This window comes from Papaver somniferum, chromosome 4, assembly GCF_003573695.1.
Source record: "Papaver somniferum cultivar HN1 chromosome 4, ASM357369v1, whole genome shotgun sequence".
Lineage (NCBI taxonomy): Eukaryota > Viridiplantae > Streptophyta > Magnoliopsida > Ranunculales > Papaveraceae > Papaver > Papaver somniferum.
Genome location: NC_039361.1, coordinates 159,385,470 through 159,457,558, shown reverse-complemented (window position 1 = coordinate 159,457,558; position 72,089 = coordinate 159,385,470). Strand labels below are relative to the sequence as shown.

Genomic DNA, 72,089 nt, shown 5'->3' with positions numbered 1-72,089 from the left:
TCGGTACTGGATGGTGTTATCTCTGCACATGCCAGCCGCGCATGCTATCCAAACGTGCCAATCGCGCGTGCCACATATTTTAAACTAGGGTTCAATACGCTAAACCCTAATATCCATATCTCCGCGCCAAAGGCATTCCAACCATGCCAGCCGCACCACCGTGCCAATGGCTTGCCATGCCAGCCACATCTCCGTGCCAAAGGCATGCCAACCATGCCAGCCGCACCACCGTGCCAATGGCATGCCATGTCATCCATATCTCCGCTCCAAAGGCATGCCAACCATGCCAGCCGCACCACCGTGCCAATGGCATGCCATGCCAGCCACATCTCCGCGCCAAAGGCATGCCAACCATGCCATCCGTACCATCGTGCCAATGGCATGCCATGCCAGCCACATCTCCGCACCAAAGGCATGCCAACCATGCTATCCGCACCACCGTGCCAGCCACATATACGCGTCAAAAGCATGCCAGCCGCACCACCGTGCCAATGGCATGCCATGCCATCCACATCTCCGCACCAAAGGCATGCCAACCATGCCATCCGCATCATCGTGCCAATGGCATGCCATGCCATCCACATCTCCGAGCCAAAGGCACACCAACCAGGACGGCCTCACCATAGTGCCAATGGCATTCCATGCCAGCCACACCACTGCACCAAAGCCATGCCGGCCATGCCTCCATGCCGCTGTCTTCCAAACGAAGGGTTGCAAAAATCAACGGCCTCCCTTCCTTCTGAGATGCAGATCTCAGCTGTCCAAGTTCGCCACCAAACACGTGGCAACTTTTGGCCCAACGCCAAGCCCTAATTTTGGCCGCGCCTAAACTATGCCAAAACCCTAACTTTGGCTGCGCCTAAAACTATGCCAAAATCCTAGCTCGGCCGCGCCTAAACCATGCCAAAGCCATGCTGGCCATGCCTCCATGTCGCTGGCTACCGAACGAAGGGTTGCAACAATCAACGACCACCCTTCTTTATGAGATGCAAATCTCAGTCGTCCAAGTTCACCACCAAACGCATGGCAACTTCTGTCCCAATGCCAAACTCCATGGTTTACGCCAAACCCTAATTTGGCCGCGCCTACAACATGCCAAAGCCATGCCTCTATGCCGCTGGCTGCCAAACGGAGGGTTGCAACAATCAACGACTACCCCTCCTTATGAGATGCAAATCTCAGCCGTACAAGCTTGCCACCAAACCAAACGATTTGTGGCAACCTCTTGACTGCGATGACAAATTTCCACGGTTTGTGCCAAACCCTTATTTAGGCCGCGCCAAGAGCATGCACGAGTCGTGCTGGCCATGGCTCCATGCCGCTGGCCGCCAAGCGGAGGGTTGCAACAATCAACGTCCACCCTTCCTCCTGAGATGCAGATCTCAGCCGTACAAGCTTTCCAGTAAACGACTTGTGGCAATATCTTGGCTACGGTGCCAACTCTTGGACATGATACCAAAACCATAATTAGGCCACGGTGCCAAAGCCCTAATTTGGCCACAGCCATGCCATCCATGCCGCTGGCTTCCAAACGGAAGGTTGAAAAAATCAATGGTTATCCTTCCTCCTGAGATGCAGATCTCAGCCGTACAAACTTGCCACCAAACGACTTGTGGCAACCTTTGGCTACGCTGCCAACTCTTTGACCACGACACACACTTAGCTATGCCAATTCTTTTCTCACGGCACCAAACCCTAATCAGCCATTCCAAGAGCATGCGCAAGCCATGGCAACACCATGTCCACGCCACTTGCTACCAGCGGAAGGTAACCACAATCAACTACTAACTTTCCTCTCAAGATGCAAAATCTCGGCCGTCGAAGGTCACCACTGAACCGGAAAGCCTGTCCATCTTAACTTGCCAAACAATAACAACATGCTACACGTTTTTCACGAAAGCACTCGAGACATCAAAACATGTCACAAACTGGGGGATGCTCATCAGGATATTGGTCTGGCGATTTACAGCATGCGGCGTACACTACGCCCATTACAAGAAAGTGTCATAAGAGTGAGGCGGTTAGTAAATACAAGAAGTAATGGTGAAACGTTTACTTCATTATGGAAACATCAATTCCACGCGTTACTGATAGACACATTTTTGTGTCTGATTTATCTCGATTCTATATATTGTTAGGGCTCATTTTTGTACTTATTATGGTGTTTTATATATTTGTAGGTATTTTTGGCCAATAAACATTTTTGGAAAAAATTGGCTCGAAAGGTTGACGGAAAGCACCCGGAGGACACTTGTTATTCGGAAACCTGGCTTGGATAAGGGGCACCCCCAGGACACCCCTTAAGGCAGCTGCTAAAGGCACCCCTACTCTGGATAGGGGCGCTCTTTCTTCTTCACGGTTTCAAATCCAGAAAATTGGCGGGAAATATTGGCAGTTTTGGTAATCGTGATTTGGAGGAATTTGAGGTCGACTAAACCTCATATTTTCATAGGATAGACTCCTTATGGGTCTAGGAATCTGATATGGGTGTTGAAATCGATTAGACTGGGCTCAATCGACGGATTTTTATCACAACAGAAAATATGGAAAGTCACGTGTGTGACCTGTTTTTGGGAATTTTAGAGAGATTAAAGAGCTGTAAACCTTCCCAAAGATTTGTATCTATCTAAGGAAGAGTTTAGAATAAAAAGGAAAGCTCAGAAACGCGTAGAAATTCTAAAACAAAAAATTGCCGCAACTTTGCCGTGAAGAGAAGGAAAGAGATTTTGGAAGATTTGGGAGAGATTTAATCGGTATTTTTGATATAAATAAATTGCTTGGGTCATATATAAGGGGTGTTGAAAGTTTGGGGACCTGAGGAGAGCCAGAGAAGAAGAAATCAGAGTTTTATCAAACTCTGTTTCTGCTGCTGCTGCTGCCGAAGAGGAAGAACACGAAGAACATTTACGCACAAGAAATTGTCGCAGAAAACTGTCGTTGTTCAACAACAGAAGATAAGTAACGTTTATATACAACAGTAATCATTGTTCCTCTTTGTACCAGAGATCTGTAACACTTTTACGCTGTTGCAAATCAGCTGCTTTACACCTTTCACACTTTTAATCAACTTTTGAGCAACAAACATGTATTTTGAGCAAGTGATTAATATGAGGAGCTAAACCCCATTGCTGAGGCTATAGAGGAAGCTATTTTTTCCAACAAAAAGTGGTATATTCTTATTTATTTATTTATCACCATTATTTTTATGATTGTTTTGCCTTGAGTGAAAATTGTTTAAATCATTCTTGTTAAGCAATTTTTATTTCTTTTGATAGAGCATGCTTGGACCTAGGATTTTGATGTTCTATGCTTCGGATTTACACTTGTTATTTTGAGAATCTACTTGTTGCAATAGTTTAGAATCAAATTGAACGAAAAAAATTGCATGAATATAAATATTGGATTAAATCACTTTGAATTTGGAAAATAGTGGAATCTTAGCCTTAGTGTTCTTTTAATATTGATATCAACTTTGATTGAGTTTGTTATAATTTTTAGTGAGTTTTCTATTTTAATATTAGAATTTAAGTCTAATTAATATCCTTCACAAGTCTGAGAATCGAACCACTTTTACCACTATCTACAAATCACATCAATTTTTGGCGCCGCCGACGCGGACTTGTTTTTAGGGTTTTAGATTTATTTTATTTTTATTTTTATTTTTTATTTTTGTCTTTTTTTATGTTTTTGGGTATTTATCTTGTGTCTACAGGTTCTGGATCATAAAGAAAATTGATCCAAGGAGTTTGGTGATTTCATAAATACTTGGAGCTAAAGATTAAAGTAAAAAGAACAGAAAAGAAGATAATTTTATGTTAGACAATTTTAGTTTAGGGCTTGTTTATTTTATTTTAAAAAAAAACTGTATTAGGGTTTATTATTTTTTTAATTTTTCTTTATTTTTTTTGGACTTTTGGACTTTGGGACATTATTTTTTTTATTACCCTACGGAAGGGTATAAAAATATAAATTGTTTGCAGAGCAGGAGGACAATTACGATATTGTCTTTGCACCTTGGGTTCGTACACTAGACATCAGAGTCAGTGGCCCGAGTCGACTACAACCGATTCATCCCCCGTCTGGAACGGGAGGTAAGATTCTAAACACTCGCGAATCCCCTGTCAGCGAGTTACTGGACTCCTTCTTATGCATATATGTTGAGGACTGAATACAGACATTAATTTTTCTAGTAAAGGGCAAGGCCTGGCCATACAAGATAAGGGTTCGGATTTCATCACCGTTCTCTTCTTGCCCGCTTTAGGAACACGTAACCTATGCGAACCTAAGCCTAAAATTTTGACTAGAACGAGACCGCTAGGGTAACGATCTTAACAGGAAAGTCATTCGAAAAATATTGGTTATTCTTTTAAGCATACTTCGAAGTTCTTGAAGGTTTCTGTAAGTTGAATGCGTGACTGCGCCGCCTTGTAATACCGGTGAGGCCTTGGGTATCGAAGCTCCACCGAGCTTCCCTCGCCTCTATTCAACTTACGTTAACTCATATTGATTCCAGAGGGGTTTGCTTAAATTGTAACGAATTCCCGTTCGAAGGATTAGAAGTTGGTCTAGAAACAATCTAAGTGGAGCCATCATGATTTTTGTTTGCTAGAAATCAATAGGTTTGATTTGGTTGAGTCGGTCTTGATCTGTGTTTGCTTACCCTTCCAAATTAGAAAATTCTATTGTATGCCTGAACGTAAAAGAGACGCACTAGGTAGATTTGTTAAAGAGAAACCTAGTAGTTCGAAGCGTCTCGATTACTTTAATCTATAAAGTCCGACTTTTGAAGAGTCTGTTTTTGAACGTCCCTTGACTGAGGAGAGAATCCATGTTGCTCCGATAGCGCCAGAAATGGCAACTTTGAAAGCTTTGTTGAATCCAACTAGGACTACTCGTCCTTCGTGTATTAAGTTAGCTGAAACGGAGGCACCCTATGAACCGAAACCTGGGACCTTGCAGATGCTCCCAATCTTTTTATGGAAAGAAAATGAAAACCATTATTACCATGTTAGGGATTTTGAGGAAATTTGTAGTACTCTAAGAATTAGAGGCTTAGATGATGATGCTTTGAAACTTAGGTCATTCCCATTTCCCCTGAAAGATAAGGCCAAGTCGTGGCTATATAGTTTTGACTCCGAGTCAATTGAGACATATGAACAACTTACATCTGCCTTTTTCAATAAGTTTTTCCCTAGGCACAAAACATCGTCTATTAGGACGCAAATATGCACATTTTCACAACAAGAGGGAGAATCTTTATATAGGTATTTGGAAAGGTTCAATGATTTATTAACCCAGTGTCCTCATCATAGTTTAGAAAAGGTTAAGCTAGTTCAGATCCTTTATGAGGGTTTAGATTATTCCACAACGACCATGGTTGAGTCTCTATGCACTGGTGGATTTGAAAACCAAACTGTTGATGTGGCGATGGAATTTTTTAATGAAATCGCCGAAAAAACCCAGCCATGGGAAAATAATAGGGCACCGCAGAATAAAATTCTTTTAAGTAGAGGAAACGTTAATAGGGTAGAAGGAGGCTATGAATCAGATGCCAAAATTGATGCTATAGAAAAAAGGTTAGAAGCCTTAGAAGTGGGCCAGACTAGTGGTATAGTGGAGCCTTTTTGGGAAGGACAAAATATTGAAGAGCAAGCCAATGCTCTTTATAATAACACTAGATTTGATAACCGTCAAAAGATTGACCCATATTCAGAAACCTATAATCCTGGTTGGAGAAACCATCCGAACCTTTCGTGGTCAAGGTCAGTTTAGTAATTCTAATGCTCCACCAGGTTTTGGCTATAATAAGAATCCTTCAGGACTAGCTCAGTTTCATAATCAGTCAGGTAAGAAAATCCTAAGTTTAGAGGAATCTCTCGCCTTGTTAACTCAGCAAACTGCAAAATTTCAGTTATCCGTAGAACAGAGTCTACAAGCTAGTAACAGGATAGGACAAGAAAATAGTAAGGTTATTTCCGAGTTAAAAACCCAGGTTGGTCTGATAAGTGATTCTTTGAGAGAAAAAGGTAAGTTTCCTAGTCAAACACAACCCAACCCTAGAGGAGTTCATGAATTGGGTGCAAAACCATCGAATCAATTGAATGTTGTTAGAACCCTTAGAAGTGGTAGAGTTGTAGACAATAAGGTAACCATGCCCGATAGTGAACATACTTTAGTTCACCCCTCAGGATCTCAACTCTCAGAACCAGTAGCTGAAGAGACTGATAAAGTTTCTGATGATGTGAACTCGGTTCCTGAAAGGTCTGATTTTATGCCTAGAGCCCCATTTCCTCAGTTATTAGTACCAACAAAGAAGGAATCGAACTTTAATGACATAGTGGAGGTTTTTAAGTAAGTTACCATAAACCTTCCTTTATTAGATACAATTAGGCAAATTCCTGATTATGCCAAGTTCCTTAAGGATATGTGTACGCGAAAGCGAAAACTTAGCGTCCATAAGAAAGCCTTTTTAGCTAGTCACGTAAGTTCAATCATTCAGAACACCACAACTCCAAAGTACAAAGACCCAGGTTCTCCTACCATTGCTTGCACAATAGGTAACTTCCGGGTAGAAAAAGCTTTACTTGACTTAGGAGCCAGTGTGAACTTACTGCCATTCCATGTATACTTACAGCTAGGACTTGGTGAAATGAAACCTACTCAGATGACACTGCAGTTAGCTGATAGGTCTGTTAAAATCCCTCGAGGTGTTATCGAGGATGTTCTTATTGAGGTCGACAAGTTTATTTATCCAGTGGATTTCGTGGTCCTAGATACCCAACCTGTCCCTGACCCAGAGAACCAGATACCTGTGATTTTAGGTCGCCCATTTTTAGCTACGTCTAATGCGATCATTAACTGTCGAAATGGTGTGATGAGTTTATCTTTTGGTAATATGACTATGGAGATGAACATTTTTAATGTCAGTAAGCAACCTCATGAGCTAGATGACACATGTGTTGAGAGGTGAACATGATAGAAGCCTTAGTTCAGGAGTCATTACCAAACATTTGTCTGAAGACCCATTAGAAAGTTGTCTATCCCATTTTGGTTTAGATTTTGACGACGATAGCACTATTGAACAGGTGAATGCTCTATTAGATTCTACCCTGTGTTAGACACTGATAGATGGAAAGCTAGGTTCGAACCGTTACCAGTTTTCTGAGACTACCCTAATTCCTTCTTTAGAAGAGCCCCCAAAGTTGGACCTTAAACCACTACCCGATACTCTAAAGTATGTGTTTTAGGCCCATCTGAGACTTTACCTGTGATTGTAGCTTCCGATTTGGATAGTGATCAGGAAAGTAGGCTAGTAAATGTACTTCAAGACAATAAGGAAGCTTTAGGGTGGACTATAGCAGACATTAAGGGTATAAGTCCTACTGTGTGTATGCATCAGATTCATTTAGAGGAAGACTCCAAACCTTCTAGGGAGATGCAACGTCGACTGAACCCTAACATGAAAGAGGTAGTTCGAAAAGAGGTGCTTAAGTTGTTAGATGCGGGTATTATTTACCCAATTTCAGGCAGTAAGTGGGTCAGCCCTGTTCAGGTTGTCCCCAAGAAATCAGGTATCACTGTAGTCCAGAATGATAATAATGAATTAATCCCAACCCGAGTGACCACGGGATGGCGTGTGTGTATTGACTATAGGAAATTGAACAAGGTCACAAGGAAGGATCACTTTCCCCTTCCTTTTATCGACCAAATGCTAGAGCGATTAGCTGGACATAGTTACTATTGCTTCTTAGATGGCTACTCCGTTATAATTAGATCGTTATTTCCCCAAAAGACCAAGAGAAAACCACTTTTACCTGTACCTTTGGTACCTTTGCGTATAGACGCATGCCTTTCGGGCTTTGTAATGCCCCTGCGACTTTTCAGCGTTGTATGATGAGCATATTTTCTGATATGGTAGAACGGTTCTTAGAGGTCTTTATGGATGATTTTTCAGTGTTTGGTTCATCTTTCGATGAGTGCTTGCATCATTTGACATTAGTGTTGACTAGGTGTAAGGAAACAAATTTAGTGCTTAATTAGGAAAAATGCCATTTCATGGTTAAATCAGGAATTGTGTTAGGGCACATCGTCTCTTCAAAGGGTATAGAGGTAAACAAATCCAAAGTTGACCTTATTAAGACTTTACAGGTCCCAAAAAACGTAAAAGATATTAGGTCATTCCTAGGGCATGCAGGTTTTTACCGTCGATTCATTAAGGATTTTAGCTTGATTTCTAGACTTCTTTGCAATTTGCTTGCTAAAGATGTTAAGTTTCTCTTTGGTGATGCTTGTTTAGAGGCTTTTGAGAAGCTTAAGAGTTTACTCACTACTGCCCCGATAGTCCAGGCACCTAACTGGAACCTACCCTTTGAAATTATGTGTGACGCTTTGATGAGTGCCAAATATTGTATATATTTATCCCTTTTTGTTGGCATTTAACTCATCTTTTGTGCATTAATTCTACATTTTATCCCATATTCTGTATTTTCATTGTTTTCAAGAATAAATATTTTTCTTACTTAATCTTGCATTTTTAGGTAATAAATGAAGTTTGGATGAATTGCGGAACGAAAAGAGCAGAAAAGTAGTGAAAAGCCGGAAGAAATTACGCAAGGAAGCCGCAAAGAATGGAGCGCACGTCCAAAAAGCTAAGAATGGGCTCAAGAAGGAAGAATTGTTCTTGAAGAAGATATGGGATTGGCATACCCAAGGCCCAAAACCCTTACCCAAACCCATTTTCTATAACCAAAACCGCCTCCATTCTCAGCCGTCAGATTGGATCCAACTCATCATCCTACGGTCGCTCATTCATAGAGCATCAAAATCTGAAGTCTCTGCCAAACACCACAGCGCTTAAATTCCAAGCCTTCAGATTAGATTGTAGTTGAATCCAATGGTCGCTCCTATGCCTGTGCATCAAAATTAGATACTCCCGATTTACACTACAGTACCTAACATCATCTAACACCGTTGACTTCGTTGTATTTCACAATCCGACGGTCGAAGTGATTCATCTCTTATATTACCGTTAGATCTACCAAACATATTTGCATCCAACGCTCAACGTTTCTGATCATCATATCCGATGTACATGCTCCACAGTGAAAATTCCTATACCCTAAAAACCATCGAGAGTTTTTTCTCTCATTCCCTTCTTCTCTTCCGTTCTTCTTCCTCCTCCCTGTTGCCGTACCACTCCACCACCAACTCCACTGCCGCTCCACCGTACCACCATGTCCGCCACCACCAACTCTGCCACAACCACACCACCTTCTTTATCATCACCACCACCTACCGCACATGGTAACTTTCAATCAACTTCATCAACATCACACGATTTCAGTGACGTGTGGAATTGATGAGAATGATTGCATGTTATCAATCGAAGCTAGAAAAGGCATGGGAAGGAGCAGTGAAGTCAGAGGAAGGATGGGTCAGCGATTGATTGAAGAAATTGCGCCATCAAAGTAAGATTTTACGAAACCCTAATTTCTCAATTTTTGGGATTTTTATAGAAAACCCTAATTTCTGTTAGGAGAAGCAATGAATTAGTTATGGGTTCAATTTGTACTGTCAAATATTAGGTAAATCATATACCTAATTTCACTGTTTGAATTTGGGTATTTTTCTATAAACCCTAAATTGGGTATTGGGTATAAAAGGGAATTGTGGGTGTTGTTGTAAAGCCATGCCTGGAATAGCCGGCGTCCAGAACTTAGTTCTGTTAAATGTTCATTTTGTTGTTCACTGTTTATCCATTTTAATGTTTTGATTTTCTCCATTTTATGTCACTGTGATGTTGTTATGTGTTGTTCCTGTTATGAACTCCACTGTTGTGTTATGTTTGTTCTTTGCTGTCACTCCCATATTTCTGTTATGTTATGTTTATGTAATGTTTGTATCATGTTCTGTAATGTTCTTGTTATGTATGTTCTAAACCTCAAATGCTAGGACTAGATGAAACCATGAATCAATAAGATAGTCTTCATCATGTGCAGCTCTTGTCCAATGTTGTTAAGCCCTTAGACTAGTTGTACTTTAATCAGACAATTAGTACTTTGGTAACTATTTTAGCTGTGAGTAGAATATCCCCTAGGTTAATGGTGGATTCAACATCCTAGTGTTCTTTCATCACTCATGTTTACTGTTTTGTGTGAATGTTAGGCTAAAGCCTTTAGAGCATTGTGTTGATTGAGCAGTGGGGAGAAACTAGTGCTCAATAGTGACTGTGAGCAAACTAGTTCTCTTCCCACTCTAGTAGTATGCCTAGGCTCTCTTGTTTTGTCACCACTGTTAGCTTCTCATCTCCCCTGCCCTTGGCTTAGGCCTTGGTTTACTTCCTTTGTTCTCTGCTTGTAGTTGCAGTGTTCTGTCACCTTCTCATAATGCTTTTGTGCTGTTGCTTTTGCCCTGTGTTGCTTCCATTGTAAATTTTCTCCATTGTCTTTGACTTAGGCTAACTGCCTCTGTATTATTGCCCCACTGTTTTCTTCCCCTTGCCTTGTTCTGCTGCCTTGTCTCCCCCTGCTGCTGTTTTCTCCTTGCCTTGCAACCCTGCTGCTGCTGCTTTCCTTCCACTGCTGCTGCTGCTGCAACTGAGCTTGGCTCACAGCATAAGCCCAGTCCAGGTTAAAAGGCCAAGAGCCCATTGATTGTTCAAGGACCATAAGCCCAGTTAACTGCTTGGCCAAAGGCCCAATTCACTCTTGGAGCAGAGGCCCAGCCAATTAAACCACAAGCCTAGATCATTTCAGCACCTAGCCAACTGAGCCCAAGGCTCAGTTCATTTCAGGCTCAGCTCAGTTCATTTCAAGTACCAATCCCACTTCACTGTTAGGGTAAAGTTGAGCCCAAAGCTTAATCAAGGCCCAATAGCAATTTAGAGCCCAAATAGCTAAACACTACAAAACACTCCCAATCTCTGTGGATCGACCCGTACTTGCACGAGCTACAACCGACGACCGTGCACTTGCGGTATTACTGTAGGCCCGCGTTTCATTGCGCTTCATTTTTACACACCTTCCCGGGCTCACCACGCTTCAGATTATGCTATAGGCGTTGTGCTAGGTCAGCGAGAAAACAAATTACTCCATGTTATTTACTATGCTAGCAAAACTCTGAATGATGCCCAAATAAACGATACAACTACCGAGAAGGAATTTCTAGCCATCGTGTTTGCCTTGGATAAGTTTAGATCCTATTTATTAGGTTCTAAGATCGTAATATATACTGATCATGCTGTTTTGAAATACCTTTTGTCTAAGAAGGATACCAAACCTAGATTGATTAGATGGATCCTTTTGTTACAAGAATTCTGTCCAGACATTAGAGACAAAAGGGGTGCAGAGAATGTAGTAGCAGACCACTTGTCTAGGCTAGTTGTTAGTTCCCCTAATAATTCCCTTCCTATAAGGGACAGTTTTCCTGATGAACAATTGTTCTTTGTTTCCAAATCACCTTTGTATGCAAATATAGTGAATTATCTTGTTACTAGTCGAATGCCTCAACACTGGGGTAAGCAAGATCGTTCTAGGTTTTTAGCTGAGGTTAAGCATTTCTCTTGGGATGATCCTTATTTGTTTAAGTATTGTCCAGACCAGATCAATAGGCGATGTGTACCTGAGAGTGACCAGTCCAGTATTCTCTCCTTTTGTCATGAACATGCATGTGGGGGTCATTTTAGTGCTAAGAAGACTTCTGCTAAGATTTTGCAGTGTGGATTTTACTGGCCTTCGTTGTTTAAATATTTTCATACTCATTGTGTTTCTTGTGAGCGTTGCCAGAAGTTAAGAACCATTTCCCGTAGAAATATGATGCTTTTGAACCCGATTTTAGTGATTGAGGTCTTTGATGTGTGGGGCATTGATTTTATGGGTCCATTTCCTATTTCGTTTGGTTATATTTACATACTTCTCGTTGTAGACTATGTGTCTAAGTGGGTTGAGGCGGTTCCATGTAAAACGAATGACCACAGGGTCGTAGTCCAGTTTTTGAAAGAGAATATACTTACACGTTTTGGTACGCCGCGAGCTATAATTAGTGATGGAGGTTCACACTTTTGTAATAGGCTGTTTGCTCTTTTAATGAAACAATACGGTATTACCCACAAATTAGCTACCCCATATCATCCTCAGACTAGTGGTCAGGTAGAGGTTTCCAATAGGGAAATTAAACGTATTCTAGAGAAAACAGTTAATCCAAACAGGAAAGACTGGTCGTCGAGGCTTACTGATGCCTTATGGGCTTACCGTACTGCTTTTAAGACACCCATTGGAATGTCACCTTATCATTTAGTGTTTGGAAAGGCATGTCACCTGCCCGTTGAGTTAGAACATCGAGCCTATTGGGCTATTAAGAACTTAAACTTTTCATTTTACAAGGCAGGAGCTCAAAGAAAGCTCCAGCTCAATGAGTTGGACGAGATTCGTAGAGATGCATACGATAGTGCTAAGGAGTATAAGAACAAAATGAAACTTGTGCATGATAGGAATATTTTACGAAAGTCATTTTCTCCAGGTAAAAAAGTTATTCTGTATGACACTCGTTTGCATCTATTCCCCGGGAAGTTGCGCTCTCGGTGGATCGGTCCTTTTGTGGTCCGTACTGTTTTTCCTCATGGCGCTGTTGAGATTGAGACACCAGATGGTAGTAGTTATTCGAAGGTTAACGGTCAACGATCGAAGCCCTTTTTAGAGCCTTTTCCTACATGTGATGTTGAGGAGGTCCCTCTGGAGGACCCTGTTTACCTTGATTGACCATTGAGGCGATTTTGTATGTTGTATAATATTTTTGTAGGTTTTTGGTTACACTTCACCCAGGTATTATCTTTCCGACTTCTCTCTTTACTATTTCCTCATGATACTTATATTTTTGGTACTGTTCTTTAATTAGAAACATTGAGGACAATGTTAGATTTAAGTTTTGGGGTGGGGTAGAACTTTTTGTTACCTTTTCGTTGCAATAAATAAACTCCAGAGCCTAGAAATTTATCCCTATTTAGGATGGCACTAACCAATCTAAGTGGATGGAAGCATTTTGTTGTAGGAGTTGAGGAACCAATATGACTAGATGGCAACATCTAAAGAGTCTATTCATAAAAGCACAGAGTTCAGGTGTTATAAATAACATGATAGTTTCACCATATCTCGTTGAGTCCTTTTCACTTCTATTTTTATTTTGTTTCGTTTTTAAACTATGTTTCTCTAAGTGATTAGGTGGGGCTCACGATTCAAGTTTTTACCAATGCTAGGGTGAATTAGAGTGATTGAGATACAAAAAAAAATGAAAAGAAGATAAGAGAAATTGAGACCAGGCCATCAGACCAACTGGAATAAATTCAATAAAGTCGACCATTGAAACCCTTGTATATGCCAGTGTGTTGACCTAGAGTTAGGATTATCAATCACTGGTTCCCTTGTATATGCCAGTGTGTTGATATTAGTCAGACTAGTATCTCAGTCCATTAGGATAGGTTCATTTTAGCGGAGGCCTTCAGACAGATATGAGAAATACCGTTCACCTAGTAAACATCAAAACCATCTATGTTTTTCTGTATCCATCTTCTTGATCTATCCATGTGATTAGTTTTGACTCCGGATATTGATGTCCATAATGCAACTATCTGAGTAGAGCTCTGTCACTTTATATGAATTTTAGTATGCTTGAGTGCGAACTCGTGTACAGCAATTGGAATTTCTCATCAGGGTACTTCCTCCTGTAGTCAATAAGTATGCCAACCAAGGAGATTCTTTAGTGCCTTCCAAGGTTCTGTGTAGATAGCTAGGGTCTGGAGTATAAAGGTTTTATGGGTATACCTATGGTAAGCCCTCCGGAGACAACACTCCGCCACTAGGGACACCTAGGGGTTTAAAGGCTTATTACATACGCTAAATGCAATCGACGATGCCTGCAACAATGAGTTAGGATTTTATTTTTATTTTATTTTTGCTCAAGGACTAGCAAATAATAGGTTTGGGGGTATTTGATAGACACATTTTTATGTCCGATTTATCTCGATTCTATATATTGTTAGGGCTCATTTTTGTACTTATTATGGTGTTTTATTTATTTGTAGGTATTTTTGGCCAATAAACATTTTTGGAAAAAATTGGCTCGAAAAGTTGACGGAAAGCACCCGGAGGACACTTGTTATTCGGACCCCCGGATTGGATAAGGGGCACCCCCAGGACACCCCTTAAGGAAACTGCTAAATGCACCCCTACTCTGGATAGGGGGCGCCCTTTCTTCTTAACGGTTTCAAATCCAGAAAATTGGCGGGAAATATTGGCAGTTTTGGCAATCGTGATTTGGAGGAGTTTGAGGTCGATTAAACCTTGATTTTCATAGGATAGACTCCTTATGGGTCTAGGAATCTGATATGGGTGTTGAAATCGATTAGACTGGGCTCAATCGACGGATTTTTATCACAACAGAAAATATGGAAAGTCACGTGTGTGACATGTTTTAGGGAATTTTAGAGAGATTAAAGAGCTGTAAACCTTCCCAAAGATTTGTATCTATCTAAGGAAGAGTTTAGAATAAAAAGGAAAGCTCAGAAACGCGTAGAAATTCTAAAACAAAAAATTGCCGCAACTTTGCCGTGAAGAGAAGGAAAGAGATTTTGGAAGATTTGGGAGAGATTTAATCGGTATTTTTGATATAAATAAATTGCTTGGGTCATATATAAGGGGTGTTGAAAGTTTGGGGACCTGAGGAGAGCCAGAGAAGAAGAAATCAGAGTTTTATCAAACTCTGTTTCTGCTGCTGCTGAAGAGGAAGAACAGGAAGAACATTGACGCACAAGCAATTGTCGCAGAAAACTGTCGTTATTCAACAACAGAAGATAAGTAACGTTTATATACAACAGTAATCATTGTTCCTCTTTGTACCAGAGATCTGTAACACTTTTACGCTGTTGCAATTCAGCTGCTTTACACCTTTCACTCTTTTAATCAACTTTTGAGCAACAAACATGTATTTTGAGCAAGTGATTAATGTGAGGAGCTAAAACCCATTGTTGAGGCGATAGAGGAAGCTATTTTTCCAACAAAAAGTGGTATATTCTTATTTATTTATTTATCGCAATTATTTTTATGATTGTTTTGCCTTGAGTGAAAATTGTTTGAATGATTCTTGTTAAGCAATTGTTATTTCTTTTGATAGAGCATGCTTGGACCTAGGTTTTTGATGTTCTATGCTTCGGATTTACACTTGTTATTTTGAGAATCTACTTGTTGCAATAGTTTAGAATCAAATTGAAAGAAAAAAATTGCATGAATATAAATATTGGATTAAATCACTTTGAATTTGGAAAATAGTGGAATCTTAGCCTTAGTGTTCTTTTAATATTGATATCAACTTTGATTGAGTTTGCTATAATTTTTAGTGAGTTTGCTATTTTAATATTAGATTTTAAGTCTAATTAATATCCTTCACAAGTCTGAGAATCGAACCACTTTTACCACTATCTAAAAATCACATCAGTTACCCGTTACCATTACTCCACCGTTTCCACTTCTTACGAGTCCAGGGTACGTTTCGTTGCGACTTGTATAAATAGGTCTCACCTATTTCCACCAAAGAACAAGTTTTGGTCAGGAGAATATAACACTCAGAAATCACTTGTTATCTTCCCAATCTGCTAGTGTTTCACTTTCTGATACAATTCGTCAAACAACTACTCTTCCAGAATCAACTATTCTGGTCTCAACATTCTCTTCACTTCCCTCCCTAAGACCAACCCTTCTCTTTCACTTTGTGACCGAAGCAAGTCTAGAACGGCCATTTCTTGGTTTAGGCCGGATTTGTACAGATTTATCTTTCGAATCAAAGTACTCCCTTGCAGTACATTGTTTAGGGTTTAAACTCGTTTCTCACCCACACACACGAAATTACTGAAATCAGTAGAAACCATTTTCACCCTCAAACAACAACTCCGCGTACTTAGAAGGCACGCTGAATTCTCCAACCAACACATGGTCTATGAAGGGAGCGTAAAAAGGAGGATCGAAAGTGGCTCTGGCAATGACAACATTGCTCATTTCAAATTCTTTCCCAAGAGAGACTTGGAAATATTTTGCAAGTTTCTCAGAAGTTAAACCATAGATGATATCATCTACATAGACTTGAGCAGTGACAACATCTTTTCCACTCCATTTGGTAAACAAGGTTTTATCAGCTCCGCCTCTCGAAAAACCTTTCCTAAGAAGAGAAGTAGTAAGTTTTTCGAACCAGGCTCTAGGTGCTTTTTTAACCCATATAATGCCTTTTTAAGCTTAAGAACATGATCTGGGAAATCAGGATTTTCGAAACCCTCAGGTTGAGCGACATAGACTTCTTCCTTTAAATTTTCGTTTAGGAACGCGGATTTTATGTCCATTTGAAACAACTTAACCTTAAGAAAACAAGAATGATCTAACAATAACTGAATGGACTCAAGGCGTGTCATAGGAGCAAAGGTTTCGTCAAAGTCGATATCTTCAATCTGTGAATATCTTTGAGCGACAAGTATGGCTTTATTTCTAACAATTGTGCCAAATTCATCAGACTTATTCTTGAATATCCATTTAGTACCAATAATATTGATATTGGAGGGACAAGGAACTAGTTCCCATATGTATTGTCTTTGGAATTGATTTAACTCTTCATGCATTGCATTCACCCAAAAGGGATCGCTAAGATCTTCATCAATATTCCTCGGTTCTACTTGTGAAAGATAACAACCAAAATTGCAAATATTTTGAAGTTGTCATCTTGTCTTAGCAGTAGAATCTCTACCTCCAATAATACTGTTGGGATCATGATTCCTTTGAACCCATAGGTGTCGAGGAGGGACACGCTCTTGTTCAACAGGAGTAGCCTGATCAGTGCTCTTATCCTCGTTACTAGAAATGTCAGGATCAGTAACAGTTGGAATGACTTTCAACTGATTCTGGAATTTCTTTGACTTTCTCAATTGTCTCAGTTGGTGGAAATTCAGCAGGAAGGATTATCATGATGAAAATTACTAATATCATCGACAATAACATTAGAGGATTCCATCATAACTTGGGTTCTGAGATTAAACACTCGAAAACCACGACTATCAGATGCATAGCCAAGGAAGATACCTTCATCACTTTTAGTATCAAATTTCCCTATATGTTCTCGATCTTTTAGAATGTAGCACTTACTTCCGAACACTCTGAGATAGTGCAAGTTGGGTTTTCTACCGTACCACAACTCATAAAGAGTATTCAGAGTTTTAGACCACAGGTAGACACGGTTGATCAAATAACATGTTGTAAAGACAGCTTCTCCCCAAAACCTTAACGGTAAGTTTTTGTTATGGAGCATTACCCTGGCCTTTTCCTGAATGTTCCTATTTTTTGTTTCTGCAACTTCATTGGCTTGGGAAGTAATGGGTGGTGAATATTGTTGAATAATTCCCAGTTCGTCACAAAATTCAAACATCTTAGTGTCCTTGAATTCAGTTCCACGGTTGCTTCTCATTTTCTTTAGTTTGTAACCTTGTTCGTTCTGGATTCTTTTAACAATAATCTTGAATTCATCAAGGGTTTCATTCTTATGAGATAAAAATGCAACCTAAGTGAATCTGGTGTAATCATCTACCATAAGTAAAGCATACTTCTTACCAGCAACCGTGGGTTGTTAAATAGGTCCGAAGAGGTCCACATGAATTAAATCAAGTGGAGCTTTAGTGAGAATATCTCGAGATGATTTATGGTGAACTTTCGTTTGTTTACCATTTTGACAGGCACCACATACACCATCGATCTTTGCATTGATTTTGGGAACACCTCTAACAAGTTCTTTGTTAATGATCTTAGTTAGAAGACGATAATTGATAAGACCAAAACACTCATGCCAAAGATATGTAGATTCCACCTTAGTAAAATTGGAACAGTTACTGAACTGAGTATCCAGAAGATAACAATTGTTTTTACCATGAGTTTTATCCATAATGCCAGATCCATTTGCATTGAAGACAACTCTATGGACTTTATCACAGATTTGACTAATAGAAAGAATATTTGCAATCATACCTTTTACGTATACTACGTCATGAATCTCAGATGCGTCGGGTAGTTTGATCGTCCCCTTCTTGCCTATGTAGCAAAAACTCCCATCTCCAAATGTTACAGGACCTCCTTCATAATCGCTTGTAGTAACAAACCATGAGAGATCACCAGTCATATGTCAGCTACATCCGCTGTCAAGAAACATTGAAAGGGTGACAATGATTTTAAAGCAAAAGTTCCCATGCTAACACTATTTTCTTGTTTAGGGTTTCTTGTTAGTTTTGTACATCCTTTTAGAGAAATAAACAGTTGTTCAGTTTTCTTATGAAGATTACTTGGAACTTTTAGACTCTTTTGGAAGGACATACAAGTATGCTGAAAGTGATTAGAGGAATCACAAAACAAACATGGACCAACATCTTTAAGCTCGTCTGAGCGGTTCTGCCATATCAGGTTTCACAACGTATGGACATTGTTTATCATCTGACTTGCGAATGTTCTTCATAGAAGAAAAACTAGAGTTATTCAAATCCATCAAAGTAATTTTAACAGATTTCAAATCCTTGATCATTGCAATTTTTGCAACAAGATTAGAGTTGATCCGGATTTGTTCATCCAACTTTTTCTGTAGAATAGCCAGTTTATCATAACTTTCTTTACGATTGGTTTTTAATCCTGGTGAAGCATTTCTAGAGACTTTACTGTCCATATAGTCAGATCGCTACAAACACAGACTTATAAGGTCTTTAAACGTGTTTGCCTGCTCTGATACCAATTGAAAAAGTGGGGTCTAACAACCACACCCAATATTTCGCTTAGAAATCTGTATGGACAAACTCCAATACACTTTTAAGAGAATCAACTAGACAATCAGACTCAATCTTAATAAAAGTATATGAAAGAGCTATATCTCACTTTCTCGATCCAATAGTTATGCAAGCAAATAGAAATCTGCGAGTCTAATTGAATACAAGAGAAACTACTTGAATGGTACCAAAGACCAATGTTCAAGGATCAATCAATTTCAATCAACAACCAAAGGTTGGATTTCCCAATTGATCGATTCAACGCACAACCTATGATATTTCAATTATATAACAAAATATAATGCGGAAAAGAAATAACACACACACCAGAAGTTCTGTTAACGAGGAAACCGAAAATACAGGAAAACCCCGGGACCTAGTCCATATTGAACACACACTGTATTAAGCCGCTACACACACTAGCCTACTACAAACTAACTTCGGTATGGACTGTAGTTGAACCCCAATCAATCTCACACTGATCCAAGGTACAGTTGCGCTCCTTACGTCTCTGATCCCAGCAGGATACTACGCACTTGATTCCCTTAGCTGATCTCACCCACAACTAAGAGTTTCTACGACCCAAAGTCGAAGACTTTAATAAACAAATCCGTATCACGCAGAAAAGTATACGGTAATAGATAAATCTGTCTCCCACAGAAATACCTATGAGTTTTTGTTACGTGTTTTGATAAATCAAGGTGAACAAGAACCAATTGATAACCCGGACTTATATTCTCGAAGAACAGCCTAGAACTATCAATCACCTCACAATAATCTTAATCGACTAGCGAAAGAATATATTGCGGAATCACAAACGATGAGACGAAGGTGTTTGTGACTTCTTTTATATCTTTTCTATCGGAGAAATCAATCTCAAGCCAATCTTACGATTGTACTCAAATACGATAGAAACAGCAAGATCAGATCACGCAACTACAAAGAAAATAATTGGGTCTAGCTTCACAATCCCAATGAAGTCTTCAAGTCGTTAACCTACAGGGTCTCGAGAAGAAACCTAATATTAAAGGAGAATCGAATCTAGATAATACAACTAGTATCACACAGGAGGTGTGGGGATTAGGTTTCCCAGTTGCTAGAGTTCTCCTTTATATAGTCTTTCAAATCAGGGTTTGCAATCAAAGTTAGCTTAGTAACAAAGCATTCAATATTCACCATGAGATGAAAACCTGATTAGATTCAAGCTAATATCTTTCAAGCTTTAGATCGAACTTAGCTTGTTACACATAAATGAAATGCAAGTTTATTTAGGTTTGTGTAAACGTACCCAAACATGTACACTTAGTTGGTTCAACAGTAGTTAACCAAATGGTTAGCCATATGAGAACTTCCATATCAACCATATTCTTCTTTACCATAACTAGTTCAAATGGACTCAAATGAACTAGTTAGAGAGTTGCTCAATTGATTAGATCTTATAGAAGTATACAAGACACAATCGAAGCAAAAACAATTTGATTCACTCGAATAAATTCATGAACTTTATAGCCACAGTTTGCAAATATGCATTCCTTAGTTTATATAAGTTTAAGTTCACCAATAATTGGTTTTAGAAAATAACCAACTTAAGTACGCATACTGGTACGCGGACTTAGGTACCCGGAATAAATTTGTTTTCAGTTCACAAACTCCAGCATAAATTCACCGGATGTGAACTTTCGACAGTGCGCGTACTGGTACGCGGACTTTAGTTTCGTTTTTCCTGAGCAGCAAAGTACGCATACTTTGGTTCAAGGAATAAGGATTTACACATGTATGTGTTACCACACATTGTTTATATCCTTCCAAGGTTATATATTCTAAACTCTCACTTCAATCATTGAAACTAATATGACTTTCGTCACTAGTAAAGATGAACTTGGCCAAAGTAAAAGATTACCAACACATATTTCGAGAAATAGATAAGCGAGATAAACTCGGCTCGAAATAGCAAATGTGTATAATCAAAGTATATATATCAATACGACCTTTGTATCAAGATAGGAGATAGATTAGATAGACTTTTGAGTGATAGATAAGTTCAAGTCTCCACATACCTTTTAGTCGATGAAGTTCCACCAGTTCCTTGAGTAGTTATTCGTCTTTGTATGATGATCGCCATGGAGGCTTGAGCTCAACTACACTTTTTATCCTAGTCCGAGACTTAGCTAATAGTAGACTAGAAATCAAGACTTATAGTTTTGATCACTAACATTGAAAAACATGCTTGAGATAGCAACGCATGCGAGTTCGACCGAGCAGTGCTCTAACAGGAAGGACACCATCGAGAAATGAAAGTGATCAAACCCGCAACATCTTTCCTAATTAGAAGTGTTGCAGACGCCATTACAGCTTCAACAATTTGTCCTTTAGTTAGGTCATTTTTGATGCGCTCATTGCTTAACATATGCCTCATTCATCATTCATAAGAGCACATCGGATTATGGCAAATTTTGAAATCAATATGAGAAGCTGGATACTCTTTCTTCTGGAGGAAAAACCTCATCACACGCACTGGAGAAACTGACGGATCACCCTCTTCATTCTATGAACCTATAAGGAGGGTTATCTTATGGCAGGGATGAGTTCTAACGTTCGGATAGGGCACGACAAAGAGCTCGCCATCAATGTTTGGCATATCTTTGGAGTTGTTAATACTTCCCAACTTAGCGGCAGCAATATTTCTAGGTGACTTCTTAACAAGAGTTCCTTAGTTCACTTTCGAGTAACTACAATGAAGCAAAACATCTTGATAGGCCAAGTATGATTTATATCATTTATCATAAAATTCTTCTTGTGCGAACATTATCGCATTAGCTTCAATAATTTTTTCTCTTTTTCTCATTTAAGATAATCATTAGTATATGTGATCTTTCTTCTGAGGTCTTATTTTGCCTTCCTATGTAAAGGTCTTATGTTGTCTTATTTCTGTGCGGCGAGATCGCAGTTAGTCTTTACATTGTAGTGTATCGACCCATTGATCTCGTCTTACCTTTTGCTTGTATTATTACCTCTTCAAGTTTTATCGCATAAATATGACAAGTATTAATACTCCCGTGAGTAAAAAGTCTCATGACATTTACGTCTTTTGACACAATTAAGCTCCCTAATGGAGGGTTTCGTCCTTATCTTCCCCTCTGATTGCCCCTTCAAGGAAGCTTACCTCTACTGGGTTAAGGTTATGGCTCTTCCCATCCGGTAATTAAACAACCAGTTGATTTCGCAGTCTCGCATACACTACCGATGAGGTTTATGGTTGCGAGACTGCACCCTAGGCGGGGTATCTTCGGACCGAGTGCATCATAGTCAGGACTTGTCAAGAGTGGCAAGGTACGCTCCAGATGCCCCGGGCACTCTTGACTCAACCGAGTACCTCGGCTCCCTGATCGAGTTTCTGCACTCCTTGAGAGAGACTTTCTTACCTTAGGATCTCAATCTAAGATTATTATCTTAGACTGAAAATTTAAGGTATCTCTCCCGAATGGGAATTTTCGTTTATTCTCACCTCAAATCTCCACAACTCAAGTTCTAGGGTCGGTGTTGCTTTCCCTTGAGTCATGCTTTTTAGGTTTCTCCGACTATGACGTGCGATAGGTCTTATTTTTATATATTCTTTTTCCTCTTGCATGTATGCGAACTAGGTTGCACGCCATATTCAGATTCCTAGTCTATCTGATAATAAATATCATTTCTGTTGCCTTATTTTAAGTTCTTATTTAAAGATTTAACTCTTTCTTTGTTCTTTGACGTAATATCACTATATGAAATTTGAATTTCTCATTCCATATTTCCAATACTTGAGTTTTTACAACTCTAGTACAAAGATTTTTTATTGTTTTTGTTTCGCATAAAGAAAAGCATGTGCATTCCTCATACTACTCTTTTTCTCTCCTTCAGCTTGCAAATGTTTTGCAGAATATTAGTTCTCTATGCGAGATTCTTAGTATCCTTTGTTTTTGTCTTGAAAATTAAACTTCTGCCTCTGTGTGCCTCCTTCTTCTATAGAAGCAATATGTTTGTTTCGCTTAGCACTGTTATTCGCAGAAGATTCTGCTTCAGTATTCTGCTTATTTGTTTACAATTAACTTCTCAGCTTTAATTTCTGCAAAAGTTTGTGCATTCCTCAACTTTATATGCTGCATCTAACATTAACTTCTCAACTCTTTGACTCTCTGCAATGCGATGTTTCCAATTCCTTCGCTTACTTTCTCTTTCTTCGCACTTATCAATGTCGATTTCTTGACAGTTCCTACTTTCAATTGTATCTCCTCTGATTATTCCAATGCCAGTAGGCATAGGGAACATTATGCATTGATGAAATGTCGATGCCACCCCCAGTATATTGTGCAACCATGGTCTACCAATTAAAGCATTATAAGGTGATTCGACATCCACTACACATAAACAATGTCCGTTGATAGGTTCTGTAAGGCGAATTCGCATTGTCACTTCTCCTTTTGGCTTGTTCGCAGCTCCATTAAATCCATAAATTTTGTATGTTGAAGGAATTAACTCATCATCTCTTCCGCCCATAGTTTTGTATATGTGATAGAAAAGGATATCAACAGAACTCCCAGTATCTATTAGTATTCTATTCATAGCCCATGCGTTTGCTTCATCCTCTTCATCATCCTCTACTTTCGGATTTGGATTAATTCCTAACCTTACAACCAATGGACATTCATGTGATTCTCCTACGCCTGGTGTTTCTTCCGTGCTGAATGAGATAACTTGTTTTTTCCACTCTTTTAATGGTGATACTTTCACAAGATTTGGGATCTCTTTGCCTTCAACATCTCTCGCATACACCCTACTTAAGATATTATCATGGAAATCTTCTATATTCTTGAATGAATGTATAATCGAATTACAATACAAGTTCTTCGCTTTCGCACCCACTTCAATTATATGTACATTCTTTCCATTATCCGCTTTATACTCATTTCCCCTTGGTGGTGGTGGTGGCAAATTATTTGGTTGTGCTAAGAAATGGTTCAAATTTCCCTGTTCAATCATCCTTAATATGATTTTCCTTAAATTTATGCAGTTACTTGTTGTGTGACCGTGAAATCTATGATATACACAAAATTCTTTACTCCTCCTCCCTAGTGGTGGTTCGTCTCCTGCATTATGTGGTTCTGGAATATCTTCCATTAGGATGGCAACTTCCCATATCTTATCCACTGTGGTATTCAACTTTGGAAAATTTATCTGCTCCCACACTATTCTTCCATTTTTTTTATTATAATGTGTTTGTGGACCTCCAGAACTTCCTGGTTGAATTGTATCAGTACCTCCGCGATTTTGATGTTGCTTTTCAAACTCTGCTTGATCTGCACTACCCATGACTACCAGTTTTTGTTCCATTTATGTAACATTCCTTCCTTGATTCCCTTGCGATGTACTCGCAACAGTATTTGTCAATCTTGGAAGTAAACTTGCATTTACACCCTTCGCATCTGGTATTGCAACTGGGTACGACTCTATATCTCTTTGTTTCTCTTCAAGTGTTATGTACTCTTCTTGAAATTCGCGCAATTCTGACATTATTATCGTATCCTTTATCCGAAAGATTTGTATGTACAATAAATCTGTAGCAAAGAGATCATTGATAAATGCAAGAATAAGGTGTCGCTCATCTACTCGTCTTCCCATTTCGCTACACATGGTTTTCCAGCGTGTTGTTAGATGACGCAAAGTCTCATTTGTTCTTCTGCGAAGTCCGAATGTTGTCTCAATCCCTGGTCTTGACATATTATTGCTGATGTATTGTCCTAAAAAGACGTTCTGTAAATGGTGAAATGACCCAATGGATTCTACTGGTAGCCCTTCAAACCATTTCAAAGCTTCTCCCACCAAGCTCGCAGCAAAATATTTACACATGACTGCATCATTATTTTTCCATTGCAATAGAGATCGGGTGTAGGCTTTCAAATGTTGTATTGCAAAAGCACTGCCATACAATATACTAGTAAAAACTGGTAAGATGCACTTGGACGGTATTGCTTCCCTTTGGATTTGTCTAGTAAAAGGAGTTTTTCCAGCTTCTTCTACTGCTTCTTTTAATTGTCTCCTTCCACCATTTCTTCGTGTAGTCATCATTTATGCGAGATTATGAATACTTATGCGAAAATTACATACCACTTTCTTTGCCTCACTCTCGGACAAAGCGAACTTCCAAGGTTGATAAGAAGAAATATTATCAGGAAGCGGAAGATCAGAACCATCCTCAGCTTTACCAGAAATATAGGGACCTTCTAAAATAGTGAGACAATTAAGCCAACTTGAATCATTACTAGAAAATAAGAAATTAGAGGAAAGATTATGCGAGATTGAGAATACTTATGCGAAAATGACATACCACTTTCTTTGTCTCACTCTCGGACAATGCGAACTTCCAAGGTTGATAAGAAGAAAGATTATCAGGAAGCGGAAGATCAGAACCATCCTCAGCTTTACCAGAAATGTAGGGACCTTCTAAAATAGTGGGACAATTAAGCCAACTTGAATCATTAGATCGGCGAGCACTGTTATTGGATTTATCATTCCAGTCAACGTCTCGCATGATTCTGTTATCTTCAGCAATGGCGTCTTTTCTTCTTAAGCAAACGACCCATTTGGTTGAATTACTTTTCATAAGCCCAACATAATAATGATTGGAGAAATTATCAAGAGTATATTCAGTGGGATCAATAATTTTATCGCGATACAATTTGTTTCGGATCTCATAAGGGTAAGAGGACTCTAATCCAGCTGCGCGACGAGAATATTCTAATCGCATCACCACTCAGTTGAAATATTCCCCGTGCAAATCTCTCATCAGCAAGAATTTTATAGAAAAGAGGAATTTCAGGGTTATACAGGGGAATTGGAAGAATTTGAAGTTGCCCTAATGAAACAATGACTTTCTGATTACTCCACTGTTCAGAGTTGATCAAATCAAAATTAAGTTTGGAGGAATAATCAGTTGATGGAGGAAGAGAAAGTGTATAACCTTTCGAATGAAGTTCGTCTTTTAATTTGATAAATTCTGTCTCCATCTTTTTACCAGCAGGAGCCATTAAAGAATGGGAATGGAGGTTATTTGATAAAGAACAGTAGCAGAGAAGATGAAGAAGAGTAAAAGAAATAAAAAGAATGAAGAAGAAGATAAAGGAAGATATATAGGAAAAGTGTGTCCCGTTTTTCAAAATTTCTTCTCATTAATGCGAGAAAATGAATGGGTAGAAACAAGCGGTTAAAAAGACGTGTCAAAAAATGAATGGTTAAAAAGACACGTGTAAACAAGGGAAGACGGAATTTCGGAAAATTGTCGGCAAAGCAAAATGTGAAAAGACAAGCATATGCGATAATATAGGGTGGGAGTTTCTCATACCGCTCACCCTGTAGAATAAGCGAAATGAGAAGAGGCAGAATGTAGGAGTGAGATATCGCACATGTTAGTAAGTATGCGAAGTGAAGACTATATAACTTAAACGAGGGAGATCGCACACAGCAAGGTTGATATGACGTAATGGATGATGTCAGCAAAGTCACGAGTAAAGTGTGAAGATCTGTGCGAAGTATGGTCTGTGCGAGAACGAGTGATTGTACATGAGCGAGTGTATCGCATAGAGATTCCGAAAATAAAGGATCTCTTAGCTGTCATCCACTATGTAAGGTCTTATATAAAGAGGAGAGGTTATTACTTGTGAGGGGGTTCTTAGAGTGATTGTTAGATAAGAAATCAGGAGAAAGAAAGTAAATCTAGGAGCAAGTAAGATTATTGTAATACTTGTATCCATCTTGTAAACCGATTTAAGTCTTGATAATCAATGAAGAGTTTAATGATGATTACCTAATATTGATAATAGTCATGGTGGAATGTGGTTGTGAGGAAACTTGCAACTACAGTGAAAGTTAATCAAACAGGAGAGACATATTCTAGAGATATATCTTTACCTGGTGAGCTGGAGATGCAGTCGGTTGACGATGATCTGCCTTATGTCTTCTTCTGGACAAAATTACTGGATAGGAAGACCCCAGAGTGGAGATATTTGCCTGCTGCATCCTCATCCTCACACAGGAATCAGGTCTCATTTTATGTTCACACGCAATGATCGGTGTAAGAGATGTGGCGTTAGTTAGCTGCTCTCCAAAATTCTGTAAGTCTCTATGTAAAAGAGTCTTTTTGTAGTGAACTGAGGAATTACAAATCCTCGACTCAGATAGGGAGTATAGCATTTGTGTTGGTCATACTCATACATGCACATAGATAGGTATACATGTATAAACAGTGTATGAAATGATTGTTATCAGGTAAAAATTTATTATATCGTATTTCTGGTTCCATTTTGATGACTAAAACTCAATTATTGTTATCAGGTAAAAAAAATCAAGTATTACAGTAAATACAAATCTAATCCTATGGTTTTACAGTAAAAAATAGGGTGGTAGTCTTGCTTATAAACTCTGATTCTACAGTTGCAATAAAAGCTTTTCTGTCAGACAAACTACCATGGTTTGTTCCCTGGTTAGCAATTCGGGATACAGTAAAATATTCGGAACGGGATACGTACGAGTATTATACGGATTTATAAAATTCAAATTCGGTAAAAAATCCGGTCAACGATTCGTGATACGACGGTAATACGGAACGGCATACGTACGTGTATAATTCGTTTTACAGATATGAATTCGGCGTACAAAATTCGGCATATATTATCCTGTTAAAAAGTCATTTTTAATATAATCCCTCCTTATATACAATAATTTAATAGTTGACATGGACTATATATATGATATATATGAATTACAATCAGCAAATAACATACATGTTGGTGGCATTGGAATCAGATTGGTGTATGTAAAATTTTAAAAGTCAAAAATATAATAAAGAGTGATAATTGAGTGATGATGTGGTAAAGTATTATACGGGCCGTATGATTCGGTAATTCGTAAATACGCTTAAAATCGTTCCGAGCTGGAAATTCGCGAATCTAAATCGGGGTTCCAGTTATACGGCTGATATGTACGGATTCGGTCGATACGGACGGATTCGCGAATTATACGAGTATAATTCCCGAACTTTTTGTTCAGGCAAGGTTAAAAGTCTTATAATGAAGGTGAATTTCATTTGTTGTGTGTGGGAAATAAAATAAACTTTATAGCGGATGCATTAGGTGGAGGATTGGAGAGAGGGGTTAGTCAGAAATTTGAGACTAGACCGAGTTTCATTACATCAATTGATTTGAGTCGCATGTAAAGTTTTATTAGGTGGACATGTTGAGTAGCCATTTTTAAATGCGTGCAAGGAAAGATTTTCAACTGTAGAAGCATCTCTCAGAGCTGCTCAATTAAGCATCATATGGCAAGAGTATGTTAAGAAACCAGATTGGCATCCATTTAAAGTCATTGGGCCGGAAAATGGGTCTGTGTTTTTGGAACTGCAAGAAATCCTACAGTACACCAAAAGAAAAATCTTACACGACCAACTGTTTAAAGATATTTAAAATAAAAATAAAAAAATCTTCAATGTTTCCTGTCATTCCCAGGGAACGTCAGAGCTTTTACATTGAATTCTGCTTGTCAGACTTTGGAACGGCTGTTTCTAGGATTATCTTTTTCAGACCAGAGAAATAAACCATGCAACAGCCTCCAAGACCGCCAAGCACTCCAAATGGTCGGCTCTTAAATCTCCATTGACATGGCACACCTTGATCCAGGTGAACTGTTACTTGTTTATGGACTATGGCATATCATTATAACAGCACTAAGTTTCTCTTCATGAACTCTAGCTGAGGTCCTTAGAAAAGCAGTGATAGCTTGAATTGTTTTCTTAGGGTTCGGAAAATTTGTTGTTAAGCACCATTGTGCATCTCTCCTTCCAGAAGGACCAAGCTTTAACAGTCATTGGGCCTAGAGAAGTCCACTATCAAATTGTTCGAACCGAAACAATAAACCAAACAAAATTTATACATGTTAGATCACCTGAAGCTTAGGATTAAATTCCTCAGATCATCTTAACAGTAAACTGTGGGAGCATCAGCAAACTCCTGCATACTTTTTCACAAGTAACAAACAATAAACCAACCAAAACTTTAAAAGTTAGATGATAGATTGGGTGAAGCATGGTACCTTTTCTTGAGATTCAAATTCAATAACAAATTCCTGCCTGGTCTCATCTTCGATCTGACATAGTTGTATTGTTGCATAGTCTAATCCTTCCTGGATTGTCTCTGTCGACTGCGGCTGTAGAACAATTAGTAACATATCAAATTTTTATATTATTCAATTAAACTTGTACGAACTGCAAGTTTGTAATTAACTTAATCCCGCCACATGCATCTGAAGAAATCATCAGAGAATAGTTTGGAATGTAGGTGTAAAACCTGTGTTTACTCACTACATAAACATTTCCCTCTCCGAGAGCACGGAGCTCCTTATGAATCTTCAGTTCTATAAGAGCCACCAAAGAGAAGTTCTTCTTTCCACGCTGCAACCTCATCTACTTTTCTCTCGTAAACGCCCAGGCATTCCTTCTCTATTTGACGCAACATATTTTTGCGTTCCTCAACATGCTTACCATCCTCGAACCGTATTTGCTGCAAACAATCATGACTTTTACTCTCAGCTTTCCAATAGAAAAGCACATAGCAGTTATAAGAAGAAAAATCAAATTATGAGTGTTATATTTGGCTAAAATACTTACTCTTAATTTCTGCAATAATTTCTGGTAAGTGGTTTCTTCCCTCACAACCCTGAAAGGGCGTGCTGTCGACTTTGAGCTTGATCAACTATTTTCTTGTAAGAGTCCCAGCAACCCTTGTCAATCTCAGACGACGTTTGGTCGAGTTCAGCGTAGCTCGCACCAACCTCATCCCATATTTGCTGCGAACAAATCATGATTTCTACTCAACTTCCCTGGAGATAGTGCATACCAATATAAGCGAAAAATAAATAAAATCAAGAGTGTTAAAAAGACTAAATAATTACTTTCAATCGTTGGGATAAAATCTGAAAAGTGGCGTCTGCATTCTCAGCATCCGGTTCTGACATCATCTGAACCTCTAGCAATCTACATGCAAATCCACCTGCATTAGAAGTGCTCTAGGGTTTTCCATTAAACTACAGAAATTTTAGAAAGCAAAATTACACACACCACAGACTGAAAACTTAAGCAACAAATGTTAAAAACAAAAACCTATATAAAAATAAAATAAATTGGCCGGAGCTACTTCCAGTCAATCAACGTTACAACAATGTTTCTCATATACCAGTAAACCAGCTAAAGAGTAGGACACAAAAGAATCAAAATGTAAACCAGTAACCAGTTTCTTGGAAAAGAAAGTATTTTACCACAACACAGTAAACCATCAATCATTAATCTTTCTTTAGAATTACTGCAATATCTATCTTCCAGCATGCCACTATTGATGGATGCAACAGGGTAATCGATGTAAATAAACTACAAATATGACCATTACATACTATCACAACTAGAAACACCACCACCACCAAGAATGTCTTGAATTGAGATATTTGGTATCTCCTTCTTGATAAGAGCACGCCCAGCTTGTTTCTTCTGGTTATGATGTTATCACAGCTATACCAAAACTAAGCCTTTAGTACATGAAAATGAAAAACATGTTGCAGAATTATTATTTTTTTTGCAAAAGAACCAGGACTAGTACAAAGTAAGTGTCCAGTCTTCAAGAATATGCTTTAAGAAGTCTTAAAACAGAACCATGTGTGGTAAACTTTCACAATGCATGCTGGTAAAGGTATCCGAAGAGACTCACCTCATTTGTGCAGCTTTTGCAGCTTGAACTCCAGCGAGTGAATCCTCAATGACAATACGCTGGAAAGAAGGGAGGAAGTAAGACAGCCAATGTTGGAAAATGAAAGAGTGGAAACACTCAATCTTGGGTCAGACGCAAGATCATGAGGATGTGGTAGAATATCACATCACATACGAAAGGATGATAAACCCAACAAACATTGGTGACCTTTTTTACATTGAAAAATGGATAAAACCCCTCTGGAGAATCTGTTAGTTGGTATACCTCAGAAGGGGGCACATTAAGGTATTTTGATGCAGCTAAGAAAAGATCTGGCGCAGGTTTTCAAATTTTCAAACACATCTGCTGATACAATTGCGTCAAATGAGATGCCCAACACAGTCAGATCAAGGAAATGTTGATAAGGAAAAGTTAAAAAGCAGCGTATCACTCAAATCATTGGAAAAGGATTCAAGCAAAACCACCATAAGCATCCTTGATATCACTGAGCAGCTTAGTCGTACATAAAAAATAATACATGTGAGGCCCATTTTTTCTATTTAATTTTATGCTACTTAAGAAAAGACAGTCGTAGACTTGGATAACAAGAATGGGAACCAAGCAACATAAGGGAGATTGTGACGTTTTATGTTTGTAAGTTTAAAAATCACTAGGATCTGAGATAATCATTCATCTATAAACAACAGATCACTGTACAAATGGACCACTAGGAGGTAAGTAATCTATAGGCCACCACCAAATTGATGACCACTAGAAGGTAATCTGGCAATGCGACTTTGGGTTTGCTACAGATGTACAAACATTAGCTGAAAAATTATATTGGCTCACATCGACAAAGGTAAAGCCGCAACAGCTAAATTTGCATCAACCTTGATCCGATCAGCACTGGAAGCAACAGCTACTTTCAGACCATTTTTTTACACTGAAGCAATAAATTCAAGGGCACCAGGAAATCATATTCCAGAGTCTGGTTTGGTAAACTGCGGGAAGTTTTGCAAAAACAAAATGATCTGACACAAGTTACAACACTCAAATCTCATTTCCTTTCCCAATTTAAATGAGTTACGGATAGATGACACGTCAATTACCTTACTGATGTATTTCAACCGTTTCTTTGCCACCTCCGTATCAAATCCCTCAACTCCCTTTAGAGGAGCAACACCTCCTAGAATATTTGTCTCCCCAGATAGTCCATTCAAGAAAACACAACATAGAAAATTATCATTAAAGCTAATGAGATAAAGAAGAGGAATGTCTTAATGACATTATTGTGTATGCAGAAATTTACCAGTTCCAGTAAAAGGTGCAAATGTTCAGCTGTAACTTCCGCGCCAATCTCAGGAAACAAATCAATCCCAGCCATTCGAGATGGTTCATCATCACAAAGAACACCATCCATATTGAACAACGCAGCCAACCCCCATCCCCCCACCCCCCGCTAATGCCAATTTCACTAACATTTTGTTCCTCTAGTTTCAGACATGATGTACTGGTATTCTTCCTAATATCCTTTCTACATTGGCGCGTCCGAATTGATGAATCAAACTCGATTCAGAACCAAAGAACAATAACAAATTTAACTTCGAGAAACAAGGATAACAAACAGGAATCGAAGTTCTCTTGCTAAACGATGGCATCCACAATCGTAACACCTCCACATCCAACTAAATTACCTGTTTGTGGTGGGGAAAGCTGTGGTACACTTTTATATAGACATTTATACCCTCTTATATCTTCAATCTAGACATACAATTGAAGGGGGGACTTTCCCCCTTGCATCTTCAATAGAGTAACTTACACCATTATAATCCAGTAATTCAGCAAATTCAATTCATAGATACATAATGACCAGTTCAATCAAATTTTCTACAACATCCAAGCATCTCATAAAATGGCTAATCAAGCCCTAAATTATCATAGCAGAAAATAAAAATCACACACAACTTTCTCAGTGAAAATCTGAATCTATTTCATTTACGAGTTTCTCAATAAAATCTAGTCACATCATTATCATCATCAGCTTATTTATTTTTCATCAGTAATACAATCAGCAACCAAGTAAAAAAATATCTAAAGATGATCAAACCTAGCCGTAGAAAATGTGATCAACATAACCAAACCAGGATATCAAGTTGGGGGAGTGAGGGAATCCGATAGTCCACAGCTTGATTTACGCAGCAGGATGACCAAAAGCACACCGATCCATACGACGAAACAGATAATTCCTATCCGCACCTTCCCACTCATAAGCTCAGAAAGGTCATCCTTGAGATTCGTGTCATCGATTTTTAGTAACGATTTCAACCGATTCAAATCAGTCCCAGATCGTTTGAGAAGATCTACCATCATCATCATCTCCACTTCTGATTCTGAAGATTCATCTGGTGAAACGTTCGCAGTGCTGTTCATGACTTCAGGTGAAGCTGAGTGAGGAAAATTCAAATTTATGTTAATAATTACTTTGGAAATTTCAGTTGCGGTTGAGGTTTGAGATTCGTCAGATTTAGCTGGAGTTGAATTCACAGAGTAACTGGTAGATGAAGTTGAGCCAGATGATTCTGTATTGAAAACAAGATTCTGCAATTGCAAAAAGAACAAGAAACAATTAAAATTGATTCTATTCAGAATTTATCAATCAAATTATGGGAATATATAAAGTAAGTTGAAGTTACTTCATCTGTTGTTGGAGAAACAAGAAGATCAGAATCTAAAATCTCAGAAGATTCGATTGAAGATCCGGTATCCGGAGAAGTTACTTTGATTTCTTCAACAGGTGAATTCATCATCGGAGACGGTGATTCAGAAACAATCTTCAAAAACAAAAAACAAAAATGAAATACAAAATCAGTAAATGAAGTGAAGAAGAAAGCGATTAAGAATTTAAGATAGGGATTTTGGTTACTTCATCTGTTGTAGGAGAAACAAGAAGATCAGAATCAAGAATCTCAAAAGATTCGGTTGATGATGATTCGATTGATGAAGAAATTACTTTAACTTCTTCATTAACAGGTGAAGTCATCATCTGAGACAAAGATTCAATCTTCATAAACCAAAAACAAAAACGAAATACGAAATCAGCAAATGAAGTGAAGAAGAAAGCGATTAAGATAGAGATTTTGGTTTTCAACTTACATCTTTGGATTCGTGGTGAAGAAGATTTTCAGTTCGTTTAAGTGGATTTGATGAATTACTAGGAGGACTTCGTTGTTGTAGTTGTTTGCGGATCGGAGTTTTCATCGTGTTTTCTGGCGGGAGTTTTATTTTCGAATTCTTGAGATTTTGAAATTTGAAAACGAGTAGACGTAGGTAGAGATAGACGAGAGGAGACTGGAGAGCGAGTATTTATACGAGTTTCTTGAAAGTCTCATCTGTGTGGGCCGTGTACTTCTATTCTAGGCGGTGGTTAGTGCCGGCACAAGTTGAATGTTAACCCAAAAAAAAAAAACACTCAGTTTGGTTTCAACTTTTGAATCTCCAGAGTTTTCATGCATCATTGCACAAATAAGATCTAGGCTAGGAAGAATATCCGAAAGTTACCTCTTAAAATGCAATCCCCCGTAAATGTAAAAGTATAAATAAATATTGAGAGACAACGAACTAAAACACTAGGTAAGAGCAAAAGTTGGGTTTCATCATGAATCAACTACATATCATCTTCTTTACTTTAATACAAAAAGATATCTAATTGGGATTTTTAGACTCTTGATGGTGGTCTTTTGGAGGATACAGTAACTCAACATATTTCTCAGGTGGGGTTGAACATTGCATCTGCTTTAACAATAAATCTAATTTGTATTTCAATTTCTGACGAATCTTTTCATACCCCTTGAAAGCCTGCTTTCGTTATTTGTTTTTCTTCTTCTTCTGAAGAATTTGTTGTTTCTTCGAAATCATAAACTTTTTCTAGATCTATTGAAAATTTTCTTACACTTCCTTCTTCTTCTTCCGGAGATTTTAGTCAATGAAAATTTTAACCAGTATGGTTCTTTTGTGATTGAATCTTTTCTATCTCAATTGTGACGATCCTTTTTGATGAGAAAATTGAAGCACTTATGAAGATTACTAATGAAAGAAGCATGCGGTCTAAGGTACGGCTATCCAAATTAGATTTGGGGCCATCTATGCCTCTAGCTCTGAAGATACAGAAGCATTCACACTGCTAGAAGCAGCAAACTGGGTAGTTGTTAGAGCACTGCTCGGTCGAACTCGAAAGCGTTGCTATCTCAAGCTTGTTTGTCAAGTTTAGTTGCCAAAACTATAAGTTTTGATTTCTAGTTTACCTATAACTAAGTCTCGGATTAGGATAGAATGTGTAGTTGAGCTTTAGACTTCACGGTGTTCATCAATTGAAGATAAAAAACTACTAAGGGGAGCTTGTGGAACTTCATCAACATAAGGTATGTGGAGACTTGAACCTATCACTCAAAAGTTTATCTACTCTATCTCCTATTTGAGACAAAATTCGTATAGCTATATAGACTTCAATTATACACATTTGATATTTCGAGCTGAGTTTAAATCGCTTACATATTTCTCGAAATATGTGTCGCTAAGCTTTCGCTTTAACCAAGTTCATCTTGTATTCTTGACGAAAGTCAAAAGATGATCATGTGAAAAGCGCCTGGTAACATCTTATATGGTTTGTGTGAGACAGTCATTTGGTGTAGACTCGAAATGTTTCGTAATGATCATTTGATCATTGAAAATTGCTTTGAAGCTAATAGTTTGTGTGAGACATGTATTCCCGTCTTCTAAGAATGTTTCAATGATTGAAATGAGAGTTTAGAACAATTAACCATTAATTGTACATAGAACAGTATGTGTACGTGTATGCTAACTGTTGCAAGTTATTCCAAGTCCGGGAACCATAGTATGCATACCCGTATGCGTACCGACGTAAGTTCAAGTCCGGGAATTCAACTGAGTTTGGTGGTGTACGAAAGTATTGTACCCGCTCGCATATGGCGAACCCAGACCAAGTACGGCTACTTAGGGATGCGTACCCGTTTGCATACTTTATGTTCTAAAATCGGTTTGTTCATGAACTAATACGTTTATAATATAACGAATGCAACCTTTTGCAAACTGTGGGTATAATGTTTATGAATTGATTCAAGTGAATCAAAATCGATTTTGCTTCAATTGTGTCTTGTATACTTCTATGAGAATATAAACAATTGAACAACTCTATAACTAGTTTCACTTGAGTCGTTTGAAATAGTTGTGTTAAGATGAACAAGGTTGATATGAAAGTGTTTATATGGCTAACTTCGGTTAGCTATTGTTGATCTAAAAAGGTGTATACGTTTAGGTACGGTTACCCATATCTAAATGAAGTCACTTTTCATTTGTATGTAACAAGCTAAGTTCGATCTAATGGTTGAAAGATATTAGCTTGAGCCTAATCAGGTTTTCATCTAACGGTGAATATCGAATGCTTTGTTACCAAAGTAACATTGATTGCAAACCCTGATTTGAAGACTATATAAGGGAGAGTGATACATATCACCATAGTATTGTTGTCAAAGTTATGATACAATTGAACTTTGATGTTGTGTAATAATATTATGAGCATAATAATGATTGAGAGCTATTGTTTTCTCATTTTTATAGCTACGGATCTTCAATAACTATGATGCTCATTTAAACACGTTCAGAATCACTGGAGTACTTGGAAGTGACGAAGATTTCGAGTAATGTTGAAGAACCAAGGAAATCAAACATTTGGATGAGAATCTACAAAGTTTATTTATTTTGTAATCCATATATATTGATAGTTTTGTCACTAAAATTGACAAAGGGGAAGATTTTTAGAGCACTGCTCGGTCGAACTCGCAAGCGTTGCTATCTCAAGCTTGTTTGTCAATTTTATTTGCCAAAACTATAAGTCTTGATTTTTAGTCTACTTATAGCTAAGTCTCGGATTAGGATAGAATATGTAGTTGAGCTTTAGAATTCACGGCGTTCATCGATTGAAGACGAAGAACTACTAAGGGGAGCTTGTGGAACTTCATCAATAAAAGGTATGTGGGGAATTGAACTCATCTATCACTCAAAAATCTATCTACTTTGTCTCCTATTTGAGACAAAAGTCTCATATCTATATAGACTTCGATTATACACATTTGATATTTCGAGTTGTGTTTAACTCGCTTACATATTTCTCGAAATATGTGTTGGTAAGCTTTCGCTTTAACCAAGTTCATCTTATATTCTTGACGAAAGTCAAAAGATGATCATGTGAAAATCTCCTGGTAACAACTAATATGAATTGTGTGAGACATCCATTTTGTGTAGACTTAGAATGTTTCGTATTGATCATTTGATCACTTGAAAATACACCTACATTTTTTCCAATAGGAAGGGATTTCGATTTAGCTTCTGGGACTGAATTTTTACAGAAAAATAAGAAGAAGTTTGTATAGTGGACTCTTTATAAAAACCTTGAATAGAGAGTTTACTCAAAAGGCGTTTTATTTCCAAAGCATCCTCTTTGAGCTTTTCCTCAAGCAGAGTTCGTGAAGAACAGACTGAGGAGTTTTCTTATCGAAGAACCTTTAATTGAGAGTCACGCTCATTTACCATACCAACAAGAACATTGAATTTGTGTTTCAACCGATTGATTTCATACGCCTGGATTCTAACAAATTTTATAATCAGTGCACTCTATTTGGATGCTTCCCTTTCTACTTCAGAGTCAGACTCGTCGGTAAGGTAATCAGGATAACACTTTTCAATGCAAAGCTGTTTCGTTGGAACACAAGGTTCGTCTATATTCGAGATTGACAAATCTTTCTCTTTAATAGATTTCACAGAAACATAACTTTTTGTATCTAGTGACGCGTTTATCAGAGATAATACAACTATCCATAGAATCAGATTACTAAAATCTTTAGAAAAGTATATCAAAGAGTTATATCTCAATTTATTAATTCAATCTACAATAAACAAATAGGAATTTGCGAGCCCGGTTGAATAAGAGAAATAACTTGGACGGTATTACAAACCAATATCCAAGTGTCAATCAACAACCCAAAGGCCGGATTCAAGAATTGATTGAACTTAACGCACAATCTGTAATATTTCAATTATATAAACAAATATAATGCGGAAAACAAATAACACAGACACCGGAAATTTTCAGAAAAACCCCGGGACCTAGTCCAGCTTTGAACACCACACTGTATTAAGCCGTTACAAACACTAGCCTACTACCAATGAACTTCGGACTGGAATGTAGTTGAGCCCTAACCAATCTCACACTGATCAAGGTATAGTTGCGCTCCTTACGTCTCTGAACCCCAGCAAGATTCTACGCACTTGATTTCCTTAGATGATCTCACCCACAACTAAGAGTTGCTATGATCCAAAGTCGAAGACTTGATAAACAAATATGTCTTCTATTGATATAGATAAATCCGTCTCTCACAGAAATACTTATGAGTTTTGTTCCATACTATGATAAATCAAGCTGCACAGGAACCAATTGATAAACCAGACTTATATTCTCGAAGAACAACCAAGTACTATCAATCACCTCACAATAATCTTTATCGTATGGAAGCGAAACAAGATATTGTGGAATCACAAACGATGAGACGAAGATGTTTGTGACTTTTTTTAATCTTACCTATCGGAGATAAATCACAAGCAAATCTTTAGAAAAGATAATACTCAATCACGATAGTAGAAGTAAGACCAGAACACGAAACTATAGAGAAAATAGTTGGGTCTGCCTTCATAATCCCGATGAAGTATTCAAGTCGTTAACCTACAGGGTTTTGGAAGAAACCTAAGTTTAAAGGAGAATCGACTCCAGTCGCAACTAGTATCACACAGGAGGTGTGGGGATTAGGTTTCCTAGTTGTTAGAGTTCTCCCTTATATAGTCTTCAAATCAGGGTTTGATAGCTTTGGAACAAAGCAATCAATATTCATCATTAGATGAAACCTGATCTAAGAGCCAAGCTAAGGTTTCTTGAAATCAGAGAAATATCTCTACACCGTTATATGGACTTATCTTGTTACACACAGATGAAATGTACCTTCATTTAAATATAGGTAACCGTACCTAAACGTGTACACTAGGATGGCTCAACAATAGTTAATTGAAGTTATTCATATGAACACTTTCCTATCAACCTTATTCATCTTAATCACAACTATTTCAAATGACTCAAATGAAACTATTTATAGAGTTTTTCAATTGTTATATTCTCATAGAAGTATACAAGAACACAATAGAAACAAAATCGATTTGATTCACTCGAATAAGTGCATGAGCATTATAGCCACGGTTTGCAAAGATTTCATTCCTTATTATATAAATTTATTTGTTCATCGCACAACCGGTTATAGAACATAACCCACTCAAGTATGCAAACGGGTACGCACACTTAAGTAGCCGGACTTGGACTGTGCCTGACAGTATGCGAACAAGTACGCATACTATCACACATCCAAAAAAAACAGTTGAATTAGTACGCGCACGCAGACAATAGTTCCAGGACTTCAACTGAGTTCGCCAGTACGCGTACGGGTATGCATACTAAACCGTTCTTGGATCAACATATATGCAAGTACGTATACCATGTCTATAATCCAATTATGGTTAAATGTTCTAAATTCTATTTCAATCCTTGAAACATTCTTAGCAGATGACAATAGTTGTTTTCACAAACTATTAGATCAAAGCTATTTTCAAGTTATTGAAATAATCAATGCGAAACATTCCAGGTCTACATCAAATGATTGTCTCACACAAATCATGTAAGATGTTACTAGGCGATTTTCACATGATCATCTTTTGACTTCCTTCAAGCATATAAGATAAACTTGGTTAAAGCGAAATCTTACCAACGTAAGCGAGTTAAACTCAGCTCGAAATATCAAATGTGTATAATGGAATACTGTATAGTTATACGACTTTTGCCTCAATATATGAGATAGAGTAAAATAGACTTTCCGAGTGATAGAAGAGTTTCAGTCTCTAGACATCTTTTGTTGATGAAGTTCCACAAGCTCTCCTTAGTAGTTCTTCGTCTTCATTTGATGAACGCCGTGAATTCTAAACCTCAACTACACAATTTATCCTAGTCTGAGACATAGCTATAAGTAGACTAGAATCAAGACTTATAGTTTTGATCACTAAACTTGACAAACAAGCTTGAGATAGCAACGCTTGCAAGTTCGACCGAGCAGTGCTCTAACACCAGTATCTGTAGCGGCTTAATACAATGTGGTGTTCAAATCTGGACTAGGTCCCGGGGTTTTTCTGCATTTGCGATTTCCTCGATAACAAAATTTCTGGTGTCTGTGTTATTTCTTTTTTGCATTATATTTGATCATATTATTGAAATATCACAGGTTGTGCGTAGTTCAATCAATTGGTAAATCTGACCTTTGTTTGTTGGGAATAGATTGATTGACACTTCGGCATTGGTCACCTTCCAAGTAGTTCTCACATCAATCAGGCTCATAGATTTCTATATGTTTGATTTGCTGATTGATTTGAGAAAAACAGATATAACTCTTTGATATCTTTCTTGGTTGAGCTTGCTTTATAAGCTGGTGCTCTCGGAATAATATTGAAGTTAGTCCATACAGATTGCCGAACAAATTTACCCCCGCTTTTTCAAATACTCTTCATTTTATTGATTCTTAACAAAAGTTTAATAAGAATGAAAAAAATAATATCATCAAAACAATAAAAAAAAATTAACAAAAATCGCATAGTATGATGATACTTACTTTTTTTTTTTATTAATTTTATGGAGATGACATTTCAATTCATTCAAACCAAAATAGTGATTACATTATTGCTTACAAGATTATAAAAAGTATCAAAATACAATATAATCAAAACTCAACTACAAATGACGACACCAATTGCAAGTACATCGCAAAGAGAAGGATCCATGAACTGTAATGACATCCAATTTTTGTAGATATAGTAGTGATGAATGATGGTAACTGGAATCAACTCTCGCCATTTAAAAATATTGTGTTCTTCACTAAGAGATGCTCCAAATAAGATGGAGTATTCTACCCAAAATCTTATAAATCCAAACGAATCTGGATGCCATATAAAAATCCCTCTTGTTGAAATGAACCAAAACGATGTTGAGAAAAATCGTTGGTATTCTTGAAGAATCGAAAATAACAAGCCAAGAAACAACATATATATTTGAAATAATAGCTAATAGAGCGAATAAACAATCGTCGTAAAGACGAAGAAAGAATTGTCTTAAGTGCATGCAGTGACGACGTGCGCCAGAATTCAGCTTTATAGGTTAACTATGGAGATAATATTCTTTTTTGGAAGGATCCATGGTTGAACATGTAGAGTTTACAGTCTTTATTCGTAAATCTTTACAAGATTAGTAGGCTACAAGATGCTACTATTAGTGACCTTCTGGACAGCAGCACTAGTGACAGGAATTGGAATTTTTCATTCTGTAGACTTATAAAAGAAGAGGAAATTAGTGATGTTTCACATCTTATAAATTTGATCTCTACTATCAATCAGAAAATTATGGGAGAGATCGGAGAATTTGGCAACAAGGTAAAAACTTTTCAGTCGTAGAATGTTACAAGATGTTGGAGATTGATGGGTTATTACTTTTTCCACACAAATGCTTATGGAACTCTAAGATCCCTCAAAAGGTAATATTTTTTATTTGGTCATTGTGTTACAATACAACTCCCACCGTGGATATTTACAGAAACTTCTTTACCTTTAATGGTTGTTTACTTTGTAAGAAAGCGCCTGAGTCTAATCATCATTTGTTCTTGCAGTGTGAAACACTGAGAGGTGTCTGGATTTTTATTCTGAACAATTATAGATTACAGTGGGTTTCTAAAGAGTCATTTATACATACCATTTGGGAATGGAAATGTAGAAAGGCTACAATCTCTAATATCAGAAAAAATTAGTGGGATATTAGCATGGTGGGATGTTTGGATCGAGAGAGATGCAACGTGTAAAACACTAGATGATATGATTAACAGTGTCAATTTTTTTTATATACAACTAGTGCGTGAGTATAGATATTTTTCAGGGTACATCTTGAACACAATTTTGTACACATGGGAAGCAATTATGCATTAATTTTAGTTTGGTTTTATTTTCTTTCTTAGTAGCTCTACTAAATTGAGATTCTTTTGTACATATATTATTTACCTTCTTGGTAAGAAATAAATATTTTCTCAATATGTTTTGCCCTTTTTGAGTCAACAACAACAATAACTACCCAGATACAACTATTGATCCCAAAATCTCCAAATCAACGGAAAAAGGTATGAAAAAAGTTAAAATCATTGAGATCAGTGAACCCAATCTTAAAATCCTTGAAGATATTGAAAAAACACATCGACGATGATAAGAAGGCTGCAAGTGATATCTAAACTCAAACCAATTGTTATATTAGGTTAGATTATCGAAAATGGTGATTTTCAGGGCTTATATTGTCAAGGTATATGTATTAGCATCATGAAGACCTATGTTGTTTAGAGTTAATTGTCTAGGTCTTCGGATGAAGATTATGAAGACTTTTGATAATGTTAATGGCGACTGATGAAAATAAAGACATAACGACTTAGTGCCACATGAACTTTGTTTTTCCTGTGTAAATTTTTGGGTGTAGGTCGTCATTGTTTTGAAAATAAAGCTGACGACTATGTAGTTACACTGGTTGACACAGTCGGTTAGACTACAACATGACGCCTACTTTTTTTTAATAAGAAGAGAAGATATATTGAAAAAAGATGAATGTACAAGAGTTCTACCAGAGGTAGATTAAAACAAAAGCAAAAATTACAGAAGAAACACTAATTTCAAATAAAAATAACATCCCAGTTATTATGAACTGTGCTGGAAAAGTTTAGATGAATCCTTCTTGCTGCTGCACTAGCCCAAGTTAAAACCAAGCGTTTTACTACCATTCCCAAATCTGTTTCAGTATTGAACATATAATTTTGCTCAAAAGTACGTTTGTATTTTCCATCCATATTGTGTAGACCACTGCAGCTAGGATGAGATCCCAAATAAAATTTATTGAGTTTTAAAAGAGCTTATGATACCAACTATAGGCTAACATCCTCATACTTCCCGGTACAACCCAAGACTAGCAATTACTAAGCAAAACCAAAGACCAAATCATATGCGTTATTTTTCAGTGCAGGAAAACTTGATCATACGATTTCGTGTCATCACCACAAAGAACACATGAGTTGTAGATATCAATACCTTTAATCTGCATGATGTGTTGTATTTAGCTTCTCATGAATAATGCACAAAATCAGAAAGTTGATATTCGGAGGGATTGACTTATTTCAAACAAAATAATGAGGGAAGTCTTGAATACCATAGTCTTCGACCAACTTAGAATAAAGAGATTTGACGTTGAAAGTACCAGAGCTGTTTAGGGACCATCTTGTCGTGTCAGGCAGGCTGTCTAACACCGCTGGGAAGTTGCCAATCCTGAGCATAAGTTGAGCAAAGAAGTTTGTTTCCAATTCAGTGAAATTCCTTTTGAAGTTGATTTCCAGTTTCTATCTGCAGAAATCATATCAGCTAGGATTGTGTTCTTATAACAAGATAACTTGTATAACGATGGAAAAGTAGTAACAAGAAATGTATTTTCACTCCAAATATTGTTTTAGAAAAAAATCTCCCTTCCCAAGTGTATTATTAGAACTGAATTTTAATATACCAAATTTGCAGTAGCAACAATTATCTTCCATCACGACACACCATGTGAAGATAATCTATTTTGGAACCCAACAAGAAAATCCATCACCACGATTATGAAAAATACTTTTGCACCACAACCTATTCTTCTCCTGACCAAACCTCAAACACCATTTTGCAAGCATAGACTAGTTCATTATCTTCAAATTGCATACACACATACCATAACTCTCTTTGTCATCACAAACGATACAACATGACGACTATTGCACGTTCAATTTTTGATACATGTGTTCGTAGAGTTTACTTGTGTATTTTTTTAGTATTTAGCTTCCAACAGAATAACAAATGAGGAAAAAATACTACTCCTCCCATAAAACCTCCTTGTGATATAACTGAAGAGGACTTTGTAGCATAATCTTTAAGCTGGATAGAGAGTAATCCAGGAGAATTCCTAAGGGATATGAACAGCCATAGCAATTCTCTCAACTGTCTCAAGTATATTAAATCAAGGGAAGAAGAAGAAGAGGATGAAGAGGAGGGAGATGATTATGATCCAAGACTACTTTTCAGGGAATGTGACTTTACTGGAGTGAACTCCTACTATAATGATAATGGCGACTGCAACGAAATAATTTTTGCAATTCCAGTGCAATCCTTGGAAGGACCTTAATTTATGTTGAATCTAGATATCATGCTCTTTTTGGACTAAACAGAGTAATATCCAACACCTTAGGAATTTATTGGTGGGAGAATTTAAATGAGACACAATTGGAGTTAACCAATACCGTCGACGATTGTCCCCATGGACCTCCGGTGGGAATGTCTTATTAATAAAGGTTTCAATTCCGTATTACTCTATCTTATCAAGGTAGCAACTGGGTGTCAAAAACAATAGTAACACGTAGTACATGAGAGATAACTGATCAGATTTTCTCTCTCGCTTACTATCTAACTTAAATAAATGTAAGAATTTATATTGTCATGTAAAACTCACAATAAACTGTAAACTAATTTTTGTTGACATAAATACTATCTTGATATCAGTCCCAGTCCTTCCAAGACGACCGACAGAGATTAACAATAATGAACGACACTTCAGGTGAATGTAACGTGTCTTTTATACCACAACGATAGTAGAACTATACTAGGCTCAAGGATGGTTTGTTTAACTAACCGTTATGCGATCATCTCGTAATTCTCCACTTTTAGCGGTACGACATTCATCAGGTTCCCAAGCCCGAAAACATTGTGGTTCCCACATTCAAATATGCCCGCCACATCTTCCCCATTTTCCTAGTCTGTTAATTTGTCAAAAATAAACTTGTTTTCATAGGTATTGATGCAAATTTAACTCACCAAATTTGTGATTTTCGATAATAGATTAGGCGCTGAAAATGCTTGATATTAACTTTGATTATCATTTAAATAAATGCAAAACTCAAAAGAAACTATTTTCTACGACGTAAACGAAGGAAATTATTTTCTATGCCATCCAAAAGCACAAAAAAAGTATTTAATTGTCCGGCTTGCCGAGGAAAATAGAAAACTGCAATACTCAAATACTTGATTAAATTCGTAAAATCAAATAATATCACAAATATGAATTATTATAATACGTACTTATATAGATACTTCTCATACATCGCAAAAATTATCTATGTGACCAAATCCAAACAAGATGTGGTGAGATGTCTAGTTTCCTATTTATCAAATCCTAATCAAAATCGGAAACTAAACTAGACCAAGGATGCTAATGGGGATACCATTTTGCTTGGGGATGTACATACCCAAAGGCAATTTGTTTTTTTTTTGTCCTATATGTATATTAGTACACCCCCAAACAAAGTGGTACCCCCATTAGCAGCCTTGAATTAGACGACATAGCAAGAAATTATCAAGTTTATCCTGATCATATTCATTTTTATAGGTACGTATTGACTTGGTCAACAGGACCAAACTAACCTAATATATTTTTTGTAGGACTAAATGGTTTCCCAATGTCTAGTTTCCTACTTATAAATCCTAATCAAAATAGGAAATTAAATTAGACTTAGCAAGATTGTTAATGGGGGTGACCGAATTCTGGGGGTGTATCAAGTCCAAGGCTAAAGCTATTTTGTTTTATATGAAAAATTGTTTTGTTTTATTTGAAACTTGGTACACTCCCAGAATTCGGTCCCCTCATTGGCAGCCTTGATCCTTAGCAAGAAATTATCAATTTTATACTGATCATATTCATTTTTACAATGATTCTACACGAACCGAGTAAATGAACCATGTAAAAACCGCCCCCTCACATGGGGACGGGTCCCACACTTGATGGAGTTAGCAGGAGGCCACCATCAATTGAAAATCTGTGAAAGACGTGGTTTTGGCATGGTCTTTTACTCGGTTCATCAAGCATTTTTGTCATTTTTATAGGTGGGTCAGCCATAAGGGATACCGACTTTATAGAAACATGCCCATTCAATGTGGCCTCATAGTTCATGGGTTGCACATGGGTCGGTTTTTGCCTCACCCATCATCCAACCCACTGATGGTGGATAACAAAAGTTGTCACCCGCAACCAACCCAACATAAAAATGGGTCGATTTTCACCCGACCCACATTACGGTAGGTTTGAATCGGGTGGGTGGTGGGTTACCCACCATAAAATACAATGCAAATTACATTACAGTTATAGAATTACCTGTATACAAATAATTATGACTCTTACAGATTGGATGTAATAGCTTTTATCAAAAAGCTGATCCCAAGTCAAGTGTAAACAAATGACAATTAAAATCCAAAGAAGTAAGAAGTGGGTGCAAAGTTGCAAACTGCATGCAAAGTGATAAAACTAACAACAACAAAAAATTAGTTCAACTGATTGAAGACTCTTCAGTCTTCAGTGAAAAGAAGTTAGCGATGATTAGATTTAAGCATTATATATCATTACTTCAACGGTTGTGATTCATCTATGATTGGTAATCTAAGGGTTAGATTAACTTAGAGATATTTAAGTGGGTGGGTGAGTTAGGTCGGATGAGGGAAGCTGTCACCCACAGTCGACCCACCATACGATGAATTTTGATGCTCTGATCCATAATCGACCCGCTCCTAGATGGATTGGGTCGAGTACGGATAATTTCAGGCGGGCGTGGGTTGGATCGGTTTTGTGCAGTCATGTTCATGATTGCCTTTTTTGTCAAAACGTAGCGGTGTGACGGCGCTGTCAAATACAGTATTCTGGTTTCAACTTTCAAGAGAAGTAGTGGAAACTCGAAGGTTTTCTAGTACAAAACGCAATATTCAAATATTTGACCGCCTTTCTCAAAGACACAGTGGAAAGAGAAGAAATCAAATGGAGATCGAAGGTGAAGATGGCACCAAAATTCAACTTAAGAAGAGATCAATCACAGAGTTCGGAAGAGGATTAGGATTTCAATTTGATGATAGAACGGTTTCTCGTAGACACATCTCACTTGAAATCTCCAATTTTGACCAGAAAAACGATAAACAAGATGGAGAATCTAGGGTTTCTTTTCAAGTTTTGGGGAAAAATCCAATATGGGTCTTGAGTAATGATACCAAAGAGATGAGGGTTTTCAGGAATTCGGAAAAAGGAGAGTTGAAGGTTGGTGATGGTTTTTGCGTTTCTTGTAAAAACCCCATTTTTTTTACTTTGAGAAAAATCGGGGGTTTTGACGGAAAACCAGAAGAAAAGGAAGGAAACAGAGATTTCAAGGAAATAGATAGAACTGAAAGGATTCCAGTGGATACAGAAATGGCAGAAAGTACTCCAAGTGAGGGAGAAGTAGGGTTTGATGCTTCAGAGATTAACCCTGTTAAAGGTATGTATGACTTTTTTTTCTTTTCTTTTTTTTAATGAAATTTGGGATTCAGTTATCTAATTTCAATCCACATAGGCTTCATTATGGTATTAACTTAGGAAATTTTATCAGCTTAGAATGAAATTCGATGATAGGAACTAATGCTGTCAATGTTTGATGCTAGATAGGGTCGAACCAAAATTTGGAAGTTTAGAGGTGCCAGTGTTTGGAAATTTGAATGATGTTTGAAAGATTCTAATATGATTCAATTACAACACTACTGTTTATCAATTGTTTGCTCTTCGATTTACAACTTGAAAGATGTTTTAATTAAGACTTTTAAGTGTCTTGCATTGCAATGGATTCATTTATATCGTAAAGTAGACAAGTAGAAGTAGTTGACTAATTTCAATGCACATAGGCTTCATTACGGTATTGATTAACTTAGGAATTTTTATGAGCTTAGATGGAATTCGTTGCCGGTAAGAACTAATGCTGTCAATGGTTGATGCTAGATAGGGTCGAACCGGAACGAGTTTAGAGGTGCTAGTGTTTGAAAATTTTGGATGTTTGCCAGATTCTAATTTGATCACTACTGTCAATCGATGGTTTGCTCTTCGCTTTACAACTAGAAAGATTTTTTGGTTAAGCATGTTCAGTATCTTGCGTTGCGTGGTTAAATTTATGTCGCAAAGTATAGATAAGAGGTTGCGTATCAAAACTGAGGCTTGTTTACGTTTTATTGATTGTATGGACTAATGCTGTCATATTTTAGGCTTGAATGAGTTGTTTCAAATTGATATTTGGAAAGTTGAATGTTGGTTTATGTTTGTCACGAGCTTCTAATATGACTTGCTTACTTGCCGAAGTAAAGAACTAATCTGTATCAGTGCTTGCCTCTTCAGTTTACGGCCGGGAAGAAGTTTTAGTTTTTAGTTTCTTGTTATGCATTGAATTCTTCTGTGTCAGAAACATATATATATATATATATATATGTATCTAATTGCATTTGTTCAACCAAGTATAAGTAGCATGTTTTATGTAATTTATACCTAAAGGAGCTCTACCTTCGAACATCTCCATTGCCATTTTGTAGGGTGTTGCATTTTAACAATTTCGCGTTTGCTGGTCTTGTTTAGCTAAACCCAAGTGTTGTGCTGTTTTTGGTCATGTTGCCTGTCGCACTGATTGCAACAACTTTATATATTTCTGAATTGCAGAGTTTGGGTTCTTGAAAGTGGGTCATGAGTTTGACAAGTATCCAAAACATAGAATACGAGGGATTAAGGATTTGGACTGGTTCCTTGAAGAGCAAAAACAAGATAGTGAAGATGATGAAGGAAACAGGTCTAGAAAGAGGAAAGGGCTAGGGAGAAAGAAGAAACATAATGCCATGGAAGATGACGACTGGACAGGTGAGAGTGAGGATGAGAAGGTTTCGATATCAAAATTGAGAATGGATAAAAGACCCAAATATACCAAAACAAGATCCAAGGATAAGAATGGTAAAACTCTAGATGTCGGCAGTAGTAAAAGCTCATCCCAGAAGAACACAATACATGCTAATGAAGAAGACGAAGATGATGAAACACTAGACGAAGATGAAGATGATGAAACTCTAGGAGGTTTTATAGTAGATGAAACACTAGACGAAGATGAAGATGATGAAACTCTAGGAGGTTTTATAGTAGATGATGAAGGACTGGACGAGGAAGAAGAAGAAGAAGAGAATGACGAAGATATAATTGACGAGGAGGAAGAAGAAGACGACGACGATGAGTGATGCAGCAGGGCTAATTTCCATAGACTGACAGAAAGTGTGATTATGTAAACTATTGGTGAATGTATAGTTTGTTTTTCAGCATTTGGCTCAAGTTTTTCTTAAGGGTTCAAGTAAGCTCTTTCGAGGTGAAATTCATTTTTGCTTGTTTGCACTTATCATGTGTGTTTCTTTCAGTGGTTACAAGTAATCTGGGCCTGTACTCATTATTTATAGGACTTGGATTTTAAAGGCCCATATTTATGTGGTGACGGAAACAATTCCTTTTGTATGTGGTGGCTGGCTCTGGCTGGTATGAATCTTCTTCTGCATCTTAAGAAAATCGACTGAAATCTAATGAGCACACGAAGATAATTTATTGATCAAAGAAAACAAAAACAAAGCCTGGAGGGGGACAGCCTAAGACCTCCATACAAGCCAAAAGAGAGCCCTGTAACTAAGAGTTAAATCAGAATCTTAGAGGTGAGCAAAAATATCCAAATCCGTGGATTTTATCCAAACCTATCCTCATTTTGGTGGGTGGCTACCCAATCTGTTTCTTGGCGGATTGGATACCGGTGAATTTTTGAAACTGGTCGCATACACGGGTTTGATGTGGGTGAAATATCTCCCATCCGTTAGACATCCTATCCTAAACATAATGTTAGTGTTATACATGTACGAAGGTTATTATAAAAATGTGGTAGATGATATATAATTATATATAGTTTGTGGAAATGACTGTAAGGTTCATGGAGAGTTTATAGAAAAATGGTAGATGATATATATAGTTTGACAAGTTTTTTTTAACTCACGCCATCTATACCAAGCGTATAGTTTCATTAAACGAAAATGGAAACACATTTGATGTTGGTGTCAAGAGGAGTCCATTTTGATTTTTGTTTCATTTCACCTGCCTTCTAGTTTTGGGATTATTTTTTAAAATAACAATTTTGACACTAAGTACCCTTAACTAATTAGATGGGGTGAGCATAACAAAGCCATAAAATGCCTTTTCGATTTTACCGCGTCCCTGTTTCCTTAAAATACCACCTCTGTCCGGTGTTATCTGCTATCAGAGATAAGAATTGAAAACAGCTAAATCTTGAGATCCAAGTTACAACCAAATCTACAACTATAAATAATCAACTGATTTTCTTCATTACTACTTGCTAAAATCCATTGCTACTGTGTGTGAACTGGAGACTCCATTAACAACTGAAACTATACTACGGTCCTTCTTGTTCAGTACTGAAACATAAAAAAATGAATGATGATTTCCTTAGTGTTAAATCACTTGCAAGTATTGAGAGAGATCTGGAATCCCAGTATTTTATGTTTTCAGAGACGGCAAATTAGCTGAAAACATGGTGAAAAAGCGGGGTACAACAACCACACCCAATATTTCGCTTAGCAATCTGTATGGACAAACTCCAATATACTTTCTAGAGAATCAACTAGACAGTCAGACTCAATCTAGATAAAAGTATGTCAAAGAGTTAATATCTCAATCTCTCGATTTGATCTATACTCAAGCAAATAGAAATCTGCGAGTCTTTATCAAATACTAGAGAGATAACTTGGATGGTACCAAAGACCAATATCCAAGTGTCAATCAATTCAAATCAACAACCAAAGGTTGGATATTCTAATTGATTGAACCTAACACACAACCTGTGATATTTCAATTATAAAGATAAAACAATATAATGCGGAAACAGAAATAACACAGACACCAGAATTTTGTTAACGAGGAAACCGCAAATGCAGAAAAACCCCAGGACCTAGTCCAGATTGAACACACATTGTATTAAGCCGCTACATACACTAGCCTATTACAAACTAACTTCGGTCTGGACTGTAGTTGAACCCTAATCAATCTCACACTGATCCAAGGTACAATTACGCTCCTTACGTCTCTGATCCAAGCATGATACTACACACTTGATTCCCTTAGATGATCTCACCCACAACTAAGAGTTGCTACGACCCAAAGTCGAAGACTTTAATAAACAAATCTGTATCACACAGAAAAGTCTACAGCAATAGATAAATCCGTCTCCCACAAATATATCTACGAGTTTTGTTCCGTCTTTTGATAAATCAAGGTGAGCAGGAACCAATTGATAACCCGGACTTATATTCCCGAAGAACATCCTAGTTGTTTGAGGGTGAAAACAGTTTCTGCTGGTTTCGGTAATTTTATGTGTTGTGGGTGAGAAACGAGTCTAAACCCTACATCAAAGGAAAAGAAAAGTACTATAAAAGGAAAGCATCGCCAAAGAAGGAAAGAAAAGAGGAATCTGAAAGGAGTGAAGAAGAAGATTTTGTATATAGTTATTTTGTTTTATTTTTAGAAACTGTAAATAGGGTTTTATTTTTGTAATTTTTCTTTTCCCTTTTGGACATTTTTATTTTTGGACTTGGACATTTTTATTTTTAAACCCTAAGGAAGGGTTAAGTGGTAAATAAAGCTCGTTCAACTCGGACTTGTGTAGACTCATTTCAGACTTAATAATAGAAAACATTAAAAATAAAGAAAATATATACACAAGGTTTGTCACAATGTCGAGAGATTACTGAGACTCATGATTCCACCAAACCCCATACCATGTGGTTCAAAAATCAATTCTTAGACAATTATAGCTCTTGTTTATTGAATCTAATTCTTTGCCAGGGTAGATTTTAAAAAGATTAACTGTAAATCACTAGCATGATGCATCAAAAGCACTTGGACCAAGCATACATCATCATACGACTTCACAACTAATTAAGAAAAATCATAAAACGATTAAATTAATGCAAAAAGTCATATAAAGAATTAAATATAATTACCACACGTATGAAATATGGCTTCCTCCGTCATCCTAGTGTTGGGGTTTAGCTCCTCATATTAATCATGATCTCAAAATATGTGTTTGTTGCTCAAAAGATGATTAAAATAGTGAAAAGTAATAACACAGACTGTTTGCAACAGTGTATTGGTGTTGCAAAACAGCTGTTACAATGGAACTGTTACAGAAAAACTGTTGCTTTGTCGCTGATTTTAAAACCCTAGAATAAGACTGCCCTGAACAACTTAATGTTCTTCAGCTGTTAAACAGTGACACTTTTCTGCGACTGTCTACCGAGGGTCAATGTTCTTCAGCTGTTTTTCTTCTTCAACAGCAGCAGCAGCAGCAGAAACAGAGTTTGGTAAAGCTCGGATTTCTTCTTTTTTCTGGGTCTCCTTAGGTTCCCAAACTCTCGACAGCTCTTCTATATGACCCAAGACATCTATTTATATCAAAAATACCGATTAAATCTCTCCCAAATCTTCCAAAATATCTTTCCTTCTCTTCACGGCCAAGTTGCGACAATTTCTTGTTTTAGGATTTCTACGCGTTTCTGAGCTTTCCTTTTTATTCTAAACTCTTCCTTAGATAGATACAAATCTTTGGGAAGGTTTACAGCGTTTTAATCACTCTAAAATTCCCTAAAACAGGTCACACATGTGACTTTCCATATTTTCTTGTTGTGAGAAAAATCCGTCGTTTGAGCCCAATCTAATCGATTTAAACACCCATATCAGATCCCTAGACCCATAAGGAGTATATCCTATGAAAATCAGAGGTTTAATCGACCTCAAACTCCTCCAAATCACGATTGCCAAAACTTCTCTTTAACTACACTTTTTTCCCGCCAAAACCTGATTTTTGAATGTTGAAGATGGTTGCCCCTTATCCATAGTAGGGGTGCGATTAGCATATGCCTGGAAATGGGATTCCCCTTAGTAATTAGGTTACCCCTTATCCAAAGTGAGGGTCCGAATAGCAAATGTCCTCCCATGAACGCAAAAAACACTTTTCGAGCCAATATCGCCGCAAAATCTTATTTTTCCGAAAACACCTACAAAGACATAAAAAGCAAAAATAAATACAAAATCGAGCACTAACAATATATACAATTGAGATTATACCAGACACAAAAATGTGTCTATCACTAGGTCTCGGGTTTTTCTTCATTTGCGGTTTCCCCGTTAACAAAATTCCGGTGTCTGTTCTATTTCTTTTCTGCATTATATTTTGTTGTATAATTGAAATATCACAGGTTGTGCGTTAAGATCAATAAATTATAATATCCAACCTTGGGTTGTTGATTTACATTGATTGACATTTGAACATTGGTCTTTGGTACCATTCAAGTTACTCCTCTTATTCAATCGGGGTCGCATATTTATATTTGCTAATTACGGATTGCATTAAGAGTTAGAGATATTAAACTCTTTGATATACTTTATTCTAGATTGAGTCTGACTATCTAGTTGATTCTCTAGAAAGTGTATTGGACTAAGTCCTCTCAGATTTCCAAACGAATTGTTGGGTGTGTTTGTTAGACCCCCGCATTTTCACCCACATAGACCGATTCTGAAGGTTGTCAAATTATTATTATTTTTTTTCCAGAATCGATCTTTAAAAATATCCATATAAGTCGATTCTGCACACTTACAAAACCAGTGATGAAATTCTCAAAAAAAGTCTATGTGGTGCACCCCTAAAACCCGATTATGAAATTGTGCCCTTGGAGTAATGGAAGAGTCGTATGTATGCAAATGTAAACCATTTCTGACTGAAAAAACTGCCAGAATCATACATTTTTTACACACGCATTGCAGTTGGTTCTTTTGACGCATCTTAGGCAAACACAAACAATTTTCAAAACATACCAGATTCAATTATTCATGAACTAGAGAATATAACCAAGCATAATTTGATAATAAGTTTAGACATAATTTTTGACTTCATAATTATCCATAGTTAAGGACATAAGTTCGGAAAACAAAGAAACCGTTCATTCATCAACATCCGTACCACCTCGTACTCATTTAGCAGGTTGGGCGCTGCTCGATTCACCTTGACACTTCCTTTTTGGAATGGTTTTTCTTCCTCTTTTACTTTGTATTATCCACCACCGGTTCCCAAACTTTGCACCTGCATCTACATCTTCTAGATTTTTAAATTTATTAATCAATTTTTCATTGGCCTCAACATTTTCTCCTTCCCTGATATCTAGCATTGCTTCGGTCATCTTCTCTGTTTCCATTTTAAATAACAAACTTTCAACAAATCATGTTAAAACCGTTAAAAAAAACATAATTAACAAACAATACGAACCAGGTATTCGAGAGTTGTATCTTTGTCCTCGATTTAGGGCCTCTTATCTACTCTTATCACTCGAGTGTAACCCACAATTTCCTCATCATATTTTTGTAAACTGATGTAGTTTTTCAGTGGTAAGTATGGGATTCAATTCTCGGAATTTTTAAAAATTTGGTTTAAGAAAATACTAAGAAAACGAAAAATACTAAACACAAATTGCTAAAATAGACCAAAAGATTGATATGGTGATTTTGTATTCAAATAGGGTGAAAATCTAGGATTTCGAGATTCCACCGCTATTATGCATACTAGAATGTTAAATAATTTTCTAAAACTTCTCCCAAAAATCTCGAGACGATTTAGGACACAAAGTACGTCTCGGAAGATAAATCTTTCAAATCAATAAAAATTCTTAAATGACTAATAATTTTCTTCACTTATATGATGGTCTCTATGATAGATATATAACTCATTATGAAAAAGCGGGGGTCTAACAGCACCACCCAGTATTTTGCTTAGAAATCTGTATGGACAAACTCGAATATAATTTTAAGAGAATCAACAAGACTCAATCAATTAAAAGTACATTAACGAGTTTATATCTCTCTTTTGATTTGATTTCCTCAAACAGAAACTGCGAGTACTAATCAAATACAGGGAATAACTTGGATGGTACCAAAGACCAATATCCAAGGATCAATCAATGACAATCAACCACCAAAGGTTGGATTACTCTAATTGATGATCTAACGCACAACCTGTATTATTTAAATTATAAAGATAAAACAATATAATGCGGAAACTGAAATAACACAGACACCAGAATTTTGTTAACGAGGAAACCGCAAATGCAGAAAACCCCCGGGACCTAGTCCAGATTGAACACGCACTGTATTAAGCCGCTACAGACACTAGCCTATTACAAACTAACTTCGGTCTGGACTGTAGTTGAACCCCAATCAATCGCACACTGATCCAAGGTACAATTGCGCTCCCTACATCTCTGATCCCAGCAGGATACTACACACTTGATTCCATTAGCTGATCTCAACCACAACTAAGAGTTGCTACGACCCAAAGTCGAAGACTTTAATAAATAAATCTGTATTACACAGAAAAGTCTACAGTAATAGATAAATCCGTCTCCCACAGATATACCTACGAGTTTTGTTCCGTCTTTTCATAAATCAAGGTGAACAGGAACCAATTGATAACCCGGACTTATATTCCCGAAGAACATCCTAGTTGTTTGATAGTGAAAACATTATCTGCTGGTTTCGGTAATTTTGTGTGTTGTGGGTGAGAAATGAGTCTAAACCCTAAACAATGTACTACAAGGGAGTACTTTAGATTCGAGAGATCAAACTGTACAAATCCGGCCTAAACCAAGAAATGGCCGTTCCAGACTTGCTTCGGTCACAAAGTGAATGAGAAGGGTTGGTTTTGGGGAGGGAAGCGAAGAGAGTGTTGAGACCAGAATAGCTGATTCTGGAAGAGTAGTTGTTCAACGACTTGTATCAGAAGGTGGAAAGCTAACAGATGGGAAAGCTAACAAATATTTTCTGAGTGTTGTATGTTCCTGACCAAAACTTGTCCTTTGGTGGAAATAGGTAAGACCTATTTATACAAGTTGAAGTGAAACGTACTCTGGTCTAGTAAGAAATGGAAAACGGATGAGTAAATGGGAGGAGGTGGTAACCAGTAACGCCTGGAATTGATGTTCCATAATGAAGGAAAGCGTTGCACCATTACTCCCTATATTTACTAACCACCTCATCCTTATGACACTGTCTTGTAACGGGCGTGGTGTATGCCGCACGTTGTAAGCCGCCAAACCAATACCCAATGAGCATCCCCCGGTTTGTGATTTGTGTTGATGTCTCGAGTGTTTCTGTGGAAAATATGTAGCATGTTGCTGCTGTTTGGCAAGTTGATCTTGGGAGAGTTGCCGATTCGGTGGTGACCTTCGACGGTCGAGATTTTGCATCTTGAGAGGAAGGGTAGTCATTGATTATTGCAACCCTTCGCTTGCTAGCCAGCGTTATGAAAGCATGGCCGACATGGCTTTGATATGATTAGGCGTGGCCAAGACAGGGTTTTGGCATAGCAGTGCCGCTGGCATGGTTGGCATGCCTTGGCGCGGATGTGTGGCTGGCGCGGCATGCCATTGGAACATGTGGCATGGTTAGCATTCCTTGGCGTAGTTTAGGCGCGGCAAAAACTAGGGTTTTGGCGTTGGGCCAAAGGTTACCATGCGTTGGTTAGTGACCTTGGACGACTAAGATCTGTATCTCAGATGGAATGGTGGTCGTTGATTGTTGCAATCCTTCATTTTGGAAGCCGTAAAGGAAAGGCCGGCATGGCATGGTTTAGGCGCAACAAGGTGGCTGGCATAGCATGCCATTGGCACATGTGGCATGGTCGGCATGCCTTGGCGCGATTTAGGCTCGGCCAAAACTAGGGTTTGGGCGTTGGGCCAAAGGTTACCATGCGTTGGTTGGTGACCTTGGACGGCTAATATCTGCGTCTCAGATGCAAATGTGGTCGTTGATTATTGCAACCCTTCATTTTGGCAGCCGTAAAGGAAAGGCCGGCATGGCATGGTTTAGGCGCGGCAAGGTGGATGGCACGGCATGCCATTGGAACATGTGGCATGGTCGGCATGCCTTGGCGCGGTTTAGGCGCGTCCAAAACTAGGGTTTTGGAGTTGGGCCAAAGGTTACCATGCGTTGGTTGGTGACCTTGGACGGCTAAGATCTGCGTCTCAGATGGAAGGGTGGTCGTTGATTGTTGCAACTCTTTGTTTTGGCAGCCGTAAATGAAAGGTCAGCATGGCATGGTTTAGGAGCGGCAAGGTGGCTGGCATGGCATGCCATTGGCACATGTGGCATGGTCGGCATGCCTTGGTGCAGTTTTGGCGTTGGGCCAAAGGTTACCATGCGTTGGTTGGTGACCTTGGACGGCTAAGATCTGCGTCTCAGATGGAAGGGTGGTCGTTGATTGTTGCAACCCTTCATTTTGGAAGCCGTAAAGGAAAGGCCGGCATGGCATGGTTTAGGAGCGGCAAGGTAGCTGGCACGGCATGCCATTGGCACATGTGGCATGGTCAGCATTCCTTGGCGCGGTTTAGGCGCGGCCAAAACTAGGGTTTTTGCGTTGGGCCAATGGTTACCATGCGTTGGTTGGTGACCTTGGACGGCTAAGATCTGCGTCTCAGATGGAAGGGTAGCAGTTGATTGTTGCAACCCTTCGTTTTGGCAGCCGTAAAGGAAAGGCCGGCATGGCATGGTTTAGGCACGACAAGGTGGCTGGCATGGCATGCCATGCCATTGGCACATGTGGCATGGTCGGCATGCCTTGGCGCGGTTTAGGCACGGCCAAAACTAGGGTTCTGGCGTTGGGCCAAAGGTTACTATGCATTGGTTGGTGACCTTGGACGGCTAAGATCTGCGTCTCAGATGGAAGGGTGGTCGTTGATTGTTGCAACCCTTCGTTTTGGCAGCCGTAAAGGAAAGGCCGGCATGGCATGGTTTAGGCGCGGCAAGGTGGCTGGAAAGGCATGCCATTGACACATGTGGCATGGTCGGCATGCCTTGGCGCGATTTAGGCGCGGCCAAAGGTTACCATGCGTTGGTTGGTGACCTCGGATGGCTAAGATTTGCGTCTCAGATGGAAGGGTGGTCGTTGATTGTTGCAACCCTTCGTTTTGGCATCCAGCGGCATGTAGCGGGGCCGGCATGGCTTTGGCATGGGAACGTGGATGGCATGGTTTTCCATTGGCACGGTGTCGCGGCTGGCATGGTTGGCATGCCTTGGAGCGGAGATGCGGCTGGCACGGCATGCCATTGACGCCTGTGGTGCGACTGGCATGGTTGGCATGCCTTGGCGCGGAGACGTGGGTGGCATGGTGGTGCGTTTGGCATGGTTGGCATTTCTTGGCGTGGAGACGTGGCTGGCACGGTTTTCCATTGGCATGGTGGTGCGTCTGGCATGGTTGGCATGCCTTGGCGCGGAGACGTGACCGGCATGGTTTGCCATTGGCACGGTGGTGCGGCTGGCATGGTTGCCATGCCTTGGCGCGGAGACGTGGATGGAATGGTTTTCCATTAGCACGGTGGTGCGGTTGGCATACCTTGGCACGGAGACGTGGCTGGCATAGTTTTCCATTGGCACGGCTGTGCGGATGGCATGGTTGGCATGCCTTGGCGCGGAGATGTGGCTGGCATGGTTTTCCATTGGCATGGTGGTGCGGATGGCATGGTTGGCATGCCTTGGCGCGGAGACGTGGCTGGCATGGTTTTCCATTGGCGCGGTAGCATGATAATTAGGGTTTGGCATTGATGATGTTGGTCAATGTTAAGGGTTCTGCCATGGAACATGACACATGTATATAAAAAAAGGTACCCTGGTAATTCTTACGTAGGCATGCTGATTGGTCCAATAAATGCGTTAGTGGTCACAGTGACGTCATGTCATACGTGCGGTTTTACGATTTTAACCCAAAGCTAAAAACCACCATCAACTTTAAGTCCCCTGCTTAGTTCGGAACAAGAGCAGTGTTGCGAGGTAAGCATAGGATGGTGATAGGCGAGGAAAAAAATCGAAATGACAAGGCGTGGGAAGATGGTCAAGAGGACCCGGCTAACCTTTTTCGATAGGTAAGAAGAGTGTTTGATTCTAGTGTTTGGTGGCCTTGCATAGATTCTACTTGTGGTGTAGACCGTGAAGTGGTGAGATGTATACCGTCGGCTTGGCCTGGTTACGCGTCATCTTGGCTGGGCTACGGAAAACTGAGGTGCTTTCTTGGCGAGTTGTTGGAATGGGCTTGGGCGGCGGCTTGATGTGGCAAGGCATGGTGGGGCAAGGCATGACGCGGATTGGCGAGGAAAGGCATGGCGCGGACGGCTTGGCATGGTGGGGCAAGGCATGGCGCGTTTTTGGCGAGGCAAGGCATGGTGTGGACGGCTTGGCAAGGTGGTGGCTTGTCTTTGGGGCCCGATTGCCTCTTTTACTTACTTGACTCAAATAGGAAGTCCTTTCCTTATTCAAACTCCAAAGTGTCAAGCCAATAAAATGGGCCGACCTCTCCATTTATTTCACACCTTTGTTCTTTCGTTTTGGACGCGCGGTAGTAATAAAGTGAGCAAGCGTATCCCAGGTATGTCTTCCAGCATTTCCTCTTTAACTTGTTTTTCTTGTTTTCTTGTGTTGGTACAAACCCCAGCCATAGGCGTACCTTTTCATGAACTTGTAGAAATATTGTTCTTCTATGTTGGTATGAATCCTAGCCGTAGATATAATTTCCATGAATTTGTAGCAACATTTCGGCATGAATACCATAGTAATGTTGGCCGCGTCAATTATTACGCAAAGTAGGCATGCATCGGCAGGTAACTGTCGCCCATTCCTTCCCCGTGAAAACCTAGCTTCTAGGGTTTCCTACCTTTACTTGGTGTAGCCGTGTGTATGGTTTCCTTGGTGGGCGCACCTTCTCGGCCCGGCGCGAACTTCCCCTTGCAGGGTAAGGCCTTGTCATGAGGTGGTGACGCAGGGTCTGTCAGTCCCCATTTCTTTGCCTATGCGTGTTATGACTTTGCAACAAATTGGCTTGTGTCCAGAATGGATCCCTGTGTCTGATAAAATAATTTCCATGCACTTTCCGTAGTAATTTTTCTTCGTATTGTTCCATTGTAGTTATTTCGAAGGTGAAAGCAGCGTGAAATTTTTTTCGTTAGGATGTCACTTGAGAAAAGTCATGCCATACCGAAAGACGTTGGCAATTCCAAGCCAAACGTAGATGATGAGTTCTTTACAACATCCGCCACAGCTAGGAGAAATCATCCCAAGTATGTGTCGATTCTTCTGACTGGTTCGGAAAGTGAAGGAGAGGCCCGGTCGGTCCGTCCAGGATGTGTAACAAGGTTTTGTCTTCAGAGGAAAGAGTATTCTGCTTCTCCTATTGAATTTAAAATATGTGTGAGTCTGTTGCGTCCTTTTGAGAAATGGATGTGATTTATGATGAGCCAGGACTGTATAAAATCCAGTTTGACCAAGGCGCAAATTATTGATGCTGTCGCGACTTCTGCAGTGCTTCAAATTAGAAAAGATATTCCAGGATGGGTTGCTTTCATTTCCATATGGTGTCCAGACACTCACACGGACATATGCAGGTGGGGTGAAATGACTATCTCCTTAAAGAGCATGTCCGTCTTGCTCAACCTTCCGGTAGTAGGAAACCTCGATGTTAAGTTGTCTGCAGATGAATAAGAAATGTGCACCGCTCTGATTGCAAAATCAAAAGGGTTCGTACGGAAATAAAACGAGACGAGGTGCTTCTATGGATGGTGGGTGTCTCAATGGTTTCCTGATGAGTTGGAGCCAAATCAGAAGAATAGTACGCTTCATCTTGCGGCGTTCTTGGCTCTTTGGTTATCCAGAGATATTTTCGACGACGGCTCTGGTAAGAAGGAGATAAGACAGTAACTTATCAAGTTTGCCATATAAAATTATCAAAAGGTGTCATTCTCCCCATTAGAGGCTTGTTTCTTGGTTCCCTGTACACACATTTGGATCATCTGGTTGCGGACATGTACGCTTCAAATGGATACATGAAAGTGGACTCGTATATTCATGCCGCCTTTCTCCAAGCGTGGCTGTTGGAGCACTTCGAGAGGGATGCTCCAAAACCGTTGGCCTTACTTCCCGAGTCTTGGGGTGGCTCTAGAATACTCCGATGGGCGAGTAGGCGCCCAAGGACTGGTTCAAACCTGGTTGGATTCCTTGACAACTCGTACGCGGTCAATTTTCGTCCATGGGTTCCGGTGCATGCGTCCATAGATCATATCAATACCTTTGCTCCTGCTCCGAACATGTCTTTGTCTTCCGATAAAGAGGATATATGTGTTGGAGAGATGGTGTTCATACGAAGCTGCACGCCTGTTCATGTGTCCTCCTTCTTTCGAGGATCTTGCAGGGCAGTCCCTTATAATATTGATAGGGCGGCTCGGCATATGGGTTTCGACCAAGGGGTCCCACTCGTTCGTCAGCCGGTTGTTCCAGAAGACTCGTTGCCAACTGTTCTCGATGCTAGTGCTCTTGTGTCGGGTAAAAGTCTCTATTTTCTTCTCACGGAACGAAATCCATCAACGACCTCCAAATATAACATATTCTGGAAGGATGAGTTTCTCGCTATCCACGGTTCGTGAATGATGTGGTAGAAAACCGTCGCGGTAAGCCTTCTCCTGCGGTTTTAGCGGAGCACCCACTGCTGAGGGATCCTTCTTCGACCAAGCGAAAATCCGTTAGCCCGGATACGGACAGTCCCCAAGTGAAGGAGCGAAGGTCTAAAAGTCGTGCAGAAGGTTCCCAGTCAGATTCGACGGCTCTTCCGACTTTTATTTCGTCTAATATGCGGGTATGTGTGATTTTTTTTCTTGATTTTAGTTAGATTGCGTATATCCTCGTCTCTTTTCTAAGTGTCTATCTTTCTGCCTTGCCCAGGGTCTCAGCAGCGTGAACGCCTTTACAAACTTGAAAGTAGTCAGAAAACAACGTTTCTTGAGACGGGAAGTGGTGATGTTGAACCTGTCCGTGGTGAAAGGAACCCAAGAAGGAAGAAAGTTCGGAGTCTAGTGACGACGAGAATAGTTCTTCCAATAGTAGTGCTGAATCTTCTTCTGGTCGGTCTGAAAGCGAATCAGTGAGTCTTCTACATGTTTTTCCTTCTTCCTTATTTCTCTCTTCTTTTTGGGAAAGTATTTAATCCGTGATATCATAGGGGGAAGCCGTTTCTGAAGATGAACCTGAGACGACGACTGGTGGAGGTACAACTTTGTCTCCAACCGTGGCAGCCGCACCTGGTGACCTTGAAACAGAGGTTGATCAAGATGAAAGTGTTTGTTGCGACTCATACAATGAAGATCACTCCCGTGAATGCTGGCGCAATTGTCGTTAAGAATCCCTTGTCGGTCGCTGATGCAGTTGCGGACGCCACCTTCAATCCTCCATATCTGGTTTCTCATCCAGATCATGTGTTGATCGGGGATTTAGCGTGCCAGCCAAGCATGCGGCACTATACACTATGATATGGGAAAGCTACGGACATATCGCCACGACCAAGAGAATTACTAGTCGATTTGCGTTGGTTAAGCGTGTGGAGGAAGCCTTGTCTTCAATTGAAGACATGTACAACGTGACTGGTTGTACCGTTTCTGAGGATGTAATCTCAAGATGGAGGTTCCATCGTGACATGTGCATAAATTTCGAGTTCAATGCTCCTTGGTTCGTTGAAGGTTTCTCTAAGGTTGAAAAGTTGCTGGCCGAAACAGTCGAAGGTCCTTCTGAGGATACGGTCAAACAACAGGAAGAGGAAGTCGAAAAGTTGTCTAGGAAGCTGAAGTTGAAATGGGAGACTCTCCAAAGCACGAAGGAGGCTTTCCCTAAGAAGAGCAATACGTTGTTGAAAAACTTTCCTTGAATGCATTTCTGTCTTCTGAACTTCTTATTTTAGGTTTTTTATTTGAAAGGCAAATGAAACGCCTAGTTTATGGTTTTGATTTTCTGAATTTTTGGGTTGATAGACAAGTATTACGCCTGAGGGTTTTGGATTATTATTTGGAATGAACTGTTTTAGAATAATAATATTTTTGGTTATGAACATAAGTCGCATAAGTACCCCAGGGAAGTCATGGAATTGTGAATGTTGTACGATAGAAGAAAGCATGAAACACGGGAAAAATATGGCTATCGGTTTTTTATCTCCCCTGTGAAGATTTGAAGTAGTAGACCATGTATTTTGTCTAGCAAGACTTACTCGGTTTTTTGGATCTCCTGATGAAAAGGAATCTCCCGGGTGTAAGACCGAGTTTTGTGGGAAGCACCGCCATGACTGTGGAAAGTCCCCAGTCATCCCTTGTCGTGTCATGACTAGTAACCGGGCCTTATGGTAGCTGAGTCATCGATCCCTAAGCGGATCGTTTGATGCTACCGTCCTGACGTCTGGGTCGAAATATGAGATCGAGGATTGAAAGTTCACATTCTAACCGAAAGATCAATATCCCACTGTAGTCTCCAATTGTTTGAGGGTTAAAATAGTTTCTGCTGGTTTCAGTAATTTTGTGTGTTGTGGGTGAGAAACGAGTCTAAACCCTAAACAATGTACTACAAGGGAGTACTTTATATTCGAGAGATGAATCTGTACAAATCCGTCCTAAACCAAGAAATGGCCGTTCCAGACTTGCTTCGGTCACAAAGTGAAGGAGAAGGGTTGGTTTTGGGGAGGGAAGCGAAGAGAGTGTTGAGACCAGAATAGCTGATTCTAGAAGAGTAGTTGTTCAACGACTTGTATCAGAAGGTGGAAAGCTAACCGATGGGAAAGCTAACAAATGTTTTCTGTGTGTTGTATGTTCCTGACCAAAACTTGTCTTTTGGTGGAAATAGGTAAGACCTATTTATACAAGTCGAAGTGAAACGTACCCTGGTCTCGTAAGAAATGGAAAACGGATGAGTAAATGGGAGGAGGTGGTAACAGGTAACGCCTGGAATTGATGTTCCATAATAAAGGAAAGCGTTTCACCATTACTCCCTGTATTTACTAACCGCCTCATCCTTATGACACTGTATTGTAACGGGCATAGTGTACGCCGCGTGTTGTAAGCCGCCAAACCAATACCCAATGAGCATCCCCCAGTTTGTGATATGTGTTGATGTCTCGAGTGTTTCTGTGGAAAACATGTAGCATGTTGCTGCGGTTTGGCAAGTTGAGCTTGTGAGAGTTTCCGGCTCGGTGGTGACCTACGACGGTCGAGATTTTACATCTTGAGAGGAAGGGTAGTCGTTGATTATTGCAACCTTGCGCTTGGTAGCCAGCGGTATGAAAGCATGGCCGACATGGCTTTGATATGATTAGGCGTGGCCAAGCCAGGATTTTGGCATAGCAGTGCGGCTGGCGCGGCATGCCATTGGCACATGTGGCATGGTTGGCATGCCTTGGCGTGGTTTAGGCGCGACCAAAACTAGGGTCTTGGCGTTGGGCCAAAGGTTACCATGCGTTGGTTGGTGACCTTGGTCGGCTAAGATCTGTATCTCAGATGTAAGGGTGGTCGTTGATTGTTGCAACCTTTCGTTTTGGCATCCAGCGGCATGTAGCGGGGCCGACATGGCTTTGGCATGGGAACGTGGATGGCATGGTTTGCCATTGGCACGGTGTCGCGGTTGGCATGGTTGGCATGCCTTGGCGCGGAGATGCGGCTGGCACGGAAATTGATGCGTGTCGTAACCACAACAAATTAATTAATATTTTTATCACTAATTAACAAGTAATATAGCGATAGTAAGGATTGTTCCCACGAGGATCAAGAGATTTTAGTTGTCTTATAATGTCACAAAGGGGGGTTTTGGTTTTAGATTTTATAAAGAAAAATAAATAAACAAAGCAATTAAAAGATAAAGGAAAATCAATAAGAGAGACAAGACTAAGGAATCCTTCTTCGTTTCAAAACGATGATTCAAGTTATGTTCTTTTCCATTTTTTATTAGTCACAGATTATCACCAACCGTAGGTAAAGCATCTAGCTCAGTGCTAAACCCCCAAATCCCTAGTATCACCGGATACGGAAGTTCTCGACTACCGGATTCTATTCACCAAACCACTTAGTAGTAGCTCACTCAAGATGTAATTTAGTTAAACGCATTAAGATTTATGAATTTATTAGGTTGATATTAGTAGTTAGACTCTTAGCTCAAGGTCTACTTGCTAACGTTGTTTCCACACACAATTGCTCCACGGAATCCCTCCACAAGGTCTCGTGTTTGCTACTTGTGTAAAGAGTCAAGAAACGATTACTTATCCCCTAACTTTCACTAGCTTTAGATTAATTAACAAATCAATTTAGTATGCATCCTAAACGACCTATCAATCAACCATGAATGTATAAACATTCCTATTAGTAAAACCAAAAGATAATCATGTGAAAACTTCAAAGTAGATTTAAAACAAAACTCAAAACATGTCAAGAACTAGGAATTCATCCTTAATCAATAAAATTAGCTACTCATGCTAAGGAGTTCACACAAAGAATAAAGAAAAGAGAAGTGTTGTGTGTGTAAAAGGTGTGTAAAAAGTGTGTAGAGAACTTCTCTATTTACAGGCTTCAATTTCCTAGAAATCCTCTAAGAAATAGAATCCTCATTCCATAATAACACCACTTTCCCTTTGTAGCTCAACTTCCAAATCCAAGTCTTTCTCAAATCTTCCATCTTCTCTTTCCAAATCCAAGCCCAATTATTCAAACCCATGAGTCTAGATGAGTCTAGAAAATTATTCATTAAATGATTCGCCTATGAAATAACAATATTGCCCATTTCGCACAAATTGGGTGATTTCTTCTTCTTTTCCTCCGTGCGACTCCAAAATACCTAATAACTCAAAAACATGCGTAAAATACATAATTTACAAGAAAAATAGCAGAGAAAGTATAAACAATAGATAATAAATAGGATGTATTCTACACCCTATCAAATTCCCCCACACTTAGACTTTGCTAGTCCTCGAGCAAATCAAACTAAAACTTACAACTTCAAAGCATTCCAGCGTCCCAAGCATCCAAAAAGTTATGAGGACATAGAGTTTCTGCATGCTAGTAATAAGAAGTTAGAAATACTAAAGAACATATTCTCATTCTTAAATGTTGAGTGAGAAATAACCACACCATAATGAGAGAACGCATGTTTGAGAGCGATCAATAAGAATTTCGCCTCGACTTCTGCCTCACCAAAAAGGGTTTTATGAAATTGAACTCAAAGGACGTACTTTTATGGTTCTCACATGTGTGCAGGTAGGAATGAAGAGAGAATTCCTGCAACACGTTGAATGGTGGGAAGGAAAACTTCCTAAATATTTAAAAACCCACATCTTTTAACGTTTTGAAAAACCATTTTTCTGACGATCTCTAAGAAAGGAAATCAACCACTATTATCGAGGATGAGATTACTTACTTACCTTCACATCCGATTGCAAATTATGATAACACCACTCTCACGGCATCCAATAGAAACGTCTTCGCTCCTCGTTTTCATCTTCTTGGTCGTCGTCTTCGGCTTCAACTATTGATGATAAATGCTCGAACTTCGTAATTCCTTGACAATTTGTAACTTTCTTCCTCAAAATCCTTGTCGCTTGAAACTTCCTTATAAATTTTCCTTCCCCACGGCTTATTAAATAAATAAAATCAATGATAAATTTTTCTCTTGTCTCATTTTTTTTTTTTTTCAATTTACTTTTTTCTTAGAGACAAGAGAAATAAAATACAAAGCAAAGTGAAAATAAAAACAAACCATGGCCGTGGGAAAAGTACTTTAACGCTTGATTCTTTCACAACTTGTATCGTCTCGAAATCATAAACTTCAATAATTCTCACCTTTTGCTTTTCTTTTCTCTTGTAAATAAGTCTTCAACTTGGATATAAAATTACGCTCATTGTCTAGTTGCTTTACTTGGATATGAAATTTGCTCTTTTCTTGTTCCGTTGCTTGTAAACCTTGAACTTTTTCAACTTTCCTTGTAGATTTTGATGTCGCTCCCTTGTTGATGATGATGGTGTTTCTATGGATCCTTTGTTGTCGAGAGAGAGAATGGTGCTAACTGCAAATCGAACTACAAGCAGGAGGATTTCATCTATGGACGTCACCCTCATGATTGACAAAATTAGCACTTAAGAGATCAAAGAGTAGTGCTTCTATTGGTGGGAGGTTGGGTAGCTCACCATTTTACCCGGAATTAACGTACAGTGACACACACTCAAAAGAAAGCTCTTTAGTTATTTATAAATAAATCTGGTCGGTGCCTCGCATGACATAAATAGGGTAGTCTCCACTAATGATTGATCAGCAACTCTAATAATGCATTTCTCCCTGCTCCTAATCTGCATCACCGGCATGATTAAATCCATTATTTAACACTCTAACAAGCAAGAAATCCGAAAGTAGTTCCCTAACACTTCCAAGTTCGGTTATGTCGGTCAGAATTCTCTATGTAAACATACCTAGAAGTATGCTAGTGACTCTAAAATCTCTAAAAGTTGGAGGTTGTATGCAATTTTTTTTTAAAATATGCTTAACCACTCCCCCACACTTAAACCTTACATTGTCCTCAATGTAATTGAATCGTCCAAGTAAAGTCAAGGTGGGAAATCCTAGTATGATATGGAACAAGAAAAAATAAATAAACAAAACAAAAATAAAATAAAAAGTAAAAGTAATAGGATAAGAAATACAAAACCTATGGGTTGCCTCCCATTTAGCGCTTGTTTTAAAGTCGACGGCCTGACTTGGTTTCTTGTAAGATTCACTCCCCATATACTAACAATCTGAAAATTTTGGGATCCACCCACATTACCTGTTTTGCAAACAATAACTCCATACAAATGTTAGCACAAGAAAACAATAGTGAAATTATCGCTCGATAGAAACTTCCCCCACACTTATTCTTATCCACACTCGGAAGTGTATAAAGAACATAGAATTTGGGAACTTCCATGTATTTCTCCTGGAAAACCTGCATAGTGTTAGCATCAAGTGTTTCCAATGGTGGATATCTAGAAACAAAATCATCCAAAAATACTTTTGAAGCACATACATTGAAATCAATAAGAGGTAGAGGAGAAGAATCAATATGCAAAGGGTTAGACAAACCTCGCACAATTTCTTGTATTACGGAATCCCCTTCATCCTTAAAAAATTCAAGTGAATTACTTACCTCTTGTATATCGTGGTTCTCTATCAAACCTTGCAACCATTCTTCGTCGTTTTTTACCTTAACCAAAGTCTCGGCATCATTAAAATCATTTGCAAGTTCAATTGGGTCTTCCACAAAATCAATGAATTTGGTTTCATCCTCTAGAATCATCTCTTCAACATTCTCATCATTGGAATCGGTCCATTCACTAAAATGATTTTCATCGGTGTAAATTGTAAGATCTTGTGAGGGTGTTACACCGTTTATAACAATAGGTAAGTCACACCCAATCTCCTCCTTTTGAGTAGGTGAAGGATCGTTATTATGATCCGGAGTTGGAATAACTTTATCCTTGTTGCAACGCTCATACACTACCGCGGACTCATTTATTTCCCTAAGGAATTTTTTAAAAGCACTAATTGCATCTTCCTCAAGCTCTACCTTTTGAATAGGTAATTGATCATTATTAAGATCAAGGCTCGAGTAAGCTACACTAGCGTCATCAAAAGTCTCCAAAGGTTGGTCCTTTTCAACACAACCATCTTCACTTTCAGAATCACCATAATAAGAATCTTCATCGGTTTCATAACCTTTATCCAGACGTCGTTTAAGTTCCATATGAATGGTCCTACTAATTTCTGCGACAAGCTCTTCCGAGGTTCCATCATCTTCCAACTTGTATAATTTCTGTGCAAGTTTCTTGACGTTCACACGCTTACCACCGTTGGCTACAATAGGTTCTCTTTCCCAGGACTCTTCCCTTTGAATGGGTGAATGATCATAACTACGATCCAGAGTCGGATAAGAAAAAGTGTTGCAGAAATTGGTTTGTGTGACGTTCTTTTTATCACGGTCAAGTTGGTCTAGTATTTGTCGCATATCTTGCAATTCTTTCATAATCTTCATACAACTCGAATGAAGCCAATTAGAAGTAGACTTATCCCACCTTGGTGCTTGACTTACATACCTACTACAAGGTTGTTGGTATGTATGAGAATATCCATAAGATTTTGTAGGAAATTGATCATAGACAAAAGATTGGTTTTGATTGCATCCTAAAGATGGTAGGAAGTTGCCACAATGTTGAGGTTGAAAACCGTATTGATTGTTGTAATATGCGTGCTCTTGTCCACCATACATGGAAAACTGGTACCTGAAATAAAATTCTCAAAAACTAAGTTAGATACGATATAAAATCTAACAAAGCCAGAATAAAGCAATAAAATAAAATACAAACAACTAAAAATCGTCCGCTGCTCCCCGGCAGCGGCGCCAAAATTTGATGCATGTCGTAACCACAACAAATTAATTAATATTTTTCTCACTAATTAACAAGTAATATAGCGATAGTAAGGATCGTTCTCACGAGGAGCAAGAAGTTTTAGTTGTCTTATGATGTCACAAAGGGGGGTTTTGGTTTTAGATTTTATAAAGAAAAATAAATAAACAAAGCAATTAAAATATAAAAGAAAATCAATAAGAGAGACAAGACTAAGGAATCCTTCTTCGTTGCAAAACAATGATTCAAGTTATGTTCTTTTCCATTTTTTTATTAGTCACATATTATCACCAACCGTAGGTAAAGCATCTAGCTCAGTGCTAAACCCCCAAATCCCTGGTATCACCGGATACGAAATTTCTCGACTACCGGATTCTATTCACCAAACCACCTAGTAGTAGCTCACTCAAGATGTAATTTAGTTAAACACATTAATATTTATGAATTTATTAGGTTTATATTAGTAGTTAGACTCTTAGCTCAAGGTCTACTTGCTAACGTTGTTTCCACACACAATTGCTCCATGGAATCCCTCCACAAGGTCTCGTGTTTGCTACTTGTGTAAAGAGTCAAGAAACGATTACTTATCCCCTAACTTTCACTAGCTTTAGATTAATTAATAAATCAATTTAGTATGCATCCTAAACGACCTATCAATCAACCATGAATGTATAAACATTCCTATTAGTAAAACCAAACGATAATCATGTGAAAACTTCAAAGTAGATTTAAAACAAAACTCAAAACATGTCAAGAACTAGGAATTCATCCTTAATCAATAAAATTAGCTACTCATGCTAAGGAGTTCACACAAAGAATAAAGAAAAGAGAAGTGTTGTGTGTGTAAAAGGTGTGTAAAAAGTGTTTAGAGAACTTCTCTATTTATAGGCTTCAATTTCCTAGCAATCCTCTTAGAAATAGAATCCTCATTCCATAATAACACCACTTTCCCTTTGTAGCTCAACTTCCAAATCCATGTATTTCTCAAATCTTCCATATTCTCTTTCCAAATCCAAGCCCAATTATTCAAACCCATGAGTCTAGATGAGTCTAGAAAATTCTTCATTAAATGAGTCGCCTATGAAATGACAATATTGCTCATTTCTCATAAACTGGGTGATTTCTTCTTCTTTTCCTCCGTGCGACTCCAAAATACCTAATAACTCAAAAACATGCGTAAAATACATAATTTACAAGAAAAATAGCAGAGAAAGCATAAACAATAGATAATAAATAGGATGTATTATATACCCTATCAGAAATCCATTGGCGCATGTGGTGCAGAGATGCGGCTGGCATGGTCGGCATGCCTTGGCTCGGAGACGTGGCTGGCATGGTTTTCCATTGGCACAGTGGTGCGGCTGGCATGGTTGGCATGCCTTGGCGCAAAGACGTGGCTGGCATGGTTTTCCATTGGCACAGTGCTGTGGCTGGCATGGTTGGCATGCCTTGGCGTGGAGACGTGGCTGGCATGGTTTGCCATTGGTACGGTGGTGCGGCTGGCATGTCTGGCATGCCTTGGCACAGAGACGTGGCTGGCATGGTTTTCCATTGGCACGGTGGTGCGGTTGGCATGGTTTGTCATTGGCACGGAGACGTGGCTGGTATGGTTGGCCACTAGCACGGTTGTGCGGCTGTCATGGTTGGCATGCTTTGGCGCGAAGACGTGGCTGGCATGGTTTGCCATTGGCACGGTGGTGCGGCTGTCATGGTTGGCATGCCTTGGCGCGGAGACGTGGCTGGCATGGTTTGCCATTGGTACGGTGGTGCGGCTGGCATGGTTGGCATGCCTTGGGGCGGAGACGTGGCTGGCATGGTTTTCCATTGGCACGGTAGCATGAGAATTAGGATTTGGCATAGATGATGTCGGTCAATGTTAAGGGTTCTGCCGTGGAACATGACACATGTATATAAAAAAAGGTACCCTGGTAATTCTTACATAGGCATGCTGATTGGTCCAATAAATGCTCTAATGGTCGTAGTGACGTCATGTCAGATGTGCGGTTTTACGATTTTAACCCTAATCTAAAAACCACCATCAACACTAGTATTATAAATCACCTCACAATAATCTTAATCGACGCGACGAAAGGAGATATTATGGAATCACAAACGATGAGACGAAGATGTTTGTGACTACTTTTATATCTTGCCTATCGGAGATATCAATGTCAAGCCAATCTTTGCGATTGTACTCGTACGATAGAAATAGCAAGATCAGATCACACAACTACGAGAAAGTAGTATCGGTCTGGCTTCACAATCCCAATGAAGTCTTTAAGTCGTTAACCTGTTTTAGAAGAAGAAACCAAAGGTTAAAGAAGAATCGACTCTAGCTTACACAACTAGTGTCACACGTAAGGTGTGGGGATTAGGTTTCCCAGTTGCTAGAGTTCTCCCTATATGGTCTTTCAAATCAGGGTTTGCAATCAATGTTAGCTTGGTAACAAAGCATTAAATATTCACCGTTAGATGAAAACCTGATTATATTCAAGCGAATATATTTCAACCGTTAGATCGAAAAACTAGCTTGTTACACACAAATGAAATGCACGTTTCTAGGTTTGTGTAACCGTACCCAAACATGTACATTTATTGGTTCAACAATAGTTAACCAAATGGTTATCCATATGAGCACTTTCATATCAACCATATTCTTCTTCATCATAACTAGTTCAAATGACTCAATGAACTAGTTAGAGAGTTGTTCAATTGCTAGGAAATATTATATAAATACACAAGACACAATTGAAGCAAAAATGATTTGATTCACTTGAATCGGTTCATGAACTTTATAGCCACGGTTTGCAATTAGCATTCCTTAGTTTATATAAACATGAGTTCACAAACAATCGTATTTAGATATAACCTAGCTCAAGTTCGCGGACTGGGTTCGCAGACTTAAGTTCCCGGAAGGAGTTCTCAAACTCCAGCAGATTTTCTCGGGTCGAGAACTTCCGCCAGTTCGTGGACTGGGTTCGTGGACTTAGTTCAAGGCTCTTGTTCCGGTTCTCTTGATCAACAAAGTTCGAACTTCGGTTCAAGGAATAAGGACTTATACATATATGTG

At 38.7% G+C, this 72,089-nt stretch overlaps 3 protein-coding genes across 16 annotated transcripts; 1 reads left to right on the top strand and 2 right to left on the bottom strand.

Moving 5' to 3' along the window:
* Window positions 1-28,186: 28,186 nt before the first annotated feature.
* Window positions 28,187-32,807, bottom strand: LOC113271740. 13 transcript variants are annotated; one of them, XR_003322308.1, is made up of 10 exons: window positions 31,695-32,807; window positions 31,435-31,586; window positions 30,871-30,948; window positions 30,607-30,665; window positions 29,801-29,882; window positions 29,517-29,695; window positions 29,211-29,409; window positions 28,943-29,056; window positions 28,796-28,867; window positions 28,187-28,723 (listed from the first exon to the last, which is right to left on the bottom strand). XR_003322308.1 is itself a non-coding variant. In XM_026521642.1 (4 exons), the coding sequence occupies exons 1-4, from the start codon at window positions 32,003-32,005 to the stop codon at window positions 30,188-30,190; spliced, it is 483 nt and encodes a 160-aa protein (XP_026377427.1). In that variant the 5' UTR covers window positions 32,006-32,807; the 3' UTR covers window positions 29,916-30,187. The 13 variants fall into 13 exon arrangements, 1 of the variants encoding a protein (XP_026377427.1); XR_003322301.1 differs by having other exon boundaries at window positions 28,187-28,867; window positions 31,695-31,771; window positions 31,895-32,807; XR_003322302.1 differs by having other exon boundaries at window positions 28,187-28,867; window positions 29,197-29,409.
* A 150-nt stretch (window positions 32,808-32,957) lies between these two features.
* LOC113273359 lies at window positions 32,958-33,843 on the bottom strand. The gene is made up of 5 exons (XM_026523095.1): window positions 33,739-33,843; window positions 33,509-33,628; window positions 33,279-33,416; window positions 33,067-33,183; window positions 32,958-32,987 (listed from the first exon to the last, which is right to left on the bottom strand). The coding sequence occupies exons 1-5, from the start codon at window positions 33,841-33,843 to the stop codon at window positions 32,958-32,960; spliced, it is 510 nt and encodes a 169-aa protein (XP_026378880.1).
* Window positions 33,844-46,540: 12,697 nt separating this feature from the next.
* LOC113274421 (mitotic apparatus protein p62-like) lies at window positions 46,541-49,185 on the top strand. Of its 2 annotated transcripts, XM_026523816.1 has the most exons (3): window positions 46,541-47,132; window positions 48,332-48,736; window positions 48,791-49,185. In XM_026523816.1, exons 1-3 carry the CDS (start codon window positions 46,643-46,645, stop codon window positions 48,892-48,894), a joined length of 999 nt encoding a protein of 332 aa, XP_026379601.1. In that variant the 5' UTR covers window positions 46,541-46,642; the 3' UTR covers window positions 48,895-49,185. The 2 variants fall into 2 exon arrangements, with proteins under 2 accessions (XP_026379601.1, XP_026379600.1); XM_026523815.1 differs by having other exon boundaries at window positions 48,332-49,045.
* Window positions 49,186-72,089: the final 22,904 nt, after the last annotated feature.

Coding starts and splice junctions, on each gene's coding strand:
- LOC113271740 (XM_026521642.1), bottom strand. CDS start 32,005: ATGGATGGTGTTCTTTGTGATGATGAACCATCTCGAATGGCTGGGATT. Junction 31,785..31,894: donor TGCACCTTTTACTGGAACTG/GTAAATTTCTGC, acceptor CTATCTGGGGAG/ACAAATATTCTAGGAGGTGT. Junction 30,411..30,606: donor GCAAAAGCTGCACAAATGAG/GTGAGTCTCTTC, acceptor GTTTTGGTATAG/CTGTGATAACATCATAACCA.
- LOC113274421 (XM_026523815.1), top strand. CDS start 46,643: ATGGAGATCGAAGGTGAAGATGGCACCAAAATTCAACTTAAGAAGAGA. Junction 47,133..48,331: donor AGAGATTAACCCTGTTAAAG/GTATGTATGACT, acceptor TCTGAATTGCAG/AGTTTGGGTTCTTGAAAGTG.
- LOC113273359 (XM_026523095.1), bottom strand. CDS start 33,843: ATGAAAACTCCGATCCGCAAACAACTACAACAACGAAGTCCTCCTAGT. Junction 33,629..33,738: donor TTCACCACGAATCCAAAGAT/GTAAGTTGAAAA, acceptor TCTTTGTCTCAG/ATGATGACTTCACCTGTTAA. Junction 33,417..33,508: donor TTTCTCCTACAACAGATGAA/GTAACCAAAATC, acceptor TTGTTTTTGAAG/ATTGTTTCTGAATCACCGTC.